A 72089-nucleotide genomic window follows, 5' to 3' on the forward strand; every position below is an offset into this window, starting at 1 on the left:
CTCTGTTACTTCAGGCTCAATGTTGGGACAAACAAGGCATTTTTAAGTCACTGAACATTTAACAAAAAGAGGTATTCTTAGCCCTAGCATTAGATGAGGTGGTTCTTAGCTTCTTAGCTAAGGTGGTTCTCAGCTTCTATAGATGTGGTCCCTATCTCAATATAGAAATATGTTTTTACAGTAGTACAGAGTGTGGTGACATCAGTGAGCTTCAGATGGACAACTCCACCAAGTTGGGAAGGCTCTAACCCCATATAGGTGGGGTCTTCTAAGTCATTGGGTGATCAGGAATCATATCAGCACAAAAGCTGTGATGAAGGAGATCTAAATTATCCTTTCACTACCCCTTGGCCTATCAAGACCCAGCTTTGTCAGCTTTTGCAGGACAGGGGAATGAATAACAGGAGGGAGAGAGGACATAACTCATGTTATCAAAGTAGTAGGGAGGGGGTGAGTTCTCTGGTGGCAGGAGTCCTATGATTCTCCCCAAAAATACTGTCACCTCTCCCTTCTTGCCTTCCTTCCTTCCTTCCTTCCTTCCTTCCTTCCTTCCTTCCTTCCTTCCTTCCTTCCTTCCTTCCTTCCTTCCGTAATGGATAGGGAAATGAGCCACCCACTACGTTTACTTGAAGCTAGAGAGTGAGAGAGAGGGAATGGAGCAAGAAGGTGGAGAGGGGAAATAGATTGTTCCTCCCTTCTCTTTCCTTGGTAAAACCAGAACTGGTTGTGTGCAGAATTACAGAGTCTTCAGAGACTGGGTTGAATGTAGAGGACTGAAACTGATTTTTCTTCCTTGAGGAGAAAGTATAGCTCTCCTCCCCAAGTTTCAGGTCTCTCTCCCTGGATATTATGAGGCAGGCACTCGATCTAAGGAATAACTATTTATTCTAAAGAAACGCACACAAGATAGGATAAATAGGGTTATTGAGTAAGGAAGTGGAAAGTGGGAAGTAGGAGATCCCTAAGGTTAACAACTGACCCCCTCAACTAAGTCCAGAAGGGTCAGGCTGTCTGCCTGACCCTCCTAGGTCACTTGTGAGAGATGTATTGACTTCTATCTAACCAGGTTGTAGTATAAAGTTCAAGGACAGACTTTAGGGGATAGAGAGGAAAATCTTCTTTGGATGGAAGACCTTTTAATAAAAGTCCTATCTACTCCTTTTCTCATCAGCTGGATCCAAGGGGATTGAGTTCACAGAGAGATGGTCAAATGCCCAGAAGGTCTTTCTGCTTCAAAGATTTCTCTTAGACCAACCACCCTTGAGAAGCTCCCAAAGAGAAGTGAAGTAACTGCTTTGAATCTTCTCAGTTCTTCTCTTCTTTTTAAGAATTCTCTGTCTTCCCTTATTCCTCCCCCTCTTGGGTTGCTTTTCTTGCAGGCTGAATCTGACTTTCCTCTCTTATACTTCTTTCCTTCCTTCCTTCTTTCCTTCCTTCCTTCCTTCCTTCCTTCCTTCTTTCCTTCCTTCCTTCCTTCCTTCCTTCCTTCCTTCCTTCCTTCCTTCTTTCATTCCTTCCTTCCCTCCCTCCTTCCTTCCTTCCTTCCTTCCTTCCTTCCTTCCTTCCTTCCTTCCTTCCTTCCTTCCTTCCTTCCTTCCTTCCTTCCTTCCTTCCTCCCATCTTTCCTTGCTTTCTCTCTTCTCCTCTCCCTCCCTCCTTCCCTTCCTTCTCTTCCTTTTATTCCTTTCTTTTTATCTTGTACTAATTTCTTTTTAGAGAATATTGTATTCTGTGAACTACTTGGGAGAAGCACTAATTTTGATATGGTTTCAGGGATAGAATGGCCATTTCCCTTTTTTAATATGAGGTTGATGAAGACCATCTGACCTTGACCAGATAAAACCAGTTTAACGTGATTATTTTAGTTAATACCAACCAAATTTTATTTAATTTTCTGTCAGCTAAGTTCTGTTTTTCATGTTATACATATGTATGATATTGTTCTTTTTTGTCAAAAATTTTTTTAGTTTTTTTAAATATTATTTTATTTGGTCATTTTCATACATTATTCATTGGAAACAGAGATCATTTTCTTTTCCTCCCCCCACCTCCAGCCACCCCTTCCCTAGCTGACACGCGATTCCACTGGGTATCACATGTGTCCTTGCTCCAAACCCATTTCCTTGTTGTTGGTATTTCCATTAGGGTGCTCATTTAGCAGCATCTCTCCTCAGTAATATCCCCTCCACCCTGAAGTCAAGCAGTTGCCTTTCCTTGGTGTTTTTATTCCCATAGTTTGTCCTCTGCTTGAGGATAGTGTTTTTTTCTCATAGATCCCTGTACGTTGTTCAGGGACATTGCATTGCCATTAATGGAGAAGTCCATTACCTTGGATTATACCACAGTGTCTCAGTTCTTCTCCTGGTTCTGCACCTTTCACTCTGCATCACTTCCTGGAGGCTGTTCCAGTCCCCATGGAATTCCTCCACTTTATTATTCATTTTAGCACAATAGTATTCCATCACCAACATATACCACAATTTGTTCAGCCATGCCCCAATTGATGGGCATCCCCTCATTTTCCAATCTTTTGCCACCACAAAGAGTGCAGCTATGAATATTCTTGTACAAGTCTTTTTCCTTATTATCTCTTTGAGGGTACAAACCCAGCAGTGCTATGGCTGGATCAAAGGGCAGACAGTCTTTTATCGCCCTTTGGGCATAGTTCCAAATTGCCCTCCAGAATGGTTCAATCAATTCACAACTCCAAAAGCAATGAATTAATGTCCCAAGTTTGCTTCTGAGGTGATACCTCAGAGTTGTTTTGATTTGCATCTCTCTGATTATGAGAGATTTAGAACACTTTTTCATGTGCTTATTAATAGTTTTGATTTTTTATCTGAAAACTGCCTTTCATGTCCCTTGCTCATTTTTCAATTAGACAATGGCTTCATTTTTTATACAACTGGTTTAGCTCTTTATAAATTTGAGTAATTAGACCATTGTCAGAGGTTTTTGTTATGAAGATTTTTTCCCAATTTGTTGCTTCACTTCTAATTTTAGTTACATTTGTTTTTTTTTTTTTGTACAAAAGATTTTTAATTTAATGTAATCAAAATTATTTATTTTACATTTTGGGACTCTTTCTAAGTCTTGCTTCATTTTAAAATCTTTCCCTTCCCAAAGGTCTGTCATGTATACTATTCTGTGTTCACCTAATTTACTTATAGTTTCCTTCCTTATATTCAAGTCATTCACCCATTCTAAGTTTATCTTGGTGTAGGGTGTGAGGTGTTGATCCAAACCTAATCTCTCCCACACAGTCTTCCAATTTTCCCAGAAATTTTTATCAAAGAGTAGATTTTTGTCCCAAAATCTGGTGTCTTTGGGTTTATCATAGACTGTCTTACAGAGGTCATTTACCCCAAGTCTGTTCCACTGATCCTCCTTTCTGTCTCTTAGCCAGTACCAAATTGTTTTGATGACCACTGCTTTGTAATATAATTTGAGGTCTGGGACTGCAAGGCCCCCTTCTTTTGTATTTTTTTTTCATTATTTCCCTGGATAGCCTTGATCTTTTGTTCTTCCGAATGAACTTTGTTATGGTTTTCTCTAATTTAGTAAAAAAGTTTTTTGGAAGTTCAATGGGTATGGCACTAAATAGAGAGATAAGTTTGGGTAGGATGGTCATTTTTATTATGTTAGCTCGTCCTACCCACGAGCAGTTAATGTTTTTCCAATTGCTCAAGTCTAGTTTTAGTTGTGTGGAGAGTGTTTTGTAGTTGTGTTCAAATAGTTCCGGTGTTTGTCTCAGGAGATAGATTCCTAAGTATTTTATATTGTCTCAGGTGACTTTAAATGGAATTTCTCTTTCTAATTCTTGCTGCTGAACTGGGTTGAAGATATATAGAAATGCTGATGACTTATGTGGGTTTATTTTGTATCCTGCAACTTTGTTAAAGTTGTTGATTATTTCGACTAGCTTTTTGGTTGATTCTCTAGGATTCTTTAAGTAAATCATCATATGATCTGCAAAGAGTGACAGCTTGGTCTCCTCATTGCCAATTTTAATACCTTCAACTTCTTTTTCTTCTCTAATTGCTACTGCTAGTGTTTCTAGTACAATATTAAATAATAAAGGTGATAATGGGCATCCTTGTTTTACTCCTGATCTTACTGGGAAGCTTTGATTTTATCCTCATTGCAGATGATGTTTGCTGATGGTTTTAGATATATACTGTTTATTATTTTTAGGAAAGGCCCTTCTATTCCTATACTTTCTAGTGTTTTCAATAGGAATGGGTGTTGTATTTTATCAAAGACTTTTTCTGCATCTATTGAGATAATCATTTGATTTTTGTCGGTTTGCTAGTTAATATGGTCAGTTATGTGGATGGTTTTCCTAATAGGAGTCTTTTTGCTAGTATCCTATTTAAGATTTTTGCATCTATATTCATTAGGGAGATTGGCCTATAGTTTTCTTTCTCTGTTTTTAACCTGCCTGGCTTTGGGATCAGTACCATATTTGTGTCATAAAAAGAATTTGGTAGAACCCCTTCTTGGCGTATTCTGTCAAATAGTTTGTATAATATTGGGATTAGTTGTTCTTTGAATGTTTGATAGAATTCATTTGTGAATCCATCTGGACCTGGGGATTTTTTCTTAGGGAGTTCTTTGATGGCTTGTTCAATTTCTTTTTCTGAGATGGGATTGTTTAGGTAATTTATTTATTCCTCTTTTAGTCTAGGCAATTTATATTTTTGTAAGTATTCATCTATATCACCTAGATTGCCATATTTGTTGCCATATAATTGGGCATAGTAATTTTTAATGATTGCCTTAATTTCCTATTCATTAGAGGTGAGGTCTCCCTTTTCATCTTGGATACTGTCAATTTGTTTTTTTCTTTCCTTTTTTAAATTAGACTGAGTAGTACTTTGTCTATTTTATTTGTTTTTTTGAAGTACCAGCTTCTAGTCTTATTTATTAAATCAATAGTTCTTTGACTTTCAATTTTATTTATTTCTCCTTTGATTTTTAGGATCTCTAATTTAGTCTTCATCTGAGGATTTTTAATTTGTTCACTTCCTAGTTTTTTTAATTTGTATGCCCAATTCATTGACCTCCACCCTTCTTAATTTGTTTATATATGAAGTCAAGGATATAAATTTCCCCCTGAGTACTGCTTTGGCTGCATCCCATAGGTTTTGAAAGGATGTCTCACCATTGTCATTTTCTTCAATGAAGTTATTAATTGTTTCTATGATTTCTTTAACTAGCCGGTTTTGGAGAATCATATTGTTTAATTTCCAATTAATTTTTTATTTATCTCTCCATGTACCCTTACTAATTATTATTTTCATTGCATTGTGGTCTGAGATGCTTGCATTTGCTATTTCTGCCCTTTTGTACTTGTTTGCAGTGTTTTTGTGCCTTAATACATGGTCAATTTTTGTGAATGTACCATGTGCTGCTGAAAAGAAGGTGTATTCCTTTTTGTCCTTATTTATTTTTTCTACATGTCTACTAACTCTAATTTTTTTCTAAGATTTCATTCGCTTCTCTCACCTCTTTCTTATTTATTTTTTGGTTTGATTTATCTAGTTTGGATAGAGGAAGGTTCAGATCTCCCACTATTATAGTTTTTCTATCTATTTCATCCTTGAGCTCCTCTAGTTTCTCCTTTAGAAATATGGATACTCTGCCATTTGGTGCATACATATTGAGTACAGATATTTCCTCATCATCTATACTTCCTTTTATCAGGATGTAATTACATTCCCTATCTCTTTTAACTAAATTTATTTTTACTTTGGCTTTGTCAGATATCATGATTGCGACTCCTGCCTTCTTTTATCAGTCAATGCCCAATAGATTTGGCTCTATCCTCTTACTTTCACCCTATGCGTATCTACCTTCCTCATGTGTGTTTCTTGCAGACAGCATATGATAGGGTTTTGGATTCTAATCCACTCTGCTATTCACTTGCGTTTTATGGGTGAGTAATTTCCATTCACATTCAGAGTTATGATTACTAGCTGTGTATTTCCCAGCATTTTGATTTCTACTCCTGGTCCTGCCTTTTCTTTTTTCACTATTTCCTTCTACACCAATGTTTGTTTATAATCAGTCCCCCTAGTTCCCACCCTTATTTTACTTCCCTTTCTACCCCCTCCCTTCTTATTTCCACCTTATTTTCCCCTGTAGTCTTTTTTAAATTGCCCCCCCACCCTCTCCCTCCCTTGTACTGCTTCCCTCCCCACCAGTCCATTTTTTTACCCTTCTACTCCCCTATAGGGCATAAATCTATTCTTTTCCCCAATGGATTTGATTGTTCTTCCATCTTTGGGTCAGTTTCAAAGCACATAAGAGTTGAGTATTTCCTATCTCCAAACGCTTTACCCTTCCAGTGTATCGATGTTCTCCCCCCTCCCGCCATGAGCTTTGTGACATATAAATTTACCCCCATTTGTTTCTTTTCCCATTTCTTTTAGTATTAACCTCTTTTTTTTTAGCCCTGGTTGTATATATGTATACACACATATATATGTATACACACATGTATATGTATTTATGCATGCATATATCTATATACCTATTTATATCTTGTCCTTTCATCCTATACTGTTTGTCACTGTTCCCTCTAAGTGTAGTTCTTCTAGCTGCCCAGGTTATAGCAACAGTTTTTAAGAGTTACCAATGACCTCTTTTCTTATAGGGATACATATCATTTTAATTTATTGAGTCTCTTAAAAATTTTTTTTGTTGTTGTTTTGTTTTGTTTTTATTTTTCCCATCTTTTTAATTACCTTTTCATGATTCTCTTGAGTTCTGTGCTTGGACATCAAATTTTCTGTTCAGGTCTGGTCTTTTCTTTACAAATGCTTGGAATTCTATTGTGTTGAATGACCATACTTTCCCCTGTAAGAATATAGTAAGTTTTGATGGGTATTTGATTCTTGGTTGTAGACCTAGTCCCCTTGCTTTCCAGAATATCATAGTCCATGCCTTTCTATCCTTCAGTGTGGATGCAGCCAGATCCTGTGTTATCCTTACTGTGTTTCCATGGTATCTGAATGGCTTCTTCTTGGTAGCTTGTAATATCTTTTCTTTGGTCTGATAGTTTTTGAATTTGGCTATAACATTCCTGGGTGTTGTCAGTTGAGGATTAAATACAGAAGGTGATCTGTGGATTCTTTCGATCTCCACTTTCCCCTTTTGTTCTAGGACATTGGGACAGTTTTCCTGAATAATTTCCTGTAGTATTATGTCCAGGATTTTTCTTTTGTCATGGTCTTCTGGTAGACCAATGATTCTAAAATTGTCTCTTCTTGAACGAGTTTCTAAATCGTCTGTTTTGTGAATGAGAAGCTTCATATTTTCCTCAATTTTTTCATTCTTTTCATTTTGTTTTATAGTGTCCTGCTGCCTTGTGAGGTCACTTAATTCCAGTTGTTGTATTCTGGTTCTTAAAGACTGGATTTCATCCCTAGCTTTTTGGTCATCCTTTTCCTTATGGTCTGATTTTCTTTGAAGGTCATCTTTCATATTCCTTACCTCATCTTTCATCTCCTTTGCCTAGTCTTTCATCTCCTTTGCCTCATTTTCTAGCTGGTTGATTTTGGCTTTCAAGACACTATTCTCTCATTTTAGTTCAAGTGCCTCTGTTTCCAGATGACTTATCTTAATTTTTAAGTTCTTCTCCCAATTGTCTTCAGCCTCTCTTAATTGTGTTTTGAGTTCTTCCACAGCCTGTTTACAATTCGCTAGGATTTCTGATTTATCGTTTCCTGATCCTTCCCCCCTGTTCCGTTTGCTATATAGAAGCTATCTATTGTAGTTTCTTTCTTCTTTTTCTGTTGTTTGCTCAAATTCAGCCCTTCTTTATTCCCCGTATTTGTCTGTGCTCTTGCTCCTCTCATTTTTTTTGGTTTTGGGGGCTTCTTTCAGTCTCCCCTCTTGGAGTTTTAACAGGATATCTCTCGGTGTAGTCTCTTGTGGGGGGTTGTTGGGGTTTGAGCTTCCCTGTCCTCTGGAGGCTTTTGATTGGATTAAAGTCCAGCAGTCAATGAAGATGGGTGTGGAGTTCTGGAGACTTTTGATGGGATTAAGTTCAGCTTAGATGGGCTGTGTGTGCTGTGAGTCCAAAACTTCCTGGAAGGCTGGAGCAAATATGGAGGATCTCCACAGCTCTGTCCAGGCTGCCAGGTCTATTCTCTCTCTCTAGCTCCTTCCCCACATTTGTGTTGGATGCTCTGAACTTGGTCAGCCCTGCTCGCAAGGTATACCCTTCAGACCAGCACCTTTGCCCACCCAGTAGTTCCCACTGCCGCTGGAATCTCAGTGCTCTGGGTGGGAGTGGGGATGGGTCCTGGGACCTTCCTTCTGTCTTCCCCTTAAACCCAAGTGTTCTTGGATTCTGGCTTTTTGGGGAGCATACCTTTTGAATTAAGTCCAGCAGGAAGGTTACTTGGCTCTGTCTTGTTGTTAAGTTTGATTTTCAGTCCCCTGGGAGCATTCAGTTTGTGATCAGTTAGGAAGGGTATTCAGAGGTCTGAACTTCTGCTCCTTCTAGGCCGCCATCTTGACTCCACTTCTCAAACTTTAAATTTGATGATTTTTAGAATGAATATTCCTCCAAAGAAATATGAAAAAGTTCAGGGTCTTAAAGAGCACACTTCAGTGTTTGTTAAAGGCCTTCTAGAAGTGGTTGGTAAATAATTTCAAAGATCATTCAAACTCATAATGAGAAAGGATGTCGCAGTGAAACATGAAAAAAAAAACCCTAAATAATCAAAAATGCCATAAAGGGCTATTTAGAGGAGAGGGACTTGGCATCTAGAGGGATTGTTATCGATCCTTCCACCACACTATATAGGTTTGTAGAATTTGGAAACTGAGGAGAGGGAAATGCTATTCACTCTAAAGAAAGAACTCTTTTTAATATATGGGAAGGATTAGACTAGAGCATCAAATATAGCAGATAAATCTTAACTATTTTCCTTCAAGACTATACCAGAACCATTTAAATGAATCCAGTCAAGCCTGCAAGTTACAGGAATCTTTATCAGACTGTAAAACATCGAACTAAGAAAAATGTTCATTGAAGGGTGCCAGGTGTCCAAATAAGCACTCTTGGCCATGCACTGGGGCTCAGACTAATGTCATTTGCTACTTAGGGGTTCCAGGACCCATAAGTGCCCTTGGTCTTGAGCTTGTGCAGGCTCTTGGACAGGAGCCCAGTCTGATGTCAATTGGTGCCTGACTTAGGGGTCCCAGCCCCTATCACAAACACCATTGCATGTTTCATTTCATATTCTCCTTGACTAAAATTGGACAATGAATTTAATTTGAGTTGACTATATTTAGGTGCTATTTTCATTCACATTATCTTTCATGTATATTTTTCTCTTGTTTCTACTTTCTGTACTCAGCATTATTTCAAACAAATTTTCTTGAATTTCTCTCAATCTTTCAGAGAAATGCTAATCCATTACATTCATATAACACAATATGTTTAGACATTTGGTGAACTATAGGAACTCACATTATTACCAGGGTTGTTATTTTTAGTTTGTATTTTGCTCTCTCAAAAAATGTTACTGGGACTACTTTGCCATATGTTGAACCTTTCTTTCCATCTTTGGTGTATGTGGCCAGTAGTGGAATTACCAGGTGAAAGGGTAAGAACAGTTTAATGAATAAGATACATTTCTGGAGCCCCATAAGGCCAGAGGGCCCAAAGAGGTACACACAGAATGTGTTATTATTCTCATTTTATTTTTCTAAATTTTTATCTCTGCTTCTTGTTTTACATCTAGGTGTACTTCTCCATTCTTCCCTACTCCCTCTACTTTAGACATCATTCTACTTATTCTTTGTAATAAAGGGGGAAAGAAAGTTAAGCCAAACATGGATGGTCTGCCAGCTTCATAGAAGTTTCACAGAAGTAAATTGCCTAAAGCAAGGTTGCATGAGAGTAGTTGGGACCCCAAATGACATTCTCTGACTCCAAACCCAGGACTTTTTCCATTAGGTCCTATCCAGTGAGGAAGTTGGCCACCTCCATTGTACTACCAGTCCCATAGAAGTGCTGGATAATGACAGCTATGGTGTGAAATAGTGTAGGGGACATTTTCTACATTTTTTTCTGAGGATCTCCTGATCAGTAGAGCTGTGCAGTCATCCCCCTTTCCCAAGACTCTTCAATTAAAATAAGAAAACAAAAAACAAAAACAAAAAGTGGCAGAGCAATTAGTGTACTGGACTCAGAATCAGAAGACATGAGTTCAAATATGGCCTTTGACACTTAGTAGCTGGATAACCCTAGGTAAGTTATTTAACCTTTGTCTGCCTCGGTTCCCCCAACTGTTAAAAGGATATAATAAAATCATCTACCTCCAACATTTATTATAAGGATCAAATGACTTAATATCTGTTAAGTACTTAATGTAGTATCTGGTACATAGTAGGTGCTTAATAAATGCTCATTCTCTTCCCTCAAACATCTCCTAATCTAATCCTTTGCTGAAACATGCATCTTTTTTACGATATCAGTGGCAAGTGATCTAGCCTCTAATTTAACTCCTTCACTAATGAGAAAGTTACTCTCCTTAGATAGTAGTCTATTCCATTATGTCAGTTTTCTAATTATGACAAAATTCCTTCTTCCTTTGAGTCATAATTTGATTCTTTTTCTCTTCTATCCATTGGGACTATTTCCTGCCCTCTGGAACCAAATGGAATGATGCTCAAGAAGGACAATATTATCCTAGTGCAAAATTCTAATTTCATTAAGAGAAACTTTCCATTGTGGAACTCTCTCCACCAAAGGACAGCAATCACTTTGTTGGAACTTAAATTATTAGGAAGCTACACAGACAGAGCACTAAGCAATCAAGCAACTGGGCAAGACGTCAGAGCCAGCATGTATCAGAGACAAAACCCAAACCCATGCCTCCTGGCTCAACCTCTTCCTACTACAACATGCCTTCAAAGGCCAGCCTGCTAGTAAACTGAAAAGCTGAAACCCAACACCAGCTTTTTCTGATTGCTTTTCTCACTTTTTTCTTCATCGAACTGCTTCCCCTGAGATCTAAGATTTAAAACCCACCTCATTCTGGCCTGATTGCCATGGTATTCATACCTTGCCTCTGAGGGCCCAAAAGAGAAGCATTAAGGGTAATTGGCATCACAAATGACTTCAGAATTTCAGATATTGACCTGAGCCTCTCAAAAATATGACCAGAGCAAGCCAAGTACAACAGAGAGCAGACACAGTTCAGCACAGGAGGGAAATGAGGCATCTTTACGGATAGTCCTTCCCAGTGAATGATTCCTGAAAAAAGTTTTTTCTTAATGTCTTTTCTAACACTTTCCTATATCATAGTCAAGAACAGAATAAGGAAAAACAGTAACCAAGAACTTAGGAGTAAAAGTCCCTTTGTCCAAAAGCAGAATAAGATGGTGAGTCATCATCCTTAGGAATTTGGGGAGGACATCAGTGATTTCACTAGTGAAGAAGCCTCCCTTTCCTAATGCAGATCACCTAGCCTTCAAGATTTGCCTGGAGAATTTAGAAGCTGTGACTTGCCTAGGGTAATATACAGTATGTATCATAGGCAAAACTTGAACCCAAGACTTCCTGACTCCAGGGCTAAGTTTATCCACTCCATCACACTGCCTCTCCATCCAGTGAGCAATAATACTGTAAATACTGTAAAAAATATTGTAAAAGATTGACTCTCTCAGTGGAAGGATCCCTTTCTCCAATGCAGATCATGACCTTTCAGTTACCTTAGGAAATCAATCAATCAATTATCAAACCAACAACAACAAAAAAAAATTATTAAGCTCATTAGTTTGGCAAGTAGTCAATGTGTCCAAGTCAAACCTAAACAAAAACTTCCATTGGGAACAGCAAGGTGATTCAGTGAATGGAGAGCCAGTCCTGGGGTCAGGAGGACCAGGGTTCTAATTCAGCTTCAGATACTTCCTAGCTATGTGATCCTGGGCCAGTCACCTAACTCCAATTACCTAGTCCTTTCTAATCTTCTCCCTTATTATCAATAATTAATATCAATTCTAAGACAGAAGATAAGGGTTAAAAAAAAATTCTATTACAACATACCCAGTAAGTTGCTTCTAGCCTCTACTTGCAGATCTCTAATGAAAGGAGATCTATTCTCTCCTGAGGCAATCCATTTCACTTTGGGATGATAGCTTAATTTATAGGGAAGTTTCAGGATTTTTAATTTACCAGACATGAAGTCCCAATTTGCTTAACTACAAATTGCACCCATTGTGCAGATAGGTAGTATAGTAGCTAGAGCAACAGAGCATAGATCCTGGAGTCAGGTAGACAGGGATTGGAGAAGACTTCCTGTACAACGTGACATTTTATTTGGGACTTACAGGAAGCCAGGGAAGACAGGAGGAATGGAGGAGGGAGAGTATTTCACGTAAGGGGGATAGTAATAGAAAATGCCTGGAGCCAAGAGATGAAATATCTTGTTCCTGGAACATTCAGGAGGCCACTGGGATTGGAGGGGCCAGGTTATAAAGGGATTTGAATGCCAAACAGAGCATTTTATATTTGCTCCTGAAGGCAATAGGAAACCACTGGAGTTTATCGAATGGGGGAATGACATGATTGGACCTGCACTTTAAGAAAATCATTTTATTGATTGAATGGAGGATGGATTGAATAGGGAAAGGACTTGAAACAGACAGACTCACCTGCAGCCTATTGCAGTAATTCAGACTTTTGGCTATGAGGGCCTGTACCAGAGTAGTGACAAAGTCAGAGGAGAGAAAGGGATAGGTTTGAGAGAAAATGAAAAGGTGGAGTAGACGGAACTCAGTGATAGATTGGATTGGGGTGGGGGGAGTGAGAGAGAGTGAGCTATTATATATAATAATGTAATAGAAGATGGTGTTGCTTTCTACAGTAACAAGAAAGGTAGGAAGAGGCAGAGATTGAGGGGAAAGATAATGAGTTCTGATTTGGCTATGTTGAGTTTTAGGATGTCTACTTGGACATCCAATTTGAGATGTCCGAAGGCAGTTGAAGATGCAATATTGGAGATCAGCAGGAAAGCTAGGGTAGGATAAGATTTGAGAATCCTCAGCAGAGATCTAGTAATTAAATCCATGGAGCTATTGAGATCACCAAGTTAAGTAATATAGAGGGGAGATGGCCCATTTCAGAGTCAGATTTTTTTTTAAGGGCATAAAACAATCCCTGACCTCAAGGAGCTGACAGTTTAATAGGAGAAACAATATATTTTTTAAAAGAAGATTGAAGAAGAGCAAAAGGTAACCCAAAATGGGGACATGGAGATGAATTCATGTAGTCTTGAATGGGAAATGCTCTGAGAAGATGAGTTTCAAAATTGATTTAATCTTGCAGAATGATGAGTTTCTGGAGATCCTGAAGTCCGGGAAAACAGTCAGGTGGGAAATGATAGATTGTCCTGGGTGTCCTCCTTAAATAGTGAAGGATTAGGCAATGTGCTGAGAAGTTCTCCAATTTCTGTTCTCCATTGTCTGTCCACTGAAGGAGATCTCCAATGTCTATACTCCATCTATTACAATCAAAGAAAGGGAAAGGCTCCAGGGCCAGTGGGTACTGAAAAGATCTGAATATAAGAGTTAATTTTATCTTAATATCTGGAGATCATGAAATTTAGGTGACTATTAAAGGAGGTAGGCTGGTAACATAATGAAAGCAGATCATAAAAGATGTATATTCCTGTACATAAAATATTAAAGGGTCTTGGGGAAGGCATTTTGAGGAAGATTGAGAAAATATTCTGTAGAGGATTTGGTAAAGGACACAGATGAAACCTGTTACACAGATAAAGTGAGAAAATCAAAGATTTGAATTTAGGAATTTGAATTGAATTTGAATGCAGGAGAAGGATTAAGTTTGTTTCAATGGACACTGACATGGGAGCATGGTGGACAAGTCAGAGAAATCCTGAAATAGCAGAGCCATGTCAAAAATAAGAACAAAAACCTGTGGGATATCTATATTTAGAGGATATGATCTGAATGTTTCTCAAGCAAAGGATACTAAGAAGGTCCAAAAAAGTAGGAGGAGAACCAGGCAAAAAAGGTACCCCCCAAAACCTGGATTACTGCCCACTGGACGAATGAACAATTCCTAGCTTCTTTGTGACTGGTCAGTCACAGGCCATCTGCCCACCTTCACCTTCTCCACTTAGAATCCTCATTTTCCTTTAAGATCTAGATTCTTTCCGTGATTTCCTCAAGATTAACTCTATCTCTTTCCCTGCTCAAAGTACTTTAGACTTACTCATCTGAATTAATGTGATATCCCTTCCTCCCCCCGAACCCAGGAGAATGTGATGTAAGCTCTATATAGGTAGGATGTATTTGCAGGATACCTTGGAATTCTTAGCACCAAAACATTGCCTTGCATATGGTAGCCACTAATTTTTGATGAGTTAAATTGAAAATAGAACTCATGAACCAATTAGAGAGCAAATTAAGGAAATAAATAATTATGTACTAAATAATGGTAAGGAGTGGGGGATATGGCTAAATAATAGAGAAAGACAAGAAGGACTGCATGGAAGAGGAAGCATTTCATGTAATTCCATATGATGACTAGGGTTTTAATAGAAAATGAGAAGATAAAAGAAAGGATTTTTCCAAAGAAGTACAGTACCTTCTCCAAAGCCCAGAGGCAATATTGATCTGATCATTGTCCTGTTTAATCTTCCTGATCCAATACTGGAACAAGTTGACAAGGCTAGAAGGGAGCAGAAAGAAATATATTTGTCTCTAGAGGACAGAACCAAACATAGAGATGCTTGAGAGTAGTTTCTCTTGAATGTCTTAATTTTTTACTTGTTTGTGTTTATTTAGCTGGTATTTATTTAATTTCTAATATAGTTTCACAAAGATTACTCAACCAGGAAATTCATTAAACCCTATTACAACAACTGCGCAAATTAATATTTCATTGTTTTTCCTTAGCAAGGCCTCACTACCTTGCCTGTGTTTGCTTTTGAACAATTACTGGACAACATACTTAGTAACCCAAATATAGTAAACTTTTAATCTCCTATTTAATCAATCTTCTTTAAACTTGCTATAGCTGTGAATGAACTCTATGGTGTGATTCTTTGCTGTGTGGAGTTCTTTGCATGCTCCCCAAACCTGAATATTCATAATGTGTTCACTCCTAAAAGACAACAGTTGTAAGGGTAATTTTAGGGTTGTGACTTAATCTAAATTAATTTGGTCACCAGGGAATATCCCAAATAAAATACCCAAGTCAGTTTGGAAATTTTATGGTGGTTTAATTAATATAGAGGGAAAGAATTAAGGAGAAGAGAAAGGGAAATGGTATAGGATTTCTCTCACCTGTCCTGTGCCAGGTTTTTACATCACTTTCCTGCATCTCACATGTACCAATGATATCTTAGGCTTGACTTAGGACAGCCTAGGGGTCTGTAAGTTGTTTCTGATTTGTCATTTGCTAGCACATGTCTGTCATAGGCCATCCTTCTAAATACTTAATCCTTAAGTAGGGGTGTAGATATTCCTATTTTGTTCGACTAAGCAGGGTGGAGTAAATCTAAAGTTCACACAGGAGAGTCACTTTTGACCAATGTTTTGTTCATTCCATGGGAAAGAAGGCAGAGCCTTAGGGGAAGAGTATAAATTCAGTTTTGAGTTTGAGTTTCCAACTCTTTTCAGGATGAATTCCTGAACGGGGTCATATGATAGCATGGTAAAAGAATATGAGGTAGAGGTAAACAGTGTGCTTTTTGGGAAACTAAATATTTTGAAATACTAGTTGCAGTTATTTGTTGTTTAAAGGATGGGGATATACAGGAAGTTTTATGGGAGCACTTGGTGCTTAGATTTCACTTATTTTGCTTTCCTTCACTGTCTTTCACCATCTTTCACATCTGAAGTGCCTATTTGCTATATTAGTCCAACCATTTTAGGTCACTTGGCATTCTTTGTAAGTGATGTCATAAGTAGTGCCTAGAATGCCTTTCCTCACACAGAGAGAGCTTTGTTGTTTATTGTAGGAAGGAGTGGCTCCAAAGTTAGAGGTCTTGGATTCATATCCCACCTCTGATGTTTTCTACCTATGTGACTTTGGACAAGTCACCCAATTTCTTGTGGCTTATGTATACTCTTGTATAAAATGAGGTGTGCTGGCATAGATGTATTTTTAGGTCCCATCTAAGTCAGCACATATGATCCTTTGATCCTATGATGATATCTTGCCTATACCTACAGCCTTAAGATGCAGAATTACAGAAGAATGAGGATGTGAGGAGGAATCTTAGAACAAAGAATATTACTACTGTATATATAACCTTCAAGCACAGAATATAAAAACATGAAATATAGACTGCTTAAATAATGACCAACACACAGTAGTATTTAATAAGTGCTTGTTGAAATGAACTTAACCCAAGAGACTTTAGATATAGAATGTTGGTGGTGGAAGGGGACTTAGATCACAGAATTTTAGAGCTGAATGAGCCACAGAAAGGAATTTAATATATCAAATTTTAGAATGGGCAAGAACCTTAGAACAAAGAGTGTTAGAATTAAAAGGAGTCTTCAAATATTAGCTATTAGAGCTGGAAGAGAATTTTGAACAAAATAGTCAATAAAGGAAAACATCTTAGGACTCCTTAATTTAATGGCCTCTTTTAAAAGGGGGAAGGGAAAATAAATAAAATCAGAAAATAATTAGGATTTGACTCAGGGTGCCATGGCTAATTAGCATCAGAGAAGAGAACTCAGGTATCTAGAGTTCAGATCATATCATACAACTTCTACAACTTGTCCTCTGTTGGGAAGTCTTCCCTGATGTCCCCATCCCAGTTCTCTTGTGCCTAATGCCCAGTATCTTTTATATGTATGTCCCTATCTGGTGGATTATCTGCTTTTTGAGAGGAGATCATACCTTATTCATCTTTGTATCTCCCTACAGTCCTTGACAGGTAGTGGAACTTTAATAAATGGTTGTTAAAATGCAATGAAGTGAAATTACTGCATGTATATGAATGACTAGCATAGCCAACCTCAGGCTAATTGATGATTTGTTCTTGCTTCCCACACTGTCCCTTTTGGCCAACTTCTTTGCTTTTTATCAGTGTGGCCCATCACCCTTCTCTCCTACTTGGGATCATAGTCATATTTGTTTTGATCTCATATAGCTGCCAAATAATGGGTTAAGTGATAACATTAAAATGTAAACATAGGATTTAAAGGTTTTAAGTTCTTGAGAGGATAATCTAGCCAAACTCTTCCCCCAGGCAATTTTACAGATGAGGAAATCAAGACACAGATAGGAGAAGGGATTTAACTAAAATAACAAGGACTCAATAGGAGAACTGAGATTTGAACTCAAGTCCTCTGACTCAAAATCCAGGATTCTTTATACTACCCCACACAACTTTGCTCTTGGACCTCAGTGAAAAGTTTTGAATCTTCTCCCTCATCTCTGGCTCATAATGCCTATTACTTCCTGAAAGTCCCAGCTAAAATCCCATTTTATACAGGAAGACTTTCCTAATCTCCCTTAATTCTAATTCCTTTCTTCTGGTGACCAGTTCCTTTTCATTCAATATATAGTTTGTTGGCACGTAATTGTTTCCCTGTTGTCTTTCTCATTAGATTATGTGCTCATTATATTATAAGCAAAAACTGTCTTTTGCTTTTGTATCTCCAGAGCTTAGCATAATAAATAACCACTGCCTACCTGACTGAATTTCTGTAAAGATGATTTGAAAATTGAAACATTAAGAAAATTATTTAAAATAGAGAAGTAAAACAAAGGTAGAGGGTGCTACCAGCCTTCCTATTTTTGTCCTTTAGTTTAGTTATATATAACACAGAGACTTAAGAAAATTAACAAAATATCAGCTAACCTAGAAGCTATGTAAATTTCAATGAATTTGTTTAAGCTTTCAACTTTAAAAATAAAATTTGTTTGTTTATAAGGGAAAATAGATGAATATTCATCAGATTACAGTGCATAGTGAGAGACCTAAGGGGCCTTTGAAAAAACTAAAGACTCTATAATAATATAAAATCCAGTTGTTCCTCCAGCTCCATTTATACCAGATTCCCCTAGAGCCATGATGGTAAATCTATGGCACAAGTGCCAAAGAAGGCACATAGAATATTCTCTGTGGGCATATGCACCATCTCCTTCCCTCCCCCCAACACCCTGATGAGTTTGTTACTAGAAAGGCAGAGGGACTTGGGCAGAACTGCTCCCTTCCCCCTCTCCACTAAGCCTAACAACATTTTTTCACTTCACTAGTCCCTCTGCTCAGCAGCCCAATGGGAACACTTTTCTGCCTCCCCTGTGTGGGATTGGGGGGGGTGGGGCAGAGCACACAGTCTCTAAAAGGTTCACCATCACTGTCCTAGAGTATAAAGAGAGGCAGCATGCCCTAAAGGATGGGATACTGAACTGGGAGTGGGCAGAGCTGGGTTCCTGATGAGATTAGATTATATTAAACCTGATATTTATAAGTTATATGATTGTCTACAAATGACAAATGGATTCTGTAGAGGGAGTTAGATGGTTAAAAATTGTCTATAAACCAAATGCAAATTCTCCAGTGAATAGCATTCATGACTCATATTTTTTTAACTGAATAACATCCAGCTGCAGGAAGGCAAGAATGTCATTGGGCCAAAAATGGGCACCAAACTAGGATATCATAGGAGGGTATGATGTGTTATGGGATATCATACCAGATCTTCTGATCACTTTTTCTCCTTCCCTTCCCTTGATTTATTTTCTTATTTTAATATATTTCTAGCAGTGACATTCCCAGGAAGTCAATGTAATTCTAAAGACCTGTTCCTAACTCTTTCTCTTCTCCCATTGATGGTGCTATTGTGCCTACAGGTGATAAACCAGTGGCTTTTCATTTTAAATTAAAAAAATAAATAAATAGAGTTTTCTGGGTCTTGGGAATTGTTGCTCTGTCTGGGAGGCTATTGCATATTGACCTCTGAATAAACTATATTGAGGCAAAAAGCAACCAAGTAGCCATTGTGTGTATACACGTGTACTTATACACATGTATGCATTATGTCATTACATACATACATTCACATATATACTCATGTATGGTATACACATGCATGTATGTATACATATATGTAGATATAGATATAGATATGCCTATCTATATATAGTTTCTGCTTTATACAGGAATAACAGCAATTTCTAGAATGAGTCTTTCCTTTTAAGGAAGTTTCAATCACATGGTGGCATGTTTTTCAGCTTTATAATTGCTTCCTTAGTTGGCTGGAAAATCATTCTCCCAGGCTCAGTTAATTTGTTAGGTAATTTGCTTAACACCCTAGGATGCAAATCATCTAGATTGGCTTATCAGTGCATACAAGTTTTCTAAGAGTTCTTTACCTGATCTTTATCAGTATCTATTTTTAAAGGGGGCTTCATTAACTTCTCATTTTCACTACTTCTTTTCCTCCATTAAAGTGATTCAGTCTCACAGTCATTTTAAGCTTTGTTTAATCACGGTTCAAAATTCATTCATTCAGACACATTTCACTGGTCAGTTCAGCTGACAAAAATAAATAAATAAGTGGCCGATTCACTCAGGATTCTACTCTGGAGCTCTCCTTTGCAAAAGTAGTAGAAGTCAACTGAGTTCAGTTTGAAAGGATCAGATCTTCCCATTCTGACCACCTTAACTTAGCAGCTAGATGACCTTCCATAAGTCAATTTTCATTACTGAGCCTAGTTTTGCTCAGGAATAAAATGAGCTATCCACACAGAAACAGAAGGGACCTCTAAGGTAAATGTATGGAGTGGAAACTGAGGGACCTTGGAAATTTCAAAGTTCACCCTCTTTTACAACTTATTAAAAATATATGACTAGGGAAATTAATCATTTAAAATATAATGCTTCATTGAGAGAAAGAGAGATGGAGGGAGGGACACTGTCTCAAGTTATTGACCCTAGACAAATACTAAAAAAAAAAAATCACTGGAAAATCCTGTACTTATAGGAGAATCCTGATGCAATCAAGTCTCCCAAAAGGGATTATAAAATTTTTACAATAATTGGAGACAGAATGTTGAATAGCTTTACAATGACTTTACAGTGAACACATTCAAGCTAATTAACATCTTCAAGAAATTGGAGACTAGCTTCACAATGGATACATCCAAGGAAATCAACATTTTAAAGAAATCTGGAAGTTGGAGACAAATACCAGGAGAGGAGTAGTTCAGGACTGGATTATCTAGGAGGGGTTGATGAGAGGCTTAGTCAAACCATTGGGCTTGAAGCCCTAAAAGAAGCTTCAATAATTCAAATACAAAGATTCAATTGGAGAGTCTTCTAAGACAAAAGGGTACTCAAGATTGGTACTTATGATTTGATCTGGGGTACTTTAGGATCTAAGACCATCAGCCTAGGACTTTTGCCTAAGGCAGTTGCCAGACAGACTCACTTAAAGCTGTAAAGCTTTTGTAAGGATATGGGGTGGGAAGAGAACACCAACTTTTAGATATTAATAACTATTAATAACTTGAGAATAACACATTAATTTCTCACTCCATATAGTAACAGGTCTCAAACTTTTTTTTAAAATATATCAGGATCCATTTACACCTTTTAAAATAATTGAAGATCACCTCCTCCAAGAGCTTTTGTTTATGTGAGTTATGCCAGTGGTGTCCTTGTAAATGTTAAACAGCTACCTTTTCTTTAAGGATCTCCCTGAAAACTAAACTTTTAAATTTATCAGTGAGCAACTGGGTGGTACAGTGGATACAGCATGATGTTTGGAGTTAGGAAGTCCTGAGTTCAGATCTAGTCTCAATGACCCTTGACAGATCACTTAATCCTGTTTGCCTCAATTTCTTCATCTGTAAAATGAGCTGGAGACAGGAACGGCAAATCACTTTAACAAAAAACAACAACAACAACAACAAAAAATGGGTACTCTTACTTGACTAAACCACAATAGCAACAACAAAGGTTTTCCAGTCCAGAGGTATCATTCTTTTGGAGCAAAATTGGCTTGAATCATCTTAAAATGTAATTGGGAAATGTTTACAAAAATAAATAAAAATATAATAAAACATAGATAATATTTACACAGAGAAAGATGCACAATCGAACATAATGGACTTCTCTACTAGCAGCAATGCAATAATCCAGGACAATGCTGAGTGTTTATGAGAAAAAATGCTATCTACACCTGTAATAGTTAAAATTAATTGGTTGTCATAAACTGTAGTGATTAAATAGTGGAAGACTTAAATTGTAGTAGATATAAGAGTGGATGAATAAATTGTGACCACAGAAATATGTTTTCAAGACAGTGTCTTGTTTTTAAATCAATATATAAGTCACCAGGGAAATATTCCCAATTATGAAATTATACCCAAGTCAGCTGGGTTTTATAGATTTTAATTAATTAATACAATGAGGAATTAAAGAAAGAGACAAAGAGTAAGAAAGCAATAAGTATGAAGGGACTTAAGCCAACATGGCCTAGACCTGAGTTTTAAGAGAGAGATCAGTCAGTTCTTAATCACTCACCACAAGATCTGTCCAAGCAAGAATATAGACACCAGTTCAGCCAGCCATCCTTCTCCAGAGAGGGATTCTTCTGCCTGTCTCAAGAGACTTCCTCCACCAGCTCAATCCTCAATCTGAAATCCCTTCTGAATGAATCTGAGCTCCTATTTAAAGGGCATTTTCTCCTATGTCACCTCCCCTAAGTCCTTATATCTACCAATCACAGTAGACGTTTTTCAAAGGACAGACCATTCTTAGTTTACACCTGAGTAGACTAATCTTTTTGAGTAATTCACACCTGAGTAGACTAGAATCTCTGAGTAAGTTTTCACCTCTTTGCTCCTTGTAAGTTCACAAGTTGTCTGACCTTTATAGGTACTTAGCACCCTTTTGTCCCAATTATTCAATAAACCCAAAATAGGCATAGCTTAAGAACTTTTGTCCTACTATAAGTATGGGTTTAAGTATCTTTCATTTTTCAGCAAGGAGTTTACAACTTTATCTTCTCCTAGGGCAGACTTAAGTAGGGGTGGAGTAGAGGTCTCACATTCCTGATGTAAGTAGAGTTCTCACATTCCTGATCTAAGTAGCTTCACTGCCCAAATGGGGATTGGTCCCAATGGGGAATGGTCCTAATGGGGAATTTTTAAGGTTCACAATCCTAACCTTATGAAGTGGGGTCTGAGAATTTAAGGTTCACACACCCGGAGAAAGAACTGTGGGAGCAGAAATACAGAAGAAAAACATTTGTTTGATCACATGGTTCAATGGGGACATGAATGGGGATGCAGATTCTAAATGATCTCTCTACTGGAAATAATAATAAATAGAAATAGGTCTTTATCAATGACATATGTAAAACTAAGTTGAGTTGCACATTGCCTAAGAGGGGAGAGGGAGGAGGGGAAGGAAAGAATATGAATCATGTAACCATGGGAAAATATTCTAAATTAATTTTTAAAATTAATTAGTTAAAATAAAAAAATCTACTAAGGGAACAATTATATACAAATAAGTCAATATAGAAAATATAGAAAATAAATGTGGATTAATGGAACTATTACTAATAAGGAGAGAGAGGAAGAGAAAGATCATATTCCCCCATGCATATTGTCACAACTTCCCCCATCCAACTTCACACAGAACTTTGTTTTCCATATCTTAAGTTCATTTATTATGTAATTTTAAGTATTAAAATATCTCTGTTCCCTTCTTATTTCTTTTCTGGACTTTAAGTTTTTTGAGGGAAGACCTGAGACTTGACTAAATGTATATATTTCTCCTAAGACCTAATAAAATGCCTTGGCACAGTTTGTGTTTAATAGTTTTGTTGATTTCACTGAATATACTGAATTTATTTTAAAAATAAATAACCAAAACTCAGTCCATTTTATCCTGCTTAAAAAAGAAAACATAGATAATATTAATTTGTGGTTTTCCAAGTGAGTATTCAGCCTACAGGGATCCATTTCTATTTGAGGTTGACACTACTCTTTTAGCTCAACCCATACCTGGAAAAAGATAGCTTCCATATGACCCCTGGCTAGGGTCACTTAATGACCTCATGTGAAGGCCCTCCAGAGACAGATCAAGCTACTTTTATTAGGAAGATTTCTTGCCTTGGAGCCCAAGTTGGAATTTTTGCACTTCTCTTAGTCCTAACTCTTACTAAATACATTATAATTTCATATTATTCTAACTTATATTGGGGCCTCACAGCAGCAAAGTAACAGAGCTCCATTTCATTACTGGATTCAAGGGGACATTTAGAACCAGTTGTCCTCCAGATCTAAAAGTCAGTGGGCCCAAAATAGAACTCCCAATCTTTCCTTCATATGCCCCCCCACTCTTCTAAACTACCCTGTTTATGCAGAAGACACCCCCCTTTCTTCCAGTCTCTCATAACTTCAGTGTTATCCTCACTCCCTTTGCTTTTCCTCACCCCCAAATTTCTCCCTTCTTTCCTCCCCAACATCTCTTGCTATTACAATGACTTCCTTATTGATCTCCATATCGAACATCTCCCCACTATGATACTTCCTCCACCCATAGTTGCCAAACTACTAGAATAACTAATCCTTCAGATACTTAAAACTAACTATTATCCTCCCCTCTACCATATGTCTTGCAGAATAAACATTCTCTGCTCCAGTTTTCAAAATGCATGAGTTCAATCTCCTTCACCTTTCTGGTTTCCTTCTTCTGGCTACTTTCCTGCTTATCAACACTGTTCCTAAAATGGAACACTGGGAATAGAACTCCTTAGTCCTGATATGTTCTAACCCAGACTTAGTGCAGTAGACTCTCCTGGGCTGAGAATTCTCTAAACACAACCTGAGATCACATAAACATGCCATATTGCTGACTCAATTCAACTCTCAAGTTCACTCAAACCACTGGATCTTTTTGAGACAAACTCCTCTAACTCTGTCTCCCCATCTTATACTTGGGAAGATAGATTTTCTTCTTCAATACAAGAGTAAGACTACATTTAAGCCCTATTGAATTTATCTTTTCAGTTTAGTCCATTGTCCATGCCTTCAAGACATTTTATGTTGTGAATGTGTCATAATGTGTCATACCCGGCCTCACTCCAATTCTGTGTCATCTTAAAAAAATGATAATCATACTATCTACTCCTTGATCTAAGTCATTGGTAAAGTAGAAAGTAACTTAATGAAGATTGCCTAGTGAATTATATATGCATCAGGTATTGAACTCTCAGGGACTCATGACAAAAGCCGCTATCTATTGCAGAGAAAGAATTGATGGGATATGAATGCAGATTGAAGCATATCATTTTCCACTTTATTTCCTCCATGAATTTTTCTCTAGTGAAAGCAATATGCATCTTCTTTCACAATGTGGCAAACAGGGAAATATGTAGTGTATGACAGCATGTATACTATTTTTACCATTATACCTACCATTTTGGGTGTTAGGGAGGCAGAGAATATGGATTGCAAAATGTTAGAAAATGACTGTTGAAAATTGTATCAACATGTAATCTCGTGTGGGAATAAAATATGTAGGGGATCTCCAACCCAGGCCAGTGGGGGAAAGGACTCACCATGGCAGTCAGTGTCATGTGTCTGATGGCCTTGACAGCCTGAAGTGTGAATTTTAGATTTACTCCACCCTGCTTAGTCTAACAAAACAGGAATGTCTACACCCCTACTTAAGGATTACGTATTGAGAAGGATGGCCTATGACAGACATGTGCTGGCAAATGACAAATCAAAAAAAATTGACAGACCCCTGGGCTGTCCTAAGTAAAGCTTAAGCTACCATTGGTACATGTGAGATGCAGGAAAGTGATGTAAAAATGGTCTATATATTTGGCATCACTTCCTCTCTCCTGTCTCTTTTTGTGGAGAGGTGGCTCTGGTGGCGGCATGCTGAGCGTCTTGGCATCTTGGCGTGGCAGAAGCAATTGTCTGGGTTTGGCAGTGAGAGTCCTTGATACACTATTGGGGGAAGCTTAGTAACCTAGTGAGGCATCTTCTCTAAGCTCTCTTGGAGTTTAGGCTGATTCTTTTCTCCTTTACCCTCCAAAACACTATCCTCTAAGGAAAGCCTCTACTCTTCTGAAAGGATCTCTTGGCGGAGGTCTTTGAACTCCCCCTGGCAGAGGCCAGGCAAGAGAAATCCTATACCCTTTCCCTCTCTCCTCTCCTTAATTCCTTCCCTCTATATTAATTTAACCACCATAAAATTTCCAAACTGACTTGGGTATTTTATTTGGGATATTCCCTGGTAACCAATAAAATTTAGATTAAGTCAAAACCCTAAAATTTCCCCTTACAGAAGGTCTGACAGGATGGCACTCCAGAGGCCCAGACAGCATTGGCCAATGGAAAGATCCAGGGGGAGGACCTTATGTTTGAAAAGCCAGCACCAGAAACTCAGTTGCTCTTTCTGTCCCTGTTTCTGAATTAACTCTCTCATCAGCCATCCTGGTGGCTTTTTATCTGAGCATGAAGGGGACTATACTGGACTGGAATCTGGGACCAGATCCTACTTAGAAAGGCTAGAAACCTTATTCCTCTCTTTCCCTCTCTTTTCTAATAAATATTATAAATCTTCTCTAAAGTCTCCAAGATTAATTTTTATTTATAACACTGGAAAAAAATAAAAAATTAAAACAATCATTACAACAAAAAGGAATTATATCTTCAGACCTTGATACCCAATTTAGGGCTTTTTCCAATATATTAAATTAGATATAATTTAGTTATAACATAATTTTGATGTTTATATAATTTATAATGTACATATATAATATTTATATATCATAATTACTACATCATGTTGATCCCTGAGACTCTGCCAATGGATATATTTTTTCCAAGATGATGACATCTTAGTTACACTATATGATCTCTAAGATACCTCTAAGGAACTAAGTCTCCTCAAAAAATAATTAAAAATCTGAGGCTGATGGAAATAAATGATTGCATATTTTTTTATCCCTTCTTCCTGAAATCCTTGATTAAAAATAGGATTCTTCTAGCTATAAATGTATAAATTGTGTAGCTCTTGTACCAGGATCTTGTGCATAGACATTATTTAATAATTTATTAGAATTGATAAGGAATTTGATCCACTTGATCAGAATATTTGGTTACTTCTGCATTAAGGAAATATTTCCTGTAACCATGAAAATGTGGTTTGCCAAGACTATGAATTGCCAAAACTGTAAAGGTTTTGGCCAAACTGTAAAGGATAGTTTTTAGTGTCTTGATTTAAAATCTAAAAATAAATGGACGCCATGGGAAAATTCCCAAATATGAAAATACCCAAGTCAGCTGGGTTTTATGGAGGTTTTAATTAATATAAATGAAGGAACTAAGAGAAGGAGAGAGACAGAGAGAAAGAGAAAGAGAGAATTAATTGCTCTGGCTCAGGGTGAGCCAACCAGTATAAAAGGGCCTAGGTCAAAATGGCCTAAGCCTGAGCCTAAGGGAGAGCGAGTCAGTCTTTATCACTCACCACAAGATTGTCTCCAAGTTGGGTTCAATTGCGAACTCCATTCAAAATGTCCTTACTTCAATTCCAAACTCCAACTCCAATTCAACTTCCAAGCTAAACTAACTCCAAACCGAACTGAATTTTCCTTTTAAAGAAATTTTCTTTTATGTCACCTCCCCTAAATTTTCACATATACCAATCACAAGTAGACGTTTTTTTCCTAGGAATGCCCATTCTTTGGTTCTCACCTTCTCTGGTTAGATTAAAACTTCATACCTCTTTTGTTAAGCTTGCCTTTTGTAAGTGGCTTGACCTTTTAGTGATTAATTTAACCTTTATAGGTACTTAGCACCTTTTTGTATTACATTTAAAAATAGACCTAGCTTAAGGTTCTAGCTTTACTATAAGTATGAGTTAGGGACTTTTCATTGTTCAATCAGGAGTTTGCAACTTTATCTTCCCCTAAGGCACTGTCTGAGTAGGGTGGAGTGATTTTAAAAGTTCTCTATACATTCCTGATCAAGTACCTCCATTGTTAAAATAGGGGAATAACTTAACCAAATCTTCTGAAGTAGAGTCTGAGCAGTTTTAAGATTCACATTCCTCAGTCAATATTTACATTTCAAGTCCCTCCTCACACTTTCTTTAGGTTTTTTAATTTAAACCTCTTATCTCCTTACCCTCTTTCTCCAGGCTGTTTTATCTCTGGTAGCCAATTTTTTTTCTTCATGCCTTTATAATATTTTCATTTCATACCACTGTATAAGTTGTCTTCCAGGCATTTACTCTCTTTAATTCCCACTCAAATCATGGTGAGTTTATTTATGTTGGCCGGGGAGGTCAATTTGTCTACCTCAAGCTATCCATGGAGAAACTACTTGACTCATGCTCTCCATGGTGGGTCATCAGCCTCCCACATGTTCTGTGTGTCACTGACCACCCAGCTACTTGGACCAGAACCAAAATGGAGGTCAAGCCGTTCTGCCAAACATTTGTCTGCTCTCAGATTCCCAGGCTGCAAGGAGCCACACATGATTTGAGTCTAAACTTGGGTCTTGTTTTGGATACCGTGTTCAGAAGACAGCTGTAAAGAGAACCCCATTTAAGAATAGGTCCCAAGATCAGTTCTTGAGATCATTTTAGCAGGAGACTCATAGTGATAAATAGCTAAATTAATGGAGCTGGGCCACGTGAATTACAGAATTGGGAAGATGAAACACATGACAGAAAAAGGAAATATGGTATAATGGAAGGAGACATAGGAAAATAAATTTGGATCTAGAGTTGGAATTGATTATTGAATCTCATTCCTTCATTTTACAGATAAGGAAATTGAGACCAGGTTGGAAAATTAAACCATAGGTTAAGTAAGAAAGATGATGTGACATAATGGACAAAACCCTAGATTAGGAATTGAAGGTTAAAAGTTCAATTCTTATTTATATATAATTCACTATACAGTCTTCAATAAGTTCGTTGATTTCTCAAGGCCCAAGTTTCTTCCTCTTTAAGGTAAAAGAAATGAACAAAAATAAATGATAGAAAACAGAAGTTGGAGTCAGAAAACTAAGGTTCATATCTGGTCTCTGAGTAGCCTTGGGCAAATGGCCTGAGTATTCTCACCTTTCAAATGAAGTGACTAGAGTAGATAAAGTTTTTTTTTCCATTTCTAAAATTCTATGATTGTGTGATCTCATGATGTCCTTGAGGCAACCAAGAACAGCATTCCCTTTGGGACAATGCTAATTGATAAAGTTTTGTTTAGTTTTGTTTTTCCTTAATGAGAGCTGAAATCTGTTTCCTTCACAATTCTTTCTACTTCTCCTCATTCTGATCACAGGGCCTGAGTCTTTCCTCAGCTTAGAATTTAATTTAACCTATTTCTCATATGTTCCTTTGGAGTACCCTCAGCTATCTGGGAAGAACCACTTAGGATTAACCATGATGCATATCTATATTTCTTTTTTTTTTTCAGTGAAACTGTTTTCATTTTTGGTTGGGGGTATTTGGTACAGTCAGACCTGTCATTTCCCTGGTTTGGGTTAGGGTTATCACATTGGAACTGTACTGGCACCATGTTGACTTAGAAAATCACATATGAATTATCTATAGTTTTTTATATTTTATGAAATAATTCCCATCTTATTTAATATTTGTTATTTTGTTAAATATTTCTCCATTACATTTTAATCTTGTTCCCCAGCACATGGGAAATTCCTTCTACCAATTCAGTTTAGTAAGTTATCTATTAACTAAAGATTCAGATAGTTTCCAGAAGCATTGAGATGGTAAGTGACTTGCCTGTGGTCATATAGCTAATATATATTTCAGAGGCAGGATTCAAAATTTTAACTTCTTTACTTTAAATCCAACCCTCTATTCACTGTTCTAGGCTTCCATATTCTTGATTATTTACACTTACAAGATGTGGAGAGAAGGAGGGCCAGGAGGATGATGAGGATAGTGATGGTGACCATAATATCTAGTCCTTCTATAATGTTTTAAAGTTTACAAAGTACTTCTCAAATTTTATCCTTACAACAAATTTATGAGGTAGGTGCTATTAATTTTCTCACTTTTCAGGTGAGAAGTCAGAGGCAGATTGAGGATAAGTGACTTGTTCAAAGTCACACTGCTAGTAAGTATCTAAGGCCAATTTTGAACTCAGGTCTTCCTGACTCCAGGCCCAGCAACACCTAGCTAATTAATATTGATAGCATTTTTTACAATTGCAAAGATGGCAGCTGGGTGGCTCAGTGGATTGAAAGCCAAGCCTAGAGATGGGAGGTCCTGGGTTCAAATCTGGCCTCAGACTCTTCCCATCTGTGTGACCCTGGGCAAGTCACTTGACCCCAATTGCCTAGCCCTTACCACTCTTTTTTCTTGGAACCAACACACAGTATTGCTTCTAAGATGGAAAGTAAGTGTTAAAAAAAAACAAAAAACTGCAAAGCATTTTTCATATGTAGTTTCATTTTAATCTCATAATAACTCTATGAGGTATGCACATCAAGTATATTTGTCTCTTAAATTTCTTCTATGCTATTTATGATGTTCCATCTATAAACTCTCTAAGAATCATTAAATTATGATATTATTAAAATAAATTTTAAAAAGTATATTTGTCTCTTTTTTCAAATGAGGAAATTGAGGCACAAAGAGTTAAATGATTTGTACATAGTCTCTCAGCTACAAAGTGCCTGAGTCAGGATTCGAATCCAACTATTCCCAAATCTAGAAGTTTCTCTCTTTCTATTGTAGTTCATACTTTATTTCATATAGTAGAATATGAATATGATCTAGACTTGGCACCTTCTTGTTTTTAAAGTGATAATATAATGAGCTACCAATTATACTTATAGTAATTATAGACTGTTGTAGCAAACTGACCACTAATGTGATCTAGAGCACCGCAGCCAGAATCTGAGGCAACTGATAAAATAGAGGGAAAGAGTTCAACATTCGAATAGTCACCTTCTCAAGAGTCAGAAGCAGAGCCTTTGGCCAATATTATTCTAGCTAGTCTAGTTATTAACATCCCATCCCAATCACTGTACTGCCACTCTTCATATACCCTCTATGTCTATGAAAATACTCTTGGAGAGTTTTAAGGTCGTTGATGGCAGGAATTGTGTGTTTCTTTTATTTGTATTTCTAGTACCTACCACACTACATTGTACATCATAGGTGCTTAATAAATGCTTATAGCTTGATTGACCTAGAATTGAGCAGAATCCCTTGAGGCAGAATTCTCATAAAACTAGAAATGAAACATTATTTTCGCTAATATTTTTCTTACGGCGTATACAAACATGATCCCATTTACAGGAATATTTTCTCTTATTATCTCTCCATTCCCAAAGTCAGCTGTCTGTTCATGTCAAGGCTGATCTAGATGGATCAACCCTTTGCAAATATGGACATTAAGTCTTAAGTTTGCAGAATAGAATTTTTGATTACTCTTTGTCCCCTTGGAGCACAGTTTTAACTCCTCGTTATTATCATTTTTCCCAAGGCTCTTCTCCTACATCTTAACCTTCCCTTCACTTGTAGTTCTGGCCCAGTTCTGACTGAAAATGACTAACCATGATCCAGGAGAAAGATTTGCGACCAAAGGAGCCTGTTTTAAATTCTGGTTCTGACCATCACTGATTCTGAGACCCCGGATGAGTCGTTCAAACACTTGGCCTCAGTTTCTTCTTCTCTAAAATAAAGGAACTTTGTAATAAGGACATTGATTAAGTATTAAGATAAGAAACTTTAAGAAAGGTGTTTCTGGGACTGCAGCCAAGGCAGAGTTTGGGGCATGAGCTGAGAACGTGGAAGGAGGAACAGCAGAGGCAAAGTACTGACAGTTGGTACTGGGTAGCCTCTAAGGGTCCTTTCTAATTCTGAATCTAGGGCAGTTAGGTAATATGTTGGAGTCAGGAAAATCTGAGTTAAAAATCAAATGCTTGCTAGCTCTGTGACCCTGAGCCAGCCACTTAATCTCTATCTACCTCCTTGATTATAAAATGTTGATCAACATATCACCTATTTCCTAGGGTTGTTTTAAGGAAGATATGAAATAATATTTGTAAAGCACTTAATACTATTGTTGGCATGGAGAGGCAGCTTAATAAATGTTTATTTCTTTCCCTTTTCCTTTTCTCTTAACCTAAGGATAGCAAAATTTTTTTAAAAGTTCTTTTTGATAATTTTATTTCAATATAGTAATTGTTGTTCAGTTATTTTCAGTTGTGTCCAACTCTTTCTGACCCCACTTGAGTGGGTTTTCTTGGCAAAGATGCTACAATAGTGTGCCATTTACTTCTCCTGCTCATTTTATAGATGAGGCATCAGAGGTAAACAGGGTCACAAAGCTAATGTGTGAGATGAGATTTGAACTCAAAAAGGTGAATCTTCCTGACTCCAAGCTTGACATTTTATCCACTATGACATCTAGCTTCCTCAATATAATATGGTCCTATATATTTTATTTTATGCATTTAAAAATGTCATTCTGATAAAGTATCCATAGGTTTGATGTCTAATCATACCAGAGGAGTCCACAACACAAACATTAGGAATCCTTGCTCTAAATCTGTGATCCTAATCTCTGGAGGGCTTTTACATTTTTTACCAAACACAAGTCATAGGATTTAGATCTGGAAAGATGCATTGTTCACTCCTCTCATTTTATATGAATTAAAATGAATTTCCAGATAGTAAGAGATCCAGGATTCTTATATTGTTCTTGAACCCTCAAAAGAACACTAGTTCTTTTCAAAAGGTGGTGAGGGAATGAGAAAATAGCCTGAATGGCTTCCCCAAAGCCAATAGATGTGTCCTAAGACTTTACGTCCTTGAACCAGAATGGGTTTTGCCCAGCTGTATTTCACTTTTTGCATCCATACATCAATTTAAACCCATGACCACTCTGACCCCTGGGAGTCTTTCCTTTGCTCCAGGCCTGGCCTTACAGCTATTCAGCATCTGCTGAATGTGTCCAAAGTTGTCTCAGGTGATGAGTCTCAGTAAATAGAGGGTCTGCTCTTAATTTCTCCCTTATCCATTAGAGAATAATCTAGGGGAAATCTTGTTTTCAAGTTTATGAAGCCCAACGGTTCCACTAAATCATTTGCTTTGTTGCCATCTCTCTCTTGTTATGATAAATGCCCTCTCTGCTTCTCTAACTATTCCCCCTTAGCTTTATGTTCCCCAGCAGAGAAGCTTTTTGAGACAATGCTGAAACATTGCTCCTACCCGAGGGAAATTTTCAGATGGTGTCTCCAATGAGTTGGTGCTTTGGAGAAGTTGGATGGTCAAGTCGCCTATTTCCAGCATGCCCTGAAATATAGCCAAGAACTAAACAAAGATGAGAGATGAAGAGGGTGGGATAGGAAGAGGGAGGGAAGAGCAATTACAAATATTCTTGTTCATTTAGACTTTAGGGCTTTAGACTCAGTCTTGGCCCCCTGGAGGTCTGCCTTTAGGGAATCATGAAATCTGATTTGTTTGTTTATTTTTAACAATTATTCTAAACCATTCCATTTTGTAAAAGAAGGGAGGAAGGAACATCAAAAGGATTAAATGCCTACATGGGCTCTGTGCTAAGTACAGATATGCTGTTATATTATTCTTCCAACAACTCTGTGACTGAGGTACTATTATTAGCCCAATTTTACAGGTAAGGAAACTGAGGCAAATAGAAGATAAAGGTCTTGCCACCTAGCAAGTGTCTAAGGCCATATTTAAACTCCAGTCTTCCTGACTCCAGGCCCAGAACTCTACCCACTGTGACACCTTGCTTATATACCAGGGGTCTGAGTTTTCCCTTCTTTCTGTTAGTTGTTGAAACCCTAGTCATGCCTCAAGTTCCAACTCAAAGCTATCTCTGACTACTCCAGCCCTCAGTTCTCTCTTCCTCCCCAGAATCCCTCTTTGAATAATTATTCTATCTTATTTTTATTTTAGAGAATTCCCACTCTTGTGCCTTGTCTCCCATTGCTAGATTATAAGCTTCCATAGAGCAAAGATCACTTTTTTACCTCAATGTTTCCTTTGGGAGTCTATTGAAAAGTCTTACAAAGTTCAAACATGCAAGTAATATGTGTTAATTGATTTGAACAAAATTTGAAGAATTATTAAAGCAAAGATTCTTCACTAGAGACCCTTGAACTTTTTTTGTGTGTGTGATTTAAAGTCATTTTTTTAAATATTATTTTTATTTGGTCAATTTGACCCTTGAAATTTTAAAAATATTTTTGACTGTATTTTTTAAGCGTTTACTTTCTGACGTAAAAAAAAAAACAGGCTAGGCAAACAGGGTTAAGTGATTTGCCCTGGGTCACACAACTTGGAACTGTCTGAGATCCAATCTGAACTCAGATCCTCCTGACTCTAGGCTTGACGCCCTATCTGCTGTGCCACTATTTCAGCATATTGATTTACTTTGTAATTGTACATATTTCATTGTAGGTGTTTAAAAACATGAGTCCGACAAGAAATCCAGGCTTCATCAGACTACAAGGGATTTATGATAAAAAAAAAAAAGAATAAAAATACACCTTTGGTTAAGATTTTGCCACCACTTTTGAAATTCCCAAAGCACTAAGGGTTATATCCTTAGACTACGTTGGGGTATTTTAGTGTTGTGGGCTGAGGGACCCCATTTTCATTAGCAGAGAGGCAAATTCTCCACTGTCAAACAGCTTCTGAACTAAATGTCTCAGTGTAAGTGACTAAGAAAAAAATCTGTGACAAAACACAAAGATAGATAGTTTAAAAGAGAAGTAAAGAGTCAATAGGGATTAAAGCTCTTCCAAGAGCCTCTGAAGGGCAGGATCTGATGCTTGTTCCTCTAGTAAGCATATAGAAGTCTGCAGTTATCTTTGGGGGAAAATTCTTATCCAGACAAGGTCTTGAGGGATAGTTTTCCATGTAGCTATTTCATAGCCTTGATAGTAGAATTCTGTCAAAAAGGGAGAACAAGTTAATCCATTCATACATACATACATTTCTTCATTCTTTCCTTCCTTCATTCAATAATCATTTGTTATGTTTAATAAGTGCTAGGAGTAGCACATGTAATCTTAACCAATAATTAATATAAGGTAATTTCTCTGAGAATAACATTGTTTATTAAATGTGCTTATGTCTATTAACAAGTGATGGATCCTTCAGCTACCTCTTCCTTGAAAGACACTCTGCAAGACTTAACTCTCTTTTATAGGGGAATGTGTCCTCTTTCTGATTGGCCTGACAGTTTATCCTTTGGACCTCCCTGAGCTGTCCCAAACGGTGGATACTTTGAAAAAGAAGGTGGACTTAGAGACTTTGACTCTTCCCCTATTATTTTATCCCTGGGGAAGTGGATCTTTACCTAGTAATGGAAACATGGACCTACCCTGCTTTCAAATGCCTTAACAAAAGACAAAAGGTCCCCACCCAGTTAGATGCCTTGAGACTTGGGAATAGATTGGAAATGGATTGTTTCAGCCTAATCTTAGAAGGCCAAGAGGCTTGGAAAAAATTAATGATTTCACATAGAAATATTACTAATAAATAATACACTTTAATATTAATTTTCTTCATTGGCTTTTGGCATTCAAATGTAGAAATAAAAACAGCCACTGCCCCATAAGCAGCTTATATTATATTGAGACAGGTAACATGTTCATAGATAAGTAGATGGAAAATATATCCTAAGTCTTATGCCTCCCTTTTCTGCTTTTGACTTTAAATCTGCCTCCATCAGAACCTGAGCCTAACCTGGTGTCTCTGGGATAATAAAAAGTAAATACAAAGTAGTTTCCAGGGAGGTCAGCAGGAATTGGAAAGACGAGAAAGGAAGTAAGGATCAGAAATGACCCTGTGTTGGAAATAGGAAATAAAAACAGAAAAAAAAAATTCTATTATTAGCCAAAGCTAGAAATGTTAAATAAACTCTTCCCCAGCCAAATTTCTTACTAGGCAGCTTGTAAAAGGTGAAATGGTTATTGCATTAGGGATCTATAGCACAGAGCTGTAGCACAAAGATTTCTTAGCACAACCTTGTCATTGTTTTGATGGGAATGGGGTGGTGGGAATATCTTTTAGATATTAATATGATGCATCTATCAGGGCATAAAGCAATTTGGCTCAGTAGAAAAGGTCCTAGATCTAGAGTCATGGAATAATGTTCAAACCTTGACTGTTATTTAACCATCTCTGTTACTTTAGTCAATTCAAATCTAGTTAAGAAACATTTTTAAGCACCTACTATGTGCCAGGTACTGTGTTAAGCACTGAGGATACAATAAAAAGCCAACAAATGAGATAAGAAAAACAAATAAATAGTCCTTGACCGCAGAGAGCTCACAATCTGATGAACTTTCTTCCCTGCATTCTTAAATTCATTTTCGGCTAAATGTAAAAATGAGCAGATTTTAAATCCCTTCCAGTTCAGATGTAGATTTTTAAAAACTATTATTTTTGTAGATAACTTTTGCTTTTATTTCAGATTCATTTAAAAATAAATTCCTACCCATCTTCTAGTCTTCCCTTATCTCTTATGTCCATTTCCCAAAGGAACTTGTTCATACTGAAGCAGCAGCATCTCCAGTTCTAAGGAGGCCACAAATCTATTATAATTATTTTATTTCTCCTGCCCATTCAAAGCTTGTACTAAAGAGGAGAAGGAGGTATATTTTCTCACCAGTCCTCCAAGGCAGAGCTTGAGCATTGCAATTACAAAAAGACCAGCTTCTTATATTGCTGTTCTTACCATTATTTTCATTTACTTTGCTGTAGTCAGTGTCTATGTTCTTTTCATGGTTTACTAATTCTCTTCTGTATCAAATCCTTATTAGTCTTCTCATGCTTCTCTGGATTCTCCACACATTCATCATTATTCAGCACAGTAACATGTGCATTGGGCAGTCAGTTGTTACAGTGGACAGAGCTCTGAGACATTTACTGGTTGTTTGACCCTGGGCAAGTCACTTAACTCTGCCTCTTTTTCTTCATCTGAAATGAGCTGGAAAAGGAAATGGCAAACAACTCCAGGATCTCTACCAAGAAAATTCATCCAAATTGGATCACAAAGAGTCCAAGATACTAAAATGACTGAACAACAACCATGACAACATCGTACATCATAGATTTTTTTTGGCTATTCCACAATCAACATGTTGCAAAGGAGGATTTTATTAGCAACCATGTAATGGTAAATTATAGGACCAAAGGCTCATAGAGTAAGAGCTGAAAGAGACCTAAGAGACCCAATTTCCTAATTTTACAGATGAGGAAACTGAGGCACAGAGCAGGTAAAGAGTTTTTCCAGAGTCACACAGCTAAATAATTGACCGAGGCAGGATTTGAAATGAAGATTTCTTGACTCCAATTCCAATACTCTATCCATTATGCAGTTAATTAGTCATATGACCATAGTCAAAGCTTTTCTAGACCTAAGTTACTTCATCTATAAAATAAAGGGATCTAAACAAATGACTTCTTTGTTTTCTTCCTCTTCTAACACATTACATGTAGTCTATGGTCCTTTTAAGTCTTTACCCTCAATGTTCTGACATTCTCATCTGAGGTACCTTCCATCTCTAATGTCCTTTGCTTTCTGTGTGATACTTTTTTTTTCTCTTCTTGGCTTAGTGAGATAACTGTTTCAAGAGGGGGGCTGTTCCTTCATCCAGTTCTGCAGCTTGAAAGTCTGTTCTTTGTTTCTAAGTGAAAAAGTAATCCCAGTGTGTGATTTGAATGTCTCCATAAAGCTAATTTATGGTCACACTCCATCTCAATCCTACATAGTCTTAAGAGATCAATAGTGGCATGTTCATTAGTCTAGAATTGAATTCTTTTCAAACTTTGGTCAGGAATAACTTACTTGTAATGATTTTTTTTTCTTTTGCCTATTGGTTCCAGAAATGGGATTCAATGGCATTGGTATTTTTCTTCTTTATTAAGGAGTTTCTTCAATTCCTTCTTTTATGAAGTTCAGAAACACTCACTGCAAAGACAAACATGTTAGTGTTTCTAATACCAACAAAAGCTGAGAGGTTTCTAAATTTTCATATTGAGCTAAGATAATGGATCATCTTTATTTTTTTCAATCTGATAAATATTTATTAAGTATCTACTCTGTCAGGTACTTTACTAAGTCCTGAAAATAATCATAATTTTTTATTTGAAAAATTTCATTTAATTAATTGAGTTAGAATATTTTCCCATAGTTACATGATTCATGCTCTTTCCCTCCCCTCCTTCCACCCTGCTCCCATAGCCAAAGAGCAATTCCACTGGAATTACATGTGTCATTGTGGATCATCTTTCAATAGCATGATGTGATTGCAAAACGTTTTACATATAATATTTCATTTAATATTCACAAGAGGATCACAACTCATCCATATGTCCCCATATGTCCTGTATGATTCCTGTCCCTGTTTTCCCATAAATTCTCCATGAAGAATCTATTCAACAAGGTTTCTGCCTTGACAAGGTTCTTTATGTATGAAGGAGATGCAAATATAACATCAATTATATCCATCTCTTGTGTACCATCCTTTCATATATTTGGTGATATTCTTTGTAACTTTTACATGAAAATCATCTTTGGAACTCTGTTATTGTCTCTTTACGTTGATCATTCAACTTCTCATTACATCTAAAGGAATGATTGGCCATTTTCATTTTTCTATGATTGAGGTTATGATAAGTCACAACCATATAGATTAACCAAGAGAATCCTGGGAGTAAAGACATAGATTTTTGCTATAGAGGACAATTTTGGATCAGTGATAGAGCAGAATAGTTTGCCAAATGCATTTGAGTTTGATCTCCTTCTAGGTAAAATAGTAAAAACAGAGGTGGACTTAGAATTGGGAATATCTCCATTCAAATCTCTGTCCTTTATTTTCCTCATCTTTAAAATTATAAACTTGTTCTCTAACATCCCTTCTAGCTCTAAATCTATTATCTTCCTCCTGTTCAATTGGTAGACATAAAACAAGGAAAGTAGAGTGGATGAGCTCTATTTTAGAAAGGATGAAGCTGAGGCTCCCAGAAGGTAAATAATTTCATTTAAATTCCCTACCACAAAGCTAAAGTGAAGCTCAAAGGAGATCATGAATAAAAAGTTCTTAGAAATTATAGAACCTCGTGATAATATGGGCAGGACTAAGGTGACATCAATATTCTTATTGGCTTGGAAAAATCTGTTATATATATATATATATATATATATATATTGATCAATCCACCAATAAATAAGTATTTATTTATTAAGTGCCTATTATGGGACAAGAATTGAACTTGGGTTTGAGGGTAAAAAATAAAAACAAAATAGCCATTCCCCTCAAAGAACAGACATTCAATAAGGAGAGACATCATATATGATCACACTGTCAGAGATTTAGAGCTTGAAGGGACCTCAGAAGGCATCAAGTATCTCCCCTCTCTTTACAAATGTGAAAACTAAGGCATAGAAGGGTTAAGGTACTTGCTTATGTTCACATAACAAATAAGTATTTGAGGTACAATTTGGATATAAATAGTATAGATTCCAAAATAATGACATTTAAAATATGTACCAAATAAATACAGAATTATTTGGGGGGGGGGATGGAACAATTGACATAACAATTGTAAAGTGCAAATTGTAAATTTTGCAAAGTGTCAGGCAGAGGTTAAATATTATATATAGTAGTTATTATTATTCTGAAAAGGGAAAAAGGAAAAGAGAAATTAGGGGCATAAAAAGTTTTATATTGCAAATTACATTTGAGCTAAGGATTCTAAAAGGTAGAGATGAGGAGGGAATACTTTTTCAGGAATACTTTTCAGACAGGGGTAACAATCTGTTCAAATGTGTTAGAAATGGGAGATAGAGTTCTCATTTTGAGGAAAAGCAAAAAGACCATTTTAGCTAGACCTCAGAGGCAGTTGGGTGGTAGAGTAGAGAGAACCCTGGACCTGGAATCAAGAAGCATCTTGTCCAATCTTCTCAGCTGTGCCTGATCCCTTATGGGAGTTTTCTTGGAAAAGATACTGAAGTTGTTTGTTATTTTCTCTCCAGCTCATTTTACAGATATATAAACTGAGGAAACAGGATTAGGTGACTTGCCTGGGTTCACGTCGTAAATGTCTGAAGCCAGATCTAAATTCTTGAAGATGAGTCTTCTTGTCTTTGGTCCTGACACTCTACTTGTTGTGCCACTTAGATGATGTAGAATTTAGAAAACCTAAGTCTAAATTCAGCCTCAGATACTTCCAACCTTTGGGACCCTTGGCAAGTCATTTAACATCTATCAGATTCAGTTTTCTCAAATGAAAAATGGGGATCAAAATATCACCTACTCCCCAGGGTTGTTTTGAGGATAAAATTAAATAATATTTGTAAAATTCTTAGCACAATTCTAGGCATATAGAACTGATTTAATAAATGTTCCTTTCTTCTCTGTTCCTTCCTTCCTTCCTTCCTTCCTTCCTTCCTTCCTTCCTTCCTTCCTTCCTTCCTTCCTTCCTTCCTTCCTTCCTTCCTTCCTTCCTTCCTTCCTTCCTTCCTTCCTTCCTTCCTTCCTTCCTTCTTTTATCTCTGTCTCTCTGTCTCTGTCTGTCTCTCTCTATTTCTATCTATCTTTCTAGGCTATCATGTCCTCCTGAATGACATTGGTACCTTTGTTAGAGAGTTTATTAAAGAACTAGAATAACGTTTGTTCCTCTCAGTATTCCATGACAAATATTTTGGTTTTCAAAGAGAATTGAAAGGGACTGGCCATTTTCAATGAAGAAATAACAAGAGAGTGAGATTGAGAGAGAGAGAAACATTGGGAGACAGAGAGGAAAAGTATCTCAGAAAGTATTTTTTTTTTAAGGAGAAGCTTCTTTCTCCAAACTATGTTATCTATGATGGCTAGAGAGGTTAGCAGCTACAGGAAACTAGTTTCTGTTGGATGAGGCTCATTGGAAATCATGAGACATTAAAAAACAAAACAAAACCAAGAACAATAACAACAACAACAAAAACAACAACCCACTCCTAATCACCTAGAGGTTCATATAATTCATTATAACCATACGCTAAGGAACAGCAGTGACATTTATTCCACTTTTGTATACAAATAGTTTACATTATTTAACTAAATCAGTTTGGGCAGTTGGAAGCTACCACTGTATTCATTTAGCTCTGTGTAAGACTGAAGAGTGATTAAAAGAGAATACCTCTTTAATTCCAGATGTCATATAAAATCTGCAAGGAGAGGGTTACTTGAAACTTTATGGTTATAGCCTTCCACTAACCAACCATCTCCTTTCATGCCACAGCTAAATTCTATTCACAAATCTTAGAGAAACTCGTTTTTGCTGCCATCTGGGACAAATCACTTCGATTCCCCTCACCACCACCATTCTTCCTCCCCAACCCCTCTCCCGACCAAAAACTAACCTGAAGCAGTTAAGATTACAATAATAAGGAATCAGATACCAAGTCCATCTGTCTAATGGCTGATTCCTTAATTTGACCATCTGGAATTCCAGGTAGCACATGGATTCTAAATGTAAGCTTTAAAATGGGAACTGATACACTGAAGATAGCTTACCATTTTTTGCTCAGTATCAATTCTTTTTTCCTTGCTATCTTTCCATTTGCTTTCTTTGACCCCAAAATACTGAACTAGATGGAATCTAGCCAAGTCCTCCTTCTCCATAAAGGGCCAACAACAGGAAACAGAGACATCATTAGCAACTAAAACAATCTTGAAGAATTGATGTGATTTGTGCTCATTCAAAGGGCATGTACACCTCTGTGTGTGTGTGTGTTTGTGAAATAAGAATATAGGCATGAAGAAGTAATTCCAAAAAACAGGGACTGAATAGTTCCCTCAGCTTCTTTCAAAATATAATTCAGGAGCCAAGTTTTTATGTAAAACTTGACCCTCACAATTGTTAACAGGTTCCCCTTCTCGAAATTATGTTATGGGTGATGCTGTAATTGTTCAGGCATTTCAGTTGTGTCTGACTCTTTGTTACCCCATTTGGAGTTTTCTTGGCAATGATAATGGAATGGTTTACAATTACCTTCTCCACTTCATTTTATAGATGAGGAAACTGAGGCAAACAGGGTTAAGTAACTTACCCAGGGTCATCCAGCTAGTAAGTACCTGAGACTGGATTTGAATTCAGAAAGATGAGTCTTTTTGACTCTAGGAATGGAACTCTCCATTATTCCACCTAGCTGTATGAATATTTTAATCATACAAGTATATTTTACATTGATCTAGAAGAACAGGTCCTATCACCTTATAACAGTTTAAGTGTTGTGTGTTTGCATCTCTTTCACCCAGGGTTTCTCACAGACAGCACATAATTAATGTTTAGTAAATGCTTAAAAATGTTAAAATATTGATGGCACTGGCTGCTATTCTGTGGGCCTTGGACCTGGAGGACTGCTCATTTTTTTAAGGCATCTATGAATCCATATGCAAAACTACAAATAAAAACATTTTTTCTAGACTGCTTAAATAATGTACTTTGTACACATACACACAGATATATAGAGATAGAGAGAGATAACTATAGATATTTCCCCCTATATATGTAGAGGATATCAATGGTTTTTGCTTGGATTTACAATTGACAATATGATTTATAGATATATCTAGTTCAGAGGTATGGCATTCTATAAACTTGGCCAAAATTTCAAAGGTATTTTTTAAAAAGATCCATATGCTAAGAAAAAACATCAAACTGTTACAACAAGGTCTTTGTTAGTATGAATATAATGAAAATGAATAATTCTTTTAATTGGCTTCATGTATTTCAATTCATATTATTTTGAGGTATAATTATATAAAATATTATTCATTCCAGTCCAATGTTAATATTCAGTGCAAATTCAAATAATGTTACTACTTCATGAGAATTACTATTTGCATTAATCCAGGCCTAACCAAAATGTCAACCTAAGACATTTTGATAAAAAAAAATGCTTGATGAAATACACTTCTTTTTTTAATCAGAAGGTTCTATTTTAATCTATAAGATTGGGATATTTTCTCCCCTGAAAGACATGTAGACCTGCCTGTGAACTAAAATGCTATTCTTTTTTACATTCCTTTATTACTATACTTTCTCTGGTCCTATGATTGTCCTACTTGCCTGAGAGATTCTTAAACTTTTATTATGGTGTGTAACTAAGAAATGTGAATTTTGTTTAGTGATCTCTCTCCTTACTTCTTTTATTATATATTTCTAATTATTTTATGTACCTAAAGCTTCCCACAAAATCAAAGACCCATCTTTAAAAAATTACATATATATGTATACACACATAAAACATGTGACTATGTATGTATATGTAACATATAATTTTATATGTATGTTTATACACATGTCTGTATATTTATATATACATGCACATAAATTGTTTCTATTTGTCATCAAGTCCTGCAGCACCACTGCCTTCCAAAAAAATAAAAATAAATACTGCCTACCCAGAAGCCATTGGAAAGGTGCAAAATCTCTGTTAGGCTATTGGAGATCCAGGTAGCCTATTAGCATTTTATTACATATAAGATATATGTATATAAGTGCAAATATGTGTGTAATTAGAATCTGTTACCCTAAAAGCTACTATCCCCAGCAAAACTTCAATTCCCAGAACCCCACTCACTTCCTGTCATTCCACACTGACATAGATGGGATATAAATTGGATGGAGGTCCGTCTCTCTCTCTCTCTCTCTCTCTCTTTCCTTCCTGTGGCAGCTTTGGTAGAGTGGGAAGTTTTGAGCAGGTAGAAGAACTTAGGCACATGGTTCTATTTTTGTCAGATAATAAAATTTATAAAATAATAATATAAAATTAAAATCAGTTTCTATATATCTATATACACATAGATGTTAGTATATTTATTATATATATATATATATATATATATATATATACACGTGTGTGTGTGTGTGTGTGTGTGTATAGAGACAGAGAGAGAAAGATGGAGAGAGAGTTCTTTTGGTGCCTTCAGGTGTGAATCTTGAAATTTCTCAGACTTGTAAACTTACAAGGAGCAAAGAGAAAAAAACTTACATGGGACTATTCCCCATTTTAAACAGTGAAGCTACTTAGATCTAAAATGTGAGAACTCTACTTGGATCAGAAACTTAGGACTGCTTTAAGGGAGAAAACTCCTTGCTGAACAATGAGAAATGCTTGCACCCATACTTAAGCCATGCCTATTTTTAGAATTAATACAATGGGGTGCTAAGTACCTATTAAAGGTCAGGCAACTTGTAAACTTGCCAGGACAAAAAGGTGAGAAACTTGCTCAAAGATTCTAACCTACTCAGGTGTGGATTGCTAAAAGGATTAATCTACTCAGCTGTGAATTCAGAACGGGCTGTCCTTTGGAAAACGTCTACTGTAATTGGTAGATGGAAGAACTTAGGGGAGGTGACATAGGAGAAAACCTCCTATATAAGAAAAAGGAATCTCTTGAGAAAGGATCTCTTGAGAAGTAGCTCTTGAGAGACAGGCTCTAAAGAGGATCTCTTGAGAAAGAATCTCTTGAAGGACAATCTCTAAGGAGGTCTCTCAAGGGAGGCTGACTCTGGCTGGAACTCCCTCTGGGGAGACTCTGTCCCTCTGAATCCTTGCTTGGACAAATCTTATGGTGAGTGATTAAGGACTGACTGATTTCTCTCTTAAGGCTTAGGCCTGGGTTGGCCAGGGCTGCCCTGGGCTGGCCTATTCTTTTCTCATTAATTCCCTTTCTCTCTCCTTCTCTCTTTCTTTAATTCCTCATTGTATTATTAATTAAATTCTCTATAAAACCCAGTTGACTTGGGTATATTCATAATTGGGAATATTTCCCTGGTGACCACCTTATATTTGATTTTAAACAAGACACTGTAATGAAAACATATTTTCTGCAGTCACAATTTACTCACTCACTCTTATATCTATCACAATTTAAGTCTTCCACTATTTTAATCACTACAGTTTAAGCCCTCAACCATTTTAACTCTTACAGTTTAAGGCATCCACTCTTTTAAATGCCACAGTTTATATCTCCCACTATTTCAATTATTACACAGGATGCCAAGAGGTGCCCAAGCAGGTCTCAAGATCATTGGATGGACACCATTATTTGAAGGAGCACAGATGTAGGTTACATAAGACAGGCCAGAATGATGGAGTTGCCATCTGTATAATTAGAGAGAACTACCAACGGAATTGAGCATTGAGCCATTTGAGTATTTGAGAGAGTATGTGAATGCTCTGTTTTTTTTTTTAATATAAATTTATTTTAAAGTGTTGCCATATAGTAATTATTTGTCACTGTGTTCTTCCCCCAATCTCCTGCCCTTAGCTGATTACTAATACTCAAAATAGAGAAGCATCCCAGTAGCTCTGTGACCTCAAGAATATGACTATTCCTGCCATGAAAAGCAAAGCTCCACCCACCATAATTACCCATCCTGTCTAATCTATATCTTCCCATAAATTCACCACAAGGGACCCATCCAATATGTAGAAAGGTCTTCCTTACTTTCTCCTTTGCTCATAAGGTTACTAATAAAGCAAAGGGCTCTTCTTAGAATACCTTTATGCTTTTGCATCTTTCCTTTTTGCACATTTCTTTGACAAAGTCTCTTTACTCTAGGGCTTTTTAACCTAGGTACTATAAAGGTTGTTGGTAGGGTTTTTTTCCTTATTTTTACATAAATCTTGACAGTGGTATTTCAATATAATTGGATTCTTTGTAGCCCTCTATATTTTATTTTATGCATTTTTAAGAATCTGAAAAGAAACCCATAGAACAAGGCTGCCAAAAGACTTGACATATAGAAGGTAATCCCTTCTTTGGTATTCTTGAGGTATTTCTGATTTATAGCATTATTAGAAAAAAAATAGTGGTCTTATTGGTAAGGGATAGGTTGTTGTTATTTACTTATTTTCAATTGTGACCCCCTTTGTAACCCGCTTTGTACTTTTCTTTACGTTTCCTCCTCCAGTTATTTTAAAGATGAGAAAACTGAGGGCAACATGGTTAAATGCCTTGCCCAGGGTCACACATCTAATAAATTTCTGAAGCCAGATTTGAATTCAGGTCTTCCTGACTCCACACCTAGCACTTAGACACTGTGCTACCTAACCACCCTAGATATTTATCTAATTTTTTTTAATCATGAAATTTTTAAATTTAATTTTTAAAATTTTTATCTAATTTTTTAAATCATGAAAATGCCCTCATACTTGAAAACAATGGAAATATGGGTATACAGTCTACAAAGATCCTTGAAAATTCACTCAAAGGGCCCCAACCACTTATCCATAGAATCATTAAATCTTAGTTTGTAGCACTCTAAGAGGTCATTCAAATCAAACTGTAACCTGAACAGTAATCCCCTCCACAACAGACTAGTATCCACTTTAATGAAAGCTTGCAGAAATGAGGGGCTCACTACCTCCACAAACAGCCATTTAGTTAAGGAGATGAACTAAATCTACTCTTGAGTTTCTTTCCAACCATGAAGCTTATAATTTCTTCTACTTTCCTATTCTCTTACTGTTTCCTTTTCTCCATAGTCACGACTCCACTAACCTAGAACTGTGACCATGCCTAAATTATGTGTGAATATAGAAAAGAAAGGAAACAGTTATAGATGGGACTTTATGAAATCATAAATCAAAGTGAGTTTGATTGTTTTTTCAATTCAAATGGCAGGTCCATTTCCTTCATGCACTCTAAGTTCACAGATGTGACTGGTGTCACATATTTCTTACAGGGGACAAATATTTCAGCTATTAAATTATTCATGTTTAAACATTGTCTGCAGCCTCAGACTATCCCACACTCCTTTATCCTTTGAAGTCCAGCAATTTGGATTGTCTTTTCCTCTAAATGGATTGTATTTACTTCAAGGATCTGATTTCATTGCTGCGTGTATTACTTCCTATCATATGAAAAAGTCAAGCGTTGGCAGTCAACCTAGTGGCAGGGAGCACACTTGGTGGGCTGGTCCTCAGGTCAGACACACAGTTTAAGCCCAGTTCAATACTCAAAGTCTTCCTGCTTGGTAGTCTTTCTCAGAGTTTGTGCTCTGTTGATCTGGCCTTTGAGAACGGAACTCAAGGTCCCCTTGCCCTATTATCAAAAAGTAGTAGAAGAAGACATTATTATGACCCAGCAGAGGACATAGTAGGATTTATTTTTTCTTAAACAAATACAGAATGGATGTATGTGTATTCTCGGTAGACTTTAAACTTCTTGATTTCAAGGATATATTTTTATTTTCTTTTTATCTTGAGCACCTAGCTCAGTGTCTTTCTTAAACACTGTTGTTAAATCGTTTCAGGAATATCTGACTCTTCGTGACCCTATTTGGGGTTTTCTTGGCAAAGATACCAGAATGCTTTGCCATCTTCATCTCTAGGACCCTTTATAGATGAGAAACTGAGGTAAATATGGTTGCTGAGTACTTGCCTAGAATAACACAACTAGTGTGTGAGGCCAGATTTGAATTCAGGAAGATGAGTCTTCCTGACTCCAGACCTGACACTCTATCCGCTGTTACCAAACTTAGCAAATGCTTCTTGGAGCATTTGCTTTTCAATAACATTTGTTTTAAGGAATCAAAGCAATAGGGATTGGAGTTGTGATTTTACTGATACAGAAAATTCTCAGATAAGGAAATTCTTTCTATTAATATAAGTGGGCATCTTCTTTGCAACTTACAGCCATTGCAAGTTAGCTGTAGCACTTAAATCTAGTCAGTTGCCTGCCTAGTGTCACACACCGAAAACATGTCAAAGATAGGACTTAAAGCCAGATCTTCTTGGCTCCAAGCCTGCTCCCTAGCCACAAAGCCATGTTGATTCAAGTAACTCCTTTCCTAATCCACTACCATTGACTGCAATTACTAGGTATAACTCCTAACAATCCACAGGCATTTTTCAAATGCCTAAAATATACCAAGGATCCAAATACAATAAACAAAACAATCCTTTCTCATCATAAGGAGCTTACATTCAAATAGCAGTCAACAAGGACATATATAAGCAAATAAATATCGAGAATATATTCATTGAGTCATTTTAGTCATATCTGATTCTTCATGGTCCCTGTTGAGAATTTCTTATGGCACAATAATATGCCATTAAAATCATTTTATGACATTCTTATATTCTAATAGGGAAAACAATATATAAATGGGAATGAAAAGAAGTTGTAAAGGAATGACAATATTTAGAGTGGGGAATGAAAAAGGATTCTTAATATAGCCTGGTGAGAAATGAAGAAATCAATAACTCTGGTGTCTTCCTTTCTTAAACAGAGAATCTGGGAGGAGCTATAGGGGCTAAGAATATTGCATAGTTGTGAATTCCATGTCTGAAGTGATCTTCACAATCATAGAATTATCTAGAACATGATTGAGGGGTCTGATGAGAAATGAAGTGTCAAAGGTCAGGTAAACAGGAAAAGGTCAAGAACAGGGAACAAATAGGAATTGGGTTGGTTTGGATGAAATTCTCAAGAATATTTGTTTTGAGAAATCACTGTGGTATAGATTAGACCTTTGATTTTATAGTTTAAGAAACTCACAGGAAAATTTGCTTTCCCAATACAGGTGAGCTTTTCTCTTAAGTGTAGAAACTTGCCTATGATGCTTTACAGGTTAAGTGGTTTGTCCACGGTCAGATTGCAAGGATGTGTCTGAGACAGGTTATCCAGGACCAAGTAATACAGGAAAATGGGAAACTTGGGACCCATAGAAGCTCTGAGGGCCCACTGAGAAGCCAAGAGGGCCCAGGAGGAATCAAAATGAGTAATAGGAAGCATCATTGTCCTCTTTAATAATGTATCTCTAGTTCTGGCTCTTGGAAACTCGAAGGAAGCTGAAAATTCTTCAGCAGCTCTTAAAATCTAATTATAATCAATTTTAAAACATGTATTGTACATTTACTCTGAAAATAGCTGATATTTACATAGTATTTTAATTCTTCAAAGCACTTCAAAGACTAATGTTAATACTACAGATATTATTTTCATTGAACAGTTAAGCAAACTGCATATCAGGTTAAGAGACTTGTCCTTGGCCAATCCATCTACTAAGATATGTGAGATAAGATTTGAATACAGTCCTCTCAGAGGTCTAGGGCCTATCTTCTGATCCCAATTACTGGTGTGACATATTTCTTAAAGGGAAATGTTTCAGCAATTGGATTATTTATGTTTGAACTTTGGCTATAGCCTGTGACTATTTTCCCCACCTCCATCTTTAAAATCCACTCATTTGACAACACTTTGCAATAAATGGGAACTTGATAATCCAACTGGAGAGATGAGCCTTATATACACAAAAAGATAACTAAATAATGGGATAGGGAGGAGAGAGGAGAAACCAGCATATGCTAGATGCTACCTGAATAGAACAGTAACATCAGAACAGAAGACTGAACTGGAACAGATAAGAAGACATCAGGGAGAAGATTGCATTTGAGCTAGAATTTGAAGGAAGCTTATTGGCTATAACAGTTTGAGAGAAGGGATATAGGCTTCTCATAAGCTTTAGAATGATATAGAAATAAAAAATGTTTCAAAACAATAAAGGCAAAGATTATATCTAAGTTCTAGAAGGCACAGTGGATAAAGTGTTGGATCTAGAGTCAGAAAGACTCATCTTCCTCAGTTCAAATCTGGCCTCAGATACTTATTATATTTCTTACTATATATTTCTAAATACCCTTCTGTTGTGACTTACTGTGTTAACTCTTTGTCAGTTCTTTAGTTAGGTCTGCCATTCAGTGTTATTTAAAATTTTGCTAAAATACAAGCCTAAGACCTCAGTGGCCCCTTCTACTACCTCTAATTTAACATCATTCCAGAATGACTCTGAGTAAGACTTTTAATCCTATTTTCCTCCATTTCCTCACCTGTAAAGTTAGGTGAAGAAGAAACCTGCAAATCACTCCAGTATCTTTGCCAGGAAAACCCCACATGTTATCAGAAAAAGTCTGAGAATTAACAATAAATCTCTAAGTAAACTGGATTCTCAGTGTTTTTATTGGCTCTCAGTTTGGCCTTGCTAAATCACCTGACTGAACATCAGTTACTTTATCTTTAAAAAAAGAGATAATTATCTATGAAGGGGTAAACAAACAAACAAACAGAAGACCAGCTTGGAAGCAGAGAATCTGATTTAGTTATCCTATAAAGTTATCCTACAAATTTACTGGCTTGGTTGAGATTTCTTGAGCATAATTTGGATCTACTTAGCATTAGAGCTCAAGTATCTATTCAACACAGACACTATTATGTTCATCAAAGAACCTTTATGAATATGGTTCCTTAGACAGAAAGTAAACCAGGAAGTATATAGTTTCCAGAAATGTAAGTTATCTCATGCTCATGTGCTTTCCTCATCCTGTACCTCCTTAGAAGGTTTCTGAAATATATACCCACTTTTCTCCACAGATACTGAGTACATTGGAAGGAGAACAGAACCTAGGTTTCATTGTGGATCTTAAAGTATTTACTTTACTTTCTACATTGACTTTAATATACTTGTCATTTTATTATTATCTCTTTTGACTTTTTGAGAGGTAAATAGTTATGACTAAGTTCTAGACATATTATCACTGTACTCAGCTGGTTTGTATAAGTAGAAATACATGTGTAAGTTGCCAGTGAAAAGGTGTGGGGGGGGGGGTTCTCCCATAAATTTGCTCCAGGTCCCAAAGAGCATTTGAATATAATTGTGGAGTAGTAGTGTAAAAGTTAAATTAGTTTCTAGTAATAGAAATATTATATTTTATGAGGTTTATTAAAGATTATTAGAAATCAAGGATAAAGAAATACAAAATACGAAAAGCACGTGCCTAGGGCTGATTAGTCCATTCACATTTCACTTAATACATCTTGCATGCCAAGTAGAGAAACCTGTGTGCTTAGAAGTGGAAGAAGAGAGAGCTTGGGAGGCAGAGAGCCCTTTAAATACTAAATTGAGTTCTCCCACTCAGGTGAGGACTCAGGTGAGATTATAGGGAATTCTGGGAAGTACCAAGGACTTCTGGGGATTGAAGTCCAGGGTTCAAATCTCCATTTTACAGTAGTCCGAGCAGGTTTGACTGAAAAATAAGCTCAAAGTGCCTGCCCACATGCCTACAAGAGAATTATGAAGAGCTCTGTGTGGATGACCAGCCTGCATATTGTTCCCACATATATAACACCCATCATGCAGATAAGAAGACTGATGGAGCCAGAGAACAAAAATAACCAGCCCAACTTCACAAAGCTAGAACATAGGGGAACTAGACTTATGACCCAGAGATTTGAATTTCTAAATTCTTCTATTGTGACTTAGTGTGTTAACTCTTTGGCAGTTCTTCAGTTAGGTACACCATTCAGTGTTATTTGAAATTTTGCTAAAAGCAAGCCTAAAACCCAAGTAGCCCCTACTACTACTTCTATTTTAATATCCATTCCATAATTTTTTGTTGCCTCCAGACATCTAGGTGCCACAAGGGATCAGGTCAGGAAGATTTGCATTTAAATACAAACTCAGACACTTCCTAGCTGTATGGCCCTAGGCAAGTCACTTAACCACTTCTTACATCAGTTTCCTTATCTGTAAAATGGAGATAATCATAATACCTATTTCCCAGGATTATTTTGAGGAACCAATAGATGATAAAATTGTAAGCATTACAATAAGATTGTAAAGCACTGGCACAAAATAAGTGCTGTATAAATACTAGTTATTAGGGATCTAAATCAGTCAATGAACCTTCAAACTAATCTTTCTTCTCTGCTCCAAACCAGAAAAGTAAAATAAATAGACGAGGAAAGCATGGTAAAAAGCAGGAATGACAGTCAGAAGCCCAGGGAAGGGGACTATCCCAAGTTTCCTGATTCAACACTGTTTGAATGTAAGAAGCTAGTGGATTACCTGCCAGTCATTCTTGGCAACCTCTACAGTTTACCTCCACTAGCCAACAGTCCTGTCTAACAGCCCATGTAATCAACACTCTACCTCAGTCACTCATCCTCTCCCAAGATGTCTCAGACCAGAAGCTTTGTCAACCAGCAGATCAACCTAGAACTTGGTGCCTTCATTGTCTACCCATCTGTGTCTTATTAAAGCAATAGAATGAGGTATCATTGAAGAATTTTAATTGATATTTTATATACTAATCCAGTGAAGAGAAAGAACATGCTTAGAATCTTAGAATGTGGTAGAACCTACAAAGAGGTCAAATTTTTCTTAAGGACATCAAGTAACTAGACCGAAGTGACTGGGTAAGTGAGCTGATTACCCTATGTGCTCTGCACTTGGGGAAAAAAATGTCAACCATTTATTACTAGAATTGCACAATCTGGCAACTGACAAAGATGATCCTAATTTAAGTGATTTCATTGAGACCTGCTGTTGGAATCCAAGGTGAAATTCATTAAAGAAATGGCTAATCATGTAACCAACTAGGGCAAGATGGTGGCCTCTACATCTGGCATGACAGAGTATATTTTTGACACGCATACTCTTAAAGATAGTGACAATAAGGAATGAATCTCAATCTAAGATCCAGGAACACAGAGCAACACTCCTTCCAGCCTAGCAGTGTATGTAGATTTTGGTTATCTGATCTTTTTCAAAAACCACCATTTATGTCTAAATTAAGTAACTTGGTATTGAATGGGGGAAAAAATAAGCTAGAGTAGTCAGACTGATGATACACTTGAGACTCAAATAGAGGCAGTCAGGTTCACAGATTTAGAGGTGAAATCTTAGAGAAAATTAAGTCCAATCTCCACATTTTACACAGAAAGAATCTGATGCCCTAGGAAGTTAAATGCTTTGCCCCAGGTCACAAGATAAGGTCAGAGGAGAGACTTGAATTGGGGTTCTTTCAGTCCATTACCTTACTACTTCCATTGTACTAAAGTTCTGGATAACAAATTGGGATTGAGGGTTGGTGTAGAGAAGGCAACTTTCTCTTAAAGCATCTTCATGACCTCTGACCCAATGCAAGATACAGAAGTAGAGTGAAAAGAGTAGTAGGTTAAATATAAGGAGACCTGGATTGGAATTTTATTTCTAGCCCTGTACTAGCTATATAACTGTGAGCAAGTTTCTTTTTCTGTCTAGGTTTTAGCTTCCTCATTGGTAAAACACAGAAAGACATTGAGAGGAAAAGTCTTTGAACATTTTAAGGCCCTATAGAAATGTGAGTTATTGTTACATGAGCTATCATTAGGAATATCTAAATTGATGCCAGTAAATAAAACTGACATTTATACAAAACTTAAAAAAAAGAACCTTATAACTGGCATCTACAAGGCTCAGTGGATAGAGAGCCAAACCAAGAAATGGAAAGTCTTGATTCAAATTTGTCCTCTGTGACCCAAGGCATATCACTTAATCCCCATTGCCTAACCCTTATGACCCTCGGTCTTGGAACCAATACTCAGTATTGATCCTAAGACAGAAAGTTATGGTTAAAAAAAAAAGAACCTTACATACCCTATCTCATTTGTTTCAAACATCCATTCTATCTCTATGCTTGTTCATGTCAAATCTATCAAAGTTAGTCTAGTTTCCTATTCCTACCATTTTTCCCTGTGGCCCTTGGCTAGGTTTGGAATTCAAGATCACCCCTGCAAAGGCTATTTATTTTCTCCCAGGACACCCAGACTAGATGCCCAGAATCCCACAGTAAGAAGACTTCAGAAGTCAACAGGTCTAAATACTGCCCAGATAAGACTTTCTTCTAATATACCCCCCCAAAAAGAGGTCCTTCAGTCTTTGCCTGTAGACTAATTAACCTCCAGGGGGCAGATCCATTCCACGTTAGTAGAATGTAGTTTTATTTAGTAGAAACTAGTTCAGTTTTTGTTTGTTTGTTTGTTTTTTATCAAGTTTTCCTTACATGGAGATAAAATTTTTCTCTTATAGTTCCCACCCAGTGCTCTTAGTTTTGCCTCCCATGGTCAAGTGGAATAAATCTAATCCCTCATTCATGAGACCTCATGAACTACCAAAGTCACCTCTTCTTGAGGCTAAATATTCTCAACTCCTTTCTTATATCCTTGCATTATATGATTTGCCTGTCATCTTTTGCCATTCTGACTGCCCTCATCTGGATGAACTCCACCTACCAATGTCTTTCCTATAATGCTGTGTCCAGAATTAAGCTCTTGGTTTGTAAATAAGGCAAGAAGCCCCACCAGACAGGTGGTAATGCCTTTTACTTGACCTTATGATTGCAGGATGATGAATTCAATGAATTCTATTCCGTGAATCCAATGCAAGGTTAGCAGTCAAACTGGTTCAATGAAATGAGAATTCGCTTCTGGAAACCTCACCTCAGACTTACTACCCAGACTTTCTTTTTTCATATGTAAAATAAAGATGAGAGAGGATTGCATGATCTCTGCCATCTCTTCCCCCTTTAGATTTATGATCCTACTGTGATCCTTACAGTTCTAAATGTGAGTTAGATATAAGATGCACTCTACCTTTATGGGCCTTTTCATACAGAGCAGCTAATGATGAAAGGGGCAGAAAAAGTATTTTTGTGCAAAAGAAGAGATCTTTATTAATTGTCAAACACTATGTGATTTTGCCCCCTTTTGGATAAAAACTTTTGACATCTAATTTGAGTAGGAAAAAAACTTGGTTTCAATATAAATTGCTAAAATATGTGTATGAAGAAAATCAGATTTCAAATGGGATTTTGGACAATTTTGAAAAGAAAATTATCTGTTGTGTTGATTTAACAACGTGGATCTCCTTGCCAACAAGGTAGAGTGATGTCTCACTTGTATGGGAACAGCTTAATGCCAAAGAGGAAGAGAAAGAACTTTTTATTTGTTAATAACTTGAGAAATGTGAGTGTGAAGAAAAATTGTTCCAAGGACACCAAACAGAAAATGTTATGGGAGATTTAGGAGGAGACAAGATAGATACTTCAACTAATCTGCATATAATCATTTATCACTAAAAGATGGTAAAACTAAGAAAATGTAAAACTGTATAAACATTTGGAGTCTGAGGTGTGATTAAAAAAAAGGACTATCAAATTCAGAGGAAAAATTATGGGAGTTGTTATATATAAACAAAAGGTGAGTTACTCAGTATCAAGTAGCTCTTATTGAATTATAAACACTGGAGTGAGAGAAGAGTGAGGGAAAAAAACAATCACTGGAGCAAAAGAGAAAGAGCTTGTCTGAAGAACCTAGTTAAAGGGACTCAGGTGAGACAATATTTCAGTGGAGTAATTCCTGAATGGTTGGAGAGAACTGGTTTCTTTAACCAAAACCCAGACAGATCTCACCCTTCAGTGCCACCTAGAGTTGGGGAAAGGTGAGGCTTTGCAGAAGGGAATTTTGCTTTCTGCTTTTTGGCTTGAGAAGGAAATACTAAAAGACTTTACAACTAAGATGGTGGCCAGATGAGAAGAGATATATTGCTGTGACCTATGAATTGATTGGCCAGTTCAGCATCCTAGTGACCTAGGGAAATTACCTGTTGGGCTAGTGTGTACATAGCCCAGAGACAGCCAATTCTATGAGACTGTCAATTCTCTGACTTAAAGAGAACTTCTGTGTACATTAAGAACTAATATTTTCTAAATTCCCTTGTAAGAGTGATGGTTAATTGAAAAAACTTGTAAAGGCTATTTCTAAATAAGGAAAAGGATTCTCTTCACTGGAGAATAGAAAGGACTGAGACTGAAGCACTAAGCAGAGAAATATTTATGAAAATGTTCAATTACTCATAAATGGACCAAGAACATGGAAGCTTATGGCCTAGAGTTCTCACCTGCCCATAGCACCTAAGTTTTCCTCCTTCATGTATTCCTGTGCTGTTGTGGTCTGAGTTTATGTGTATTATTTGTGTTGCATCTTGTTATTTGTAGATTTGCTTTAATATTTATCTGTAATATTTCTTTTGCCTTATTAAGTAAATATTAAGTAGTTTTAAGTTTGTGTCATTATTTTGAGTATTTATGAAGATAGAAAACATATTGATTGGGGTCTCAAGAGCTAATGTAATCAGTAAGTAAGTAAATATTTCCCCTCCACAAGCTTTCCCTTAGAATTCTCAAAGTTTGAATGTAACTGTGTGGTAATGGTATCTCTGGAAACTTAGAACTACTAGTATGAGAGAAGTTAGAAATAGAAGCTAAATCTAGAGAAAATTAAGTACCAGTAAATGTTTAACAACTAGCTTCCCTGCCCCTCACTCCAAATAAATGCAGAGAAAAAAAAAAGTAAAAACCTTTACCTCCTGTTAGAATTTGCCAGGAGTCATCAAGTCCATGCCGTCTGACACGGTTGCAGGCGGGATCCAAGGGATTGCAAAGTGGTCCCCAGGAAGGATTCAAACATCTACTCAGACCCCCCCTGTGTGACTTCTCTCTTATTAACACCCCCCGACACTGGAATTGTTACAAGTAATATTCTCATTCAGTTCCAGGAAAACCCCACCCTTATATGTTTTGATACAGAAATTCCCCTTAGAATATTGCCAAGGGATTCTACCTACAAAATTGGACCTAAGGATTCCTATATACCCATTTAGATAAGGAATCATAGATGGGACCCCCTTTTAGGAATAGACCCCCAACAAAACTGTACTGTATGTTAATTGCCTTTTATAGAGAGGCTGGTACATTCTACTCCACTGAATTGTGTTATTAACTCTTTCATCAGGGTAATGTGTCTTAGATACCTTAGTAAAACATTATTGGATAATGAAAAATTATTACTGAAATAATGCTCAAACTGAGTTATGTTGATTATACCTTTTAACCTGAAGACTAGGCAACAATGTTGTATTAATTGTATCTTTTGAAGTCTGATTGATAATGTATTTGGTCAGTGTAACAAATAATTATTCTTAGCTTAACTGCATGTCTGGTACCTCATGGGTTAATGAGAAAGTGAGCTCTAGTTAAGCCTACCCCATGATGAGAACACATATATCTTCTGTAAAGCTTTGTGTTTGTTGTTAGCATCATAGGAACAAAGAATGTAGGATAATTATAGATTGTCAATCAAATGATTTGTTAAAAGTTAATGTATGGCCTATTCCATTACCTATAAGGAAGCATGTATGTTGAAAATGAAACTATGTGCCAAGTAGATGTGTACTCCTTGAGTCTATAAAAATAAAGTCAGCCGGAGCCTGAGCAGAGCAGTTTTTGTGATGCCTGGCTCCAAGTTGAAACTTTAACTGTTTCTCATCTTCTTCACACCAATGCCGTCATGTAGCCAAGGGCCCCCTGACCCCATGAGGGCTGCCCCCACCATGGCAAGAATTGATATTAAGTATCAGTTCTGAGGCAGAAGAGCAATAAGAGCTGGGCAACTAGAGTTAGATGACTTGTCCAGGGTCACCCAGCTAGGAAGTATCTGAGGCCACATTTGAACCCGGGACCTCTTCTCTAGGCCTGGATTTCTATTCATTTGAGCCACCTTGATGCCCCAAAAGAAACACTTTTAACTTTAATCTACATTATTAAATTTTATTCCATCACCTTAAGTCTAGTCAATAAGTCCAACAGTAAATAAAGTCTGATTTGTAAGTGGACATAAGTGCTCAGACTGAAATTTTAACAGTTGGATGGTTTGTGCTGAATCTAGCCCAACCTTCCACAGGTGTTATATACCTAAGTGAGAATTTTGAGTTCCTGAGTCCTAAACAGTGTGAGTATTATCTCTACCAGTGATGGCAAACCTTTTAGGGATGGAGTGCCCAAACTATAACCTTCATACTGCACATGAGCTCACCTCACCCACCTGTCTTACCCCAGAAAGGGGAGGGAGGAAGCATTCCCTTTGGGCTGCTAGGCAGAGGGGCAGGTGATGTGAGTAATATCCTTAGGAGAAGGAAGGGAGCAGCCCCTTCTGGCATGCTCCAGCATGGGTGCCATAAGTTTATCAACATGGGTCTATACCCTACTGTCATATCCATAATTGCCATTGTATTACAAATGGGAGCATTGAAAGTACATAGAGTTTGCACAGCACTGAAAGCAGTTGCTGCATATGTATCCATGAACTTTTTTGCTATTTTTAGACAAAAAACATTTGAATAGCAATTGGATATAAACTTTATTATTGCTAATTAGCGTTTTACATTTTACTACAATTTCTATGGTGCTGGTAATGTTCTGATGAGGATACTCTCTCTATTCAACTTGGCAACTGCTTTGTAACTTAGTTTCATAAATCGAGTTGGTGACTTACACATGTATCTAGCATATGTCAAAAGTGGGACTAGGGTAGGATTTGAACCCACACCTTCCTGAATCAGAGCCTAAATCTTTATTATACCATGCCAAACTGCCCATCATAGCTATTTTTAATAACTCACTAATAGATGAGTTAAATAAACATAAAAATCACTTACATTTATAGGAGGCATTCTGATTACAAGGAATGTTATATACATTTCATATTTGATTATCAGAATAATGCTGAGAAGGTAGTCTAAATATTATAATCTGCTTTTTTATTGATGTCTAGACTGAGGTACAGAAAGTTTACACAATATGAGAGAAAGAGATGGAAAGGAATATAGAAAACAGAGTATAATGGCAATATGGACTGGAGGTCCTCCTCTGAACCTCATCGTTTTCTGTGTCATCACATGCAGAAAGGCGGAAAAGAAGCCAGCAGGTGCAAGTGGAGTGAGTATATGTGAGGCATTCAGGAGAAATTCCATCATGCAAAGCTGCTATGTGGCCAGCCAGGTGTTTCCTGTTGGGGTTGGGGGCAGTGATCACAACCATTAAGCCAGTCTAAGGAGAGACAGATGATGATTATTTTGCTTTGCAAGCATTAGCTGGGCTTTGTAACTAGGAGATCCGAAGTCCTTGCATTGCAAATGGCCTTTGAGGTAGAATGAAGCTTGAGCCATACATTTCTGCCCTGAGATTGCTCTGAGTCTCCCCCCTCTCTCCAAAAACATTTTGGTGCTAGTAGTCTCTGGAGCCCAACTATCAATCAATCCATCACCCAGCAGTTATTAAATATTGGCTCTGTGCCAGGTACTGGAGTAAGTTGCAGAAGTTACAAGGAAACTGTGATGCTACCATACTGGGAATAGCATGAGTTAGGTTCAGACCCAGTTTGTTTGGGGATTTTTTGCTCATGAGTCCAATGTGCCTTCTACTATAGGAAGTTGTCTCACACAAACAAACACAGAAGTGAAAGATGAAGATTTATGAATATCACTGCAGGAAAAGTGCTGGGGGTCTGAGTTCTGAGGAAATCAATTCCACAAGTTCAGAGACCCTACCTTAATTCCCTCTCCATTTACTCAAGCTTTGGTAATAAGAATAAGAAAAATAATAGTATTTATATAATGCATTATATGTCTAATATAGAATTTAAATATATACATATAATTTTTATTTCATATAAAGTACTAAATATCTCATATCGATAAGATATAGCTATTATAGATTATATAGATAACATACAGATTATCTCTATAGTATGTACAATAAATACAAAGATTATCTAAATATTATTGTATGTATTATACAAATAGCACAAAGTTTACCTCATTTGATAATGTAATGATATGCTATGACCTACAATATTTCCTAGTATTAAGACTAGAGATGGAGTTGGCCTAGATCAAGAATTTTTTTATTTTTTTGTATGTTATGGCAGTTCAGTAAACTCTGTGGAACATTCTCAGAATAATGCTTTTAATACACAAAATTTCATATATGTGTGTGAGTATGTATGTGAGAATACATATGTGCACATACAGATACACACATGTTTATCTATGTGTGTTAATATGTGTATATACAGAGATAATATTACAAAGGAAATCAAAGAATTGAAATGCAGTGATTACAATACTTCTAAAAAGTCTAAAGAACTCAGAATCTCTGAACTAGATCAATGCTTTCTAAGGTGTGTTGCAGGCCTAAATTCTGTAATTTAATGATGTTATGAGCTTTATGGAGCTTACCTATAGCTCTGGGATCTACTCCAAAAAATTTGATATCAAAAACCTTTCTAGACATGCCTACTATACCATGAGCTCCTTAAGAGTAGGGACTATCTCCTACTCTTCTTCATATCCCCAATCCTTAGCACAGTATGTACTTAAATGTTTATACACTGACTGATAGGAGTACCTCAATTGTCAGTAGTTCTTGTTCATCATCACAGTTCTTTGGACTATGTTTAGACTGAGCTATTTGGATGGACAGACTAGCTGGATCCCTTACATTCTCCAAGCTTACCATCTGTTTACTTTGTCTCTCTGTTATACATATGGGAAATAGCTTGGCATAGCAGATAGGAAGCTGGCTTTGGAGCTAAGAAGACCTGGGTTCAAAATTTTCCTCTTACACATGCTGACTGTGTGACCCTGGGCACGTCACTTAACCCATCAGTGTTCAAGCAACTAAAGTCTAAACTAGCTGAAGACTAAAACTGCAGAGCCAGTACTGAACTGAATGGGTAGGAGTTTTTCATCTCAGAGTTCCTTATACCATCTAATTTCTGTGCTCATCTCTATACTTTATATATGCTTACATAATGTTTCCCTTCATAGAAGGATCTTATTGGCTTGAACTCCCATTTTTGCCTTTGTATTCCTAGTGCTCAGTATATTGGCATATAGGAAGTGCTCAATAAATGCTTTTTTTGCTACACTGATTGATGACTACTTAGAGTTTTAGCTAGTTGGTGCATCTCAAGTTCTCTCTGCAATCCTCCTCAACTCCCCAATCCTCCCACCTACTAGCATTGCAAAAAGACAATGAAATCATGACAAGATGGCAGCATCATGTCTGCTTCTTGGACAGTTCTCTCCTCATTAACTTTTCCCAAATCACCAATTTCCCTGCTGGAAGTTTTTTTAAACTTTGTTATGGCTAATTTCAGAATGATGAAAAGTCATAGGTATCCAGGACTTCTTTGTTGTTTCCCTTAGCAATGACATTAGCAGACTTCCAGGTCTGCTTTGGATTCAAGCTCCTTTCTCCAAAATATTCTGAATGTCATTCAGGTTTATCAGAACATAATTTTGACACACTCTAGTGAAAAGGGCTTATGGGTGGGGCAAAAGATTCTCTAGGACTTTGATCTAGTTCTACTTCATTTTAACTAAGGATACCTGGGGCAAATCATTTCATAGAATGTTCAATTGCAAGCTGTGAAGAAACCCAGAATGAAGATTATCTAAGTTTTAGCTGGTTCTAGAATACTCTTGTACCCAGAATCCAAATTCAGAGCCTTTGACTCCAAACTCTTTCTTCTCCACACTTCATCCTCTGACTTGTCTTCTTGTGCCCCAGTTTCTTCACTTATAAAATTTTGGATGAGATTACCTGAAAAGCCAATATCATTGATGTCCAAATATATAAGTGCTCCAATTTTATGACTTAAAAGATTAGTCAAGAAATTAGATGATATGGCCCCCACCTGTGGAGGTTTGTCTCTGTTAACTTCCAGACTGGAAATCCAAAATTAAATTAGGCCCTTTTGTTTGGACTAGACCAATTAGTCGCTCAAACATTTCTCAGAAATAATGGCTCAAGGGAAACTCTAGAATAACCAGGAGATTGCTCACACTAAATACATTCAGGGGGTAATTTCTCTGTCTGAGCTGGTCCACAAAGCAGCCACTCAGCAGATTTGCTCTGATTACTTTTGTAATATGATATTTTTGTAAGACATTGTCTGCTTAGTCCGTGGACCTGACCATAACCTGAGTAACTTGTGAACAATTGTAAAGGTAGGGGTGATGAGGAGAGAGACAGAGACAGAGAGAGGCAAACTGATAGAATAACAAAAATAGACTAAAGAGAGAAACAGAGGGAGAAGGAAAGAAGGAAGAAGATAGGAAGAGAAATAGGAAGAGAGGAAAGATGGCAAAAGGGGAAAAGGAAGGAAAGGAAAGGAAAAAGGATTTGTATTTCCTTTGAAGAGTTGAAGAGATATCTGGAAGAGTCTGAGACATGAAAGACACTAATAGCTTAAAACTCTCTCTCTCTATTTAGAGACCAAAGATATTTATTTGATTTGCTTTATAGTCTCAACTTCCCTTTTCCTTTTGAAAATTCTAACCAGATAAATGAAGGGAATACAAAAAAAATTGTTCTGGGCACATTTGGAAACCAACCATCCCACTGTTTTTGTAGCATATAGAATATGGATCAAATTTCACTGAAATGAAGTTCTATTCTGGATAATTACTATCACAGTTCTTCATGTACGCAGAGATACATTCAATGTTTGGAGGTGATATAACCCATTCCTTTCTTCACATCCTTATGGTAGGTCTCAGTGGAGACAAGGAATGGGACATCCACAGAGCACAATCTCCTATCAATGGGGTTCCCAGACTCAAAGCAAATTGACAGTCTGGGGGAATGAGGAGACCAGAAAGATCCCTGACCTAGTGATGTCCTCCACCCCCAAGAATTCCTTTTATGTGCTAATACTGCTGGAAATTGCATTCCTTAGGCTCTTATCAGCTAACACCTGGTTTACAAATTAATTCCTTAGAAAAGATTAGTATATCCATTAAACAAAGAAATATTTTGTACTGGGTCTTGAGAGGATACAAAGAAAAATGATACTAAGTCCCTGCCTTCATGAGAGACATATGCATATAGGTGGACTATAGGTACTAGTAAAGAGAATCTTGAGAATTAGAGCTAGAGAGGACCTCAGAGATAATTTAGTCCACATCCTTCATTTCATTTGATGGAGAAAGAAGATGAGGCCTAGAGAGGTTAAGTGACTTGCCCAAGGCCTCTCAGTAAATTAATGGTGAAGAGCATGATTAATTCTTTATTTTGATAAATCTTTTGCTCATTCTCTTCAGGCAAGTCATATTTTCACAAAGATAGAGGAAAAGAGAAATACATGTTCGTTACAGGCATCAATCCCTTAAAAAATGTCACCTCTGACACTTTCAGAAAACTGTCTCAAGCATGATGAAAATATAAGTGTGACCCAGATGCCCATGCCCTATATCTGTCTATGTACATCCTTCATTAAAAAGCTTTCTGAAGCTTAAATTTTTAACCATTCCTGCATGGGAGATCCCTCACAAAATAATTAGGAAGTACACAAGCTAATGATAAATGTTAGCTTTTTGAAATGGGTTTTGATGAAATTATCATAATCTGATTATACAGCTTCAAAGACTCTTTCTCTGGCTCTGGTTTTCTCATCCATTCCAATCTGTGTCTGGCCGGGGCCAGTGCACGCTCCACATGAGGATTGATGATCAAGGCTAGGAGCTATAAGGAGACTCAATTTTTCCAGTGTCATACATATTCATAAAGGAGAAAAGGTGCCCTAGGAGCTAGTTCCCATCTTTCTCAAGGACTCCCATTATCTTAATCAAATACTTTGTTCCCCATGATAAAGGGGTCAGTCTAGGTTAAACAGGTTCACAGAGCCTGGAAGAACAGAAAACATGGTCGATTCCTTTACTGCTGTCAGACGTTAGTCCTTGGGAAAGTTAGAAAAAACAATAAAAGATAAGATCTGGGTTCATTTTACCACACTCTCATAGGAAAGAAAGAAAGGGAAGAAGAAAGAGGGAGAGACAAAGAAAGACAGAAAGTGAAGAAGGGAGAGAGGGAGAGAAAGAGAGAGAAGGAAAGAAACAAGGGAAGAAGGGAAGGAAGCATTTATTAAGTACTTGTTATGCAAAACACTGTGCTAAGCACTTAAGCAGTAATGGTAGGAATTAAAAAGTTAGTCTCTCCTGTCAAAAAGTCCATATACTAATAGGGAAGATACCACACATAGAAGGTTTCAACTATAAGTCAGATGGAAAAGTCCCATGGTCCTTAAAGTGTAATGATAGCCAAGCAGTTTGGCTAATCTTTTATGTCATTCTTCACTGGACTCTTGGGTTCAGGATCATCAACATTTGAAGGAAGGTGGTAGAAGGATCTCCTGACTGCCTCAAGGTCCTTGCCTTCCTGTTGCATGGCCATTGGTGATGATGTCTGATTCTTTCTCCATAGAAGATGCTTCCCTGAATATAGCTGTAAGGGCTGGACTGGAAACAAGACTGATAGGCTGGGGAGTGCTACCTCTCTTGGGTCTCTTTGTGCTTAACTGCTTAATTGGTGGCAGTTAGCAACAGTTATTTCATCACCTAATAGTCAAGCTTCTGGGTGTGAACCTCTACACCTGCTCATCCTTGGACAGTAGTTATTGTCTATATCTAGGCTATATTCTACTTGGTAGGATCTCTCAAAGTTTACCCTCTGCAGGCATAGGGTGTCACTTCCCTACCATGATGAGACACTGGAAGAGGATTATACAAAGAGTTACAATGAAGGCATAATTAACTGGAAAGATGCATAAACCACAGCAAATGACCTACTGCTGCTGAGTATGTCAGGAAAAATAATCTCAATTATATTCAATGACCCAAACATTGTTAAGATGTCTGTGATGTGTGATTACTATTACAGTTCTGTACATATACAGAGACAAATTCAATATTCAGAAAGACACCTTGCCAAAGCAACAGCACATTTTCCTTTCTTCTCTCCTCTCCTCTTGATGAAGCTCAATGGAAGATAAAAGATTATATTCTTGGGGTTAGTGTCTAGTTTTGTGACTCTTAGCACAATGGACAGTTCCTAGCAGAGCCTAGGTTCACACTAGATGTAGACTGAAAGGGACCTAAGTTATCTTCTATTTTTGTTTTCTTAGACTACAGCTGTGACTCTTTTGGTAGAGAGGTAGAACAGGAAGATGTTCATACATTCTAATAGAAATAGTGTGATATAGAGAGTGACTGAGAAGATGACTTCAGATCCAAGATGACTTGGGTTCAAGTGCCCTTTAGAATACATGCTGGTTGTGTGATGCTGGGAAAGTCATTTAACCTGTCGCTTCTCTCAGATAACTCTTCAAAGTATATAATTAAGAACTATAATGAATAAAAATTAATATTGGTGATTTTACACTAAATTTTTGAGTATTTATTAGTAAGAGAAAGAGAGAAAGAAGGTTACCAGCCTAACTACCCAAAGTCTTCAGCAGGTGTGTGTCTTCTGGATCATGTCCTAGATTCCCCACAGGTCCCCAGGTCCCACATGGTCAGGCCAAACAAATAAAGGCCAGCCAAGCAATGGGCTTGAGTTCAGGAAGGTACTGGAGCCCAAGAGACCCAGTTCCCGGATTCCCACCTAGCATGATCTGTAAAGGGTGAAATTATGGCTGAGACTGAATGTATAATTAATTTAGGTCACCAAAGGTTTTATTCATAAAAAATCCTAATGAAAAACCCAAATAATAAATACCAAAGTCAGCTGCCAGATTTTATGGTGATTTAATTGATATAGTAGAGAAGATTAAGAAGAAGAAAGAAGAAGAAGGAGTAGGTTTTTTTTTCTCTCCCTCTCCCCCTGCCTGATTAATATCAGGCGGGGAGATCAGGAGAATAAGGGAGTAAGGGTTTGGAGTATGAAGGAGGAAGGAATCAGCCTGACATCCAAAGGGGCTCAGCTAAGATACCCGAACCTGAAATCAGCTCCAGGGCAAAACTCACCACCCAACATTCCAAGATGTTGGAACGTTTAGCACACTGCCAGCCAGAGTTGTCTCTCCGGGGAAAGAGAAAGAGGCAGGAACTGACGTGCCTTATATGGATGTTTTTACATCACTTTTCTGCATCTCATCTGTACCAATGAGGACTTAGTTTAACTTCAAACAGCCCAGAGGTCTGTCCTTTTTTTGCACATATCTGTTGAAGGCCATCTCCTTAGATAATTAAATGTTAAGTTTGATGCAGACCTTCAAAATCTTGTTAAACTGAGTAGGGTGGAGAATGTAGAGTTTCCAAGACCTGATTCTGTTATTCCAAAGTATCTCCATTGTTACTGATCAGGAAATAGCTAAATCACATCTTCTAAAGAATGGTCTGATTAGGGTGGAATAGTTTTAAAATTCACAGATCCCCAAAATAAGTGCCAGGTTGTCAAAAGAACCTCTATCACAAGCCAAAATAAAAGGGAAAAAATGGCAGAGAGACCTAGTTGCCACATGTCCTGGCTCTTATATCTTGCCCCTGACATTACACCTACTCGATTGGATAGTCTGGGTTATATGTTCTAATGTCCAGGCATGTAGTAATGCCACCAGGTCAGCATCTGAGGGTGGGTTGGGATTTGTAATAGGAGTATTTTGGGGAGATGGGATTAGCTGGGATGCACTTACCTTGAAAGGTTATTGCAAGGATCAAATAAGATAATATCTTTAAAGTACTTAGCACCATGCTTGACAAATAATAGGAAGCACCTAATAAATGCTATGTGGTTGACTCTATTTGGATATATATGTTCACATATGTATTAAAACTATAAATATACAATGTACAAATACATATATGTAATACATAATCATATATTAAAATAAGAAACATCAAAAATGTTCATATTAAAATTTAAAAACCACACAAAACAGGATATAATAAATGCAGAGCTCTGAAAAGTTAGTTAACATGATAAGAGATACCACAAGGCAATATCTAATAAGTGTTCAATGAGTGGAACACCATACATTCTATAGAGGGTTAGAGGAAGAAGTCATTAAACTGAGAAGAAAGTTTTGTAGAGGAGTTATGACTTGAGCTATACCTTGAAAGACACCATAGTTGGGCAAGTCACTTAACTTCTGCTTGCCTCAGTTTTCTTACCTCTAAAATAGGGATAATACCAGTTTCTACTTCCCACAGCTGGTGTCAATAAAAAAATGGCATAACATTTATAAAGCATTTTGCAAAATTTAAAGTGCCGTATAAATACTATCTATTTTCAGTGGTAGAGAGAAGGTAGGAGGGCATCCCAAGAAATTGAGTAAGAATTTTTATGGATCCCAGTGAAGGAGATAGAAACTCTCATTTAGAGGGTGAATGGAGTTATTCTCTATAATTTGATCAATGAGAATTTGTGTGTAGGGATTCTTTAGTGATGAGAAATAGTAAATAGTAATAAACAGAAATAGAGATAGTAAAGACCCACACACAGATAAGGAAAGGAAATTATCCTCTGTTGTTTTTTTCGCTGATGCCACTTTCACCTCATTTGTCAATCAAATACTTCAGACTAGCTGACATGACTGAGTCCCCTTTTCCCTCCTTGCTGAGTCTCCCTTCTCTGGTCTCCTCTTGGGTCCGACCTTCATCAGTCCAGTGGAGGTTTCATTGTTTGTTATTGTTTCTGTATGCCCCAAAGCTAATCTAACCAGGGAAGGCATTCTGAGAACAGAAGACTCCTAGAGTCCTTTCTTCCTCATGCTCTGTGCTCCAACCACTTAATACAAGAAGATTTGAACCAGCATCAGGTATGGATAATAGGTGTCACATGTGACTGGAAATACTCGAATAGCATGGAACACTACTAACCCCCTGGATGGCCATTGGGTGTCTTCAAGGTGAAGCTTCCAGCCGAGGCTCTGTATAGGCAACTGCTTCCAAATATCCCTGTGTGGTGGTAGGCTTGCCAACGATGTAATTCTGGAGAGACTCAAGTGGTTTTCAGAAAGGGAGAAGGATGTTAATGCTATATATTATAAACAGGATTACAAAATAATACCTTGTATTCATTTAACAGTAACTCATAATTCAAGAGCTCTTTATAGCTTATGAAGTACTTCCCTCACAATCTCCCTCTGAAATGTATGATGGCATATTAGTATCCCCATTTTACAAATAAGAATACTGAGGTTTAGAGAGTCATAGTATGATCATTCACCTGACCAGTAAATGTTTGAACTGAAGCTTGAACACAGACCTTCTAACTTTTAATCTTAATGTTCTTTCTACTACATATCCTGTTACACTGTGAAGGACTCATGGAATGGTCTTTCCAGCAATCCTTTCTGGAATTCTATACTACTAACCTGGAGAAGAGAAGTGAGGAAAGATCTCCAGAGACAATGTCTCAGAATCTGAATTAGAAAATATCTCAGATATTAGAAATTTAAGCCTATGATAGGAGTTGAAAGAAATAGGAATGTGATGCTTTGGGGAGGAGGACAATGCAAAAGGATTGAATGGAGGTCTCCAAGGTTCCAGACCTGGTTCTATTTGTACACTCTGGGGTTGAGGCGGAAGGGAATCACTTTAAAGCATTCAATTGTGCTAGAATGGAGAAGAGTGCTGAACTAGAAATCCATATGAAGACACTAAAGTTAGGGAGAGCAGGGTGTTGTTCAAAGTGGTACCCTTAGCTGATGGTTGACCTAAGACCCAAGCACCAGACTCCTGACTCCAAATCCATTGTTCTATCTAGTCATCCAAATGATCTTTTGCCTTATAGAACATGAGGGCAGGGAAAAGACCATGGAAGCCCACCTGTTCCAGATTTCTTAAGCTAGGATCCAGGGACATCACAGGGATCTGTGGATAGATTTTAAGGGCTCTCAACTTGGATGGAAAAAGTAAGTCTTCATTTCAGTGTAAATGGTTTCCATTGTAAAACTCTCTGTTTTGTGCTCTATATTAAAATACGTTACTCAGAGAAGGGGTTCTTATGCTCCACAAGAAGGGTTTATAATATAGAAAAAGTTAGAAACTCCTGATCTATTCAAGTTTTCTTAACACAGGAAATTAATATGCAGGGATAGGTAGGATTTTAATTTTGTAATAGGGAAGATTGAGGTTCTAATTTGTATTGGTACACAAAAACTAAGTATGTGACACTTGTCAAATCACTTTACTAACTTTCTGAGCCTCAGTTTTCTCATGCATAAAATGGGGATAATAATAGCATTTGCCTGACAGGGTTGTAGTAAGAATCAAATAAATAATATGTGTAGAATTATTTGTGAAACTTTAAATTTTGTATCATTTTCAAATGTTATAAGCATCAGAGCTGTTATAACAACTCAGGTATTCCAATTCGGAATCCTTTACTGCTTCTACTCCAACTATCTTTTCAATGGGAGAAGGATATCCTTTCAAATATTCTTTAATCACGTAATAAAATCAGAAGAGTTGTCTATTCTTTCCCTCACAATGTTCATTTTCTAATCAAAATTCTACACTAGGCAAATTATCCCCCAAATGCTGTTTGTGAAACACAGTCTTCTTTGTATTCAGATAAAGGAGGTTCCCTATTCATGTCACCCAGATTGCTTGTCTTTTGAAATATATTTTGTAGTCCATTTAGCCCACTTCCATGGTATGAAAAGAATAGCAAATTGTAATTAAGAGCAAGAGCATATGCAACACTATGATCATAATTGCTGGAATTCTACTTACATTTTCCCCATATTTTTGTCCCCCTAACAGACGTAGTCTCTTTCAGTAAAATGCCTAGCCTGATCTCATTGGCTCAGTACATTCAATTGGTTGTCACATTTTATGTGTTCTTGTCTTTGTGTTTTGTGTTTTCTTTTTTTGGTCAAAGATCAAAGGTATGAATCTGGACAAACAACTTCTGGGACACATTGTTTCTACCACCTCTAGCATACCCTAGTTAGGCCACAGAAATTTCCTCTTTTCCTCCCCTTGCCTGCTCACTTGATTATAAACTTTTTTTAACCCTTTCTTTCCATCTTAAAACCAATTCTGTATATTGGTTCCAAAACACAAGATTGACAAGGCTTGGGCTATGGGGGTTAAGTGACTTGCCCAGGGTCACACAGCTAGGAAGTAGCTGAGGCTGGATTTGATTCTAAGACCTCCCATCTCTAGGCCTGGCTCTCAATCTACTGAGTCACCCAGCTGCCCCCAATTATGTACTTTAAAATCCAAAGCATTTCTGTTGGAGCATAGTTTGGGGGAGCTGAGAATGGATGCTCTTGTTATTTATCCTCCTTCACTTTCTCCTGGTTGCTGCCAAGAGAGAAGGGAGATGGAAGCCACTGGGAGTTCAAGCTGGAATGCAAAGCAAGGCTCTGACTTCTCTGAACTAAAATATTCAAAAGAGCATTTTGATAATTTAATTCAGCCCTCTACTCCCACTAAATCACTGTTTCGCTCCTAGTACCAATAGAATTAATTGTTATTACAATATAAAATCAGAGGCACATAAAGACAAGTTATTGGGGGGAAAGAAACCTTAAAACACAGATATTTAAGATCTAGAAATGACAATGTTAAATATGGAAGACGCTTTAGAAAGTAGACTGCCAGAGTTGAAACAGACCTTGATATGTCCAATATGAGACCTAGAAGAGATTGTGGAATATAGAACTGTAGAAGGGACCTTAGAACACAAACTCTTAGGACACAGAACATAGAATGTTGGATATGCAAGAAACCTTTGAACAAAAAAGGTTTAAGCAAGAAAATCCTTAGAGATTCTCTGACAAATGTATTTTATTATATGCCTTGAGTATACCACTATGTTCCAAAGGGGTTTTCCCTCTCCTCTTTTTCTCACTTCTACTTTCACTAGGTAGTTAACTGGATAGAGCAGTGGGTCTGGAGATAGGAAGACCTGAGTTCAAATGTGCCCACAGATACTTACAAGCTACGTGACCATGGACACATTATTCAACCTCATGTATTGCTGTCTAGATCTCAGTCTCATAACTTGCAAAGGCACAAATGACTTAAGCAACAACCTTTTATCAAGTACCCACTGCGTGCTAAGAACAAGAATGAAAAGTCCCTCACATTAAAGGGCTTGCCCTATTAAATTTTGCCAAATATTCAATTAGATTAAAAAAATAGTTCAACCATTTGTTCCAGTCTACAAAGATCTCTTGAAATCCTTACTTGGTCTTCAAACATGAAATATTCTTTGCAGCTTTCTGTGATTCAAAAATCTCATGAGCAGACTATATAAACCTTCATCCAAGTCACTAATTAAAAAAAAATGAATGGAGCAGGGGCAAGGGTAAATGCTTATAGCATTGCACTAGAAACTTCCTTCTTGGTTGATACTAACCCATTAATTATTCTTTTGAGTCTAATCATTTAACTAGTTCTGCTCCCACCGAACAATATCATCCAGGGCATATCTCCATGTTTTCAGCAAGAATATTGTGAAAGACTAGCAAATGCTTTACAAAGCCCAAGTATACGGTGTGTATTCTGTATTGAACCAAACCAAATACATTTCTTGAAATCAGTACATTCTCTCCATGCTTTAATTGATAAGAGGAAACATAATATAATAAGAAAGAAGAGCTCAGAAATGAGAGATACTTGGGTTCAAATTCTGCCTCTGATAATTACTATTTACATGATCATGGTTCACAAGCTCTCTTGGTCTCAGTGTTCGCTCTCTTGGTCTCAGTGTTCTCATCTGTAAAATGGGGATAGTAATAATTAGATTATCTACTTCATAAGGCTATTATATATCATGTATATGTGTGCATATATGTATTTGCATTTGTTTCATTAAATATTTTCCAATTATATGTAAAAAATTAACACGTTTATAACATTCTGAGTTTCTAATTCTCTCCTTCCATCTCACCCTTCCCACCTCCTTGAGAAAACTAGAAATTTAACATTGATTATATGTGTGAAGTCATACAAAACAAAAGAAAATGGACAATAAAAGAAAAATAGATAAAAGTTGTTTTTTTGTTTTTTTTTTAATATCTTTCCATTGTTTTCAGAGTTCAGTTCTCTCTCAGGAGGTAGATAGAATTTTTCTTCATGGATCATTTGGAATTGTCTTGGATCATTGTCTTGATTACTATATCTTAATCATTTATAATTGATCACCCATACCATATTATTGTTACTTTGTACAATGTTCTATTGGTTCTACTCACTTTACTTTGAATAAATTCATATGTCTTCCCAGGTTTTTCTGAAATCATCTTGTTATTTCTTATATCATAATAGTATCCCTTAACAGAGGTCTGTGAGGTAGTTAGGGAAGGCTAGCATCTCTAGTGTGAGAGCCTGACAAGCTCTTTTCAGGGCTGCTCATCCACTTTTGATATGTCTTTCACCCATCTTATGGTTGCAAGAAGCAATAGCATGCAAAGTGATCACACCCCAGTAAAACCATCTCAGCAGGCAGGCTAAAACAGGTTGAAGATAGCCAACAGGTCTCAGATTCATTGGTGAGTTACTCCAAAGATGTGAAGACTTCCTCTGGTGGAATGGATGGATGAAGACAGTTTGTTCCAGTGGCCATGAAAGTGCCTGAGGAAGGCTCTGTGGAGCACCTAGAACTTGGTTGGATGTTGAAGATATCAGAGTCATCCATTGCACCCCAGGCAATTGCCAATCATCCTGACTTTTATTTTGTTACTGGATTTGGATGATTTTGGAAGAGAGAGCAATGTTCACAACTGGGCAATTCTGCCTCATCTAAATCTACTTAACACACAAACCAAGACATGACCTTGTGATGTCATTGGTCCTCTTTGAAACAAAGGGTGAACATTCCATCATAATTATATAACATTGTATGTTCAGCCATTCCCTAATTGATGGTAATCCCTTCAATTTCCAATTCTTTGCCTCCACAAGAAGAGCTACTACAAATGTGTGTGTGTGTGTGTGTGTGTGTGTGTGTGTGTGTGTGTGTGTGTGTAAAAAGATCTTTTCTCCTGTCTTTGATCTCTGGTTTTTAGCCCCTGTAATTGTATTGCTGGTCAAAGTTTATAAATGGCTTTATATGCCTTTGGACATAGTTCCAAATTATTTTCCAGAATGGTTGAACTAATTCACAACTCCAACAGTGAATTAGATAGTACATGTAATTTTCTTTTCTGTCAGGTTAGCCATTCTGATAGGTATGAGGTGGTATCTCAGAGTTGTGTTAATATTTGTTTCCCTGAAGTGATTTCAAATATTTTTTCTCTGACTTTTGATAGCTTTGGTTTCTTCTTCTGAAAATGGTCCTTTGGCTAGTTATCAACTAATTATTGGCTCTTATTTTAATAAATCTGGTTCAGTGCCTTATGTTTAAGAAAAAAGTGCAAATATCAATAATATGGAAATAGGTCTTGACCAAAGACACATGTAAAACCCAGTGGAATTGTGCATCTGATATGGGAGGGGGTTGGGGTTAGGGGAAGGAAAGAATATGATTTTTGTAATCCTGGAAAAATGCTCTAAATAATTCAATTAAATAAAATTTAAAAAAAAAGAAAAAAGATCTTTATTAGAGAAACTGGCTGTAAA

At 37.0% G+C, this 72089-nt stretch overlaps 1 pseudogene; it reads left to right on the forward strand.

The window, feature by feature from the left end:
* The first annotated feature begins 51023 nt into the window (after positions 1-51023).
* LOC107652278 (ferritin heavy chain-like) lies at positions 51024-51533 on the forward strand (annotated as a pseudogene).
* Positions 51534-72089: the final 20556 nt, after the last annotated feature.

Source organism: Monodelphis domestica, chromosome 4, assembly GCF_027887165.1.
Source record: "Monodelphis domestica isolate mMonDom1 chromosome 4, mMonDom1.pri, whole genome shotgun sequence".
NCBI lineage: Eukaryota > Metazoa > Chordata > Mammalia > Didelphimorphia > Didelphidae > Monodelphis > Monodelphis domestica.